Source organism: Rutidosis leptorrhynchoides, chromosome 11 (genome assembly GCF_046630445.1).
Source record: "Rutidosis leptorrhynchoides isolate AG116_Rl617_1_P2 chromosome 11, CSIRO_AGI_Rlap_v1, whole genome shotgun sequence".
NCBI classification, from domain to species: domain Eukaryota; kingdom Viridiplantae; phylum Streptophyta; class Magnoliopsida; order Asterales; family Asteraceae; genus Rutidosis; species Rutidosis leptorrhynchoides.
The window spans coordinates 64,093,297-64,165,385 of NC_092343.1; the positions used below are offsets into that span (position 1 = coordinate 64,093,297).

At 33.9% G+C, this 72,089-nt stretch overlaps 1 protein-coding gene across 1 annotated transcript; it reads left to right on the forward strand.

The window, feature by feature from the left end:
• The first annotated feature begins 17,924 nt into the window (after positions 1–17,924).
• Positions 17,925–18,700, forward strand: LOC139874642 (uncharacterized). The gene is made up of 2 exons (XM_071862043.1): positions 17,925–18,346; positions 18,433–18,700. Exons 1-2 carry the CDS (start codon positions 17,925–17,927, stop codon positions 18,698–18,700), a joined length of 690 nt encoding a protein of 229 aa, XP_071718144.1.
• The last annotated feature ends 53,389 nt before the right edge of the window (positions 18,701–72,089 follow it).

Genomic DNA, 72,089 nt, shown 5'->3' on the forward strand with positions numbered 1-72,089 from the left:
ATTGATGCTAAAAACATGTTCCCAGGCGTGGGCTACTACTCTACCGTAAGGAATGGCGAGTAAATTAGTAACATGTCGGCGCATGCCCGCCTCCTCCAATGGCCCCCAAATAAAATACCAAGTAGCATTAATGGGCCTGCGGTTTATTCTCTCAAAAGTTTCGGTGTAGTCTTCGTCATTCTGTACCTGTGTTAACCAAACCCGAGGATCATTTAGATCCTCCTCCTCTTCTTCTCCGGAAGAAGACGATGAATGATGTTGTTGTGGTGGTGGTGGTTGTCTTGGTGGAGCCAAACCTGATGGCCTTCCTCTTTTAGCCGGTCCTCCTCTGCTTGGTTGTCCCTGCAAAACATTATACACAAAACCAAAAGAACATAGAAACCGTTGTGTTAATGTTAGCTAAAACATAACCGAGTATCAGGAGAACTTAATCATTCAATTCCTAGTTCAAAAGTATTATGATTCATTTACACCAAAGTGCATGTTCACAAGTTTATACCAGAGTCAACCAAAGTCAACTTGAATTCATTAACACACTTTCAAAAAATGAAAATCATAACATCACAAAGTAGCACAAACTTAGGACTTAAAGGATTCAAGTATGTTGTGTCATAGGTCATAACATTTAACTTTGCATTCTAATCATATTCATCACAAATCATAATACAATTTTCACAACTTTTAGCTCAAATGACCTTATAACATCATACATTATGGCATTCCATTCCCTTATTTGATTCAACATGACCTAACAAATGAAAAACAAGCATACACATTTCATAAATTCATTACAATTCACAATATGCTTAGAAATTCACTAACTTTCAAAAACGACCCGGCCAAGTTGACATCAACATCACCAACACAATCAAATACTTCACAAGAATCATAAACATCAAACATAAACCCAACATCATAAATTAAGCACTCAAAATTCGGATTTACACTCTACAAACCCTAGCATCATGAACAAACCCTAAAGAACATGTAATCTTTGCAAAATAAACACATTAGGGCAATTTAAACATCTAAGGTATGTTAATCTTAACAATAATCATGCAAATCAAACACCCCACACTAATCTTTAACCAATTTATAGATATAGACATATAATTCAAGTAATTGATAAAGAAAAGTGAAGAAATGTAGAATCCATACCCAAAAGCTCATGATTGGAAGCTTGAATTTGAAGATTAAATTGCGAATTTGATGTAGAAATTTAGGGTTCTTGAGAGTGGTTCGGTTTTTGGGAGAGAAAATATAGATAGAATGTGTTTTGTGGATAGGAAATAAGTGGGTAAGGGTATAAAACGCGTTTAATTTTCTGAATCAGGGAGTCGGGACGTCGTCCCAAAATACAGGACGGCGTCTCGATATTCAGAGTGGGACGGCGTCTCGATATACAAAGTGGGACGGCGTCTAGCCAAACAAGACGGCGTCTAGGAGTTTAAATTGGGACGGCGTCTTCCCTTGTGGGACGGCGTCCCGTAACACTAAAACCCACTGACCTGTAATTGTGAGTCGTTTGCGTTTCGGGGTCATACGGTAATCATTTTGTACCAAACAAAAATTTATAGCACACACAATACAAACCTAATTACAAATGTGAACCATTTTTTACGAGTCGTTCACCAAACTCGTCCCCGTTTTGATTTAGGCGTTTTTCTTGAAGTTGAGGCTAACCTCATCCTCAATTTCCAGGGGACCATCAACGTAGTGTTTGACCCGGTGGCCATTCACTTTAAAAGTATCGCCTTTCCAGTTTACCATTTCAATTGTACCATAAGGGTACACCCTTCTAACCACAAATGGTCCCGTCCATCGGGACTTTAGCTTTCCTGGCGATAACTTGAAACGAGAGTTATAAACAAGGACACGATCTCCTTCCATGAATTCTTTTGGATGTTTCAATCTCTTGTCATGCCATTGTTTAGTTTTTTCCTTGTAAATTAGAGAGTTGTCATAGGCTTCAAGCCTCAACTCGTCTAATTCGTTTATTTGGGTCAAACGTAACCGACCCGCTTCTTGGTAATCCAAATTGCATGCCCTTAACGCCCAGTGTGCTTTATGTTCAATCTCCAACGGGAGATGGCATGCTTTTCCGTATACCATACGGAAAGGAGTAGTTCCTATTGGTGTTTTGTAGGCCGTGCGAAATGCCCACAATGCATCATATAACTTGTTTGACCACTCTTTTGGATTAGCACCAACGGTCTTTTCTAGTATGCGTTTTAATGACCGGTTGGTGTTTTCTACTTGCCCACTCGTCTGGGGATGATAGGATGTCGAAATTTTATGGATTACTCCATATCTTTTCAACACCTTTTCCATTTGCTTATTGCAAAAGTGGGTGCCCCGGTCACTTATAAGAGCTTTAGGCGTGCCAAATCTAGAGAAAAGCTCCATTAAAAAGTTTACCACTACTCGGCCATCATTTGTTGGTAGAGGCTTTGCCTCCGCCCATTTAGACACATAATCTATGGCGACAAGTATGTAGAGGTAAGAGTGAGATTTTGGAAAGGGGCCCATAAAGTCAATTCCCCAAACATCGAACACCTCGCATACTTGGATGCTTTGTTGAGGCATTTCATCTCGTTTAGTTATTTGACCGGCCCGTTGGCACGCGTCACAAGCCTTGCAAACAGCGTAGGCATCTTTGAATATTGTAGGCCAATAGAAACCGGCCTCGTAAACTTTCTTCCCCGTGATTTGGGGACCAAAGTGCCCACCTGTTGGACCACGGTGACAGTCAAGCAGAATTTCGGTGCATTCTTTCCCCGCAACACACCTGCGAATAATTCCATCCGCACATCGCCTGAATAAATAAGGGTCTTCCCAAAAATAGTACTTTAGGTCACTAAAGAATTTCTTTCTTTTCTGATGTGACCAACCAGTTTCTAGGTACCCTCCAACAATGTAATTGGCGAAGTCAACAAACCACGGATCCTCCACCTTCTCTACTCTCATTAGGAATTCTCCGGGAAAATCATCTTTAATACTCGATTCATGGAGTACTTCAAGATTGGGATTTTCGAGTCTAGAAAGATGGTCCGCTGCAAGATTTTCTGCACCTTTCTTGTCCTTAATCTCGATATCAAATTCTTGCAAAAGCAAGACCCACCTTAACAATCGAGGTTTTGCATCCGGCTTAGAGAAAAGATATTTTAATGCCGAATGATCAGTGAAGACAACAGTCTTTGATAGGACAAGATAAGATCGGAATTTGTCAAAGGAAAAGACGATCGCAAGGAGCTCTTTTTCTGTTGTTGTGTAATTTAATTGGGCTCCTTGTAAAGTCTTGCTCGCATAATAAATGGGTTGAAAATGTTTCTCAACCCATTGGCCCAAAACTGAACCAACCGCAAAATCCGATGCATCGCACATTAGCTCGAATGGTAATGACCAATTTGGAGCTATGATTATTGGTGCGTTGACAAGTTTTTCTTTTAAAATTTTGAATGCCTTAGTGCATTCGCTTGTGAAAACAAAGGGTGCATCTTTTTCAAGAAGTTTATTTAATGGCGTTGCAATTTTTGAAAAATCCTTAACAAATCGCCGGTAGAACCCGGCATGCCCAAGAAAACTTCTCACACCCTTTACGTTTGAAGGAGGTGGAAGGTTGGCAATGACGTCAACCTTTGCTGGATCCACCTGAATACCAACACTTGAGATTTTGTGCCCTAAGACGATGCCCTCTTTAACCATAAAGTGGCATTTCTCCCAATTCAGCACCAAGTTCGACTTCTCACACCTGATTAGCATTTTCTCCAAATTTAGAAGGCATGAATCAAAAGTGTCACCGAAGACTGAAAAGTCGTCCATGAACACTTCCATGCAATCCTCAATCATATCGTGGAAAATGGCCATCATACACCTTTGGAATGTCGCAGGAGCATTACATAGACCAAAGGGCATTCGGCGATATGAGAAGGTGCCATAGGGACACGTGAAGGTAGTCTTTTCTTGATCTTCGGGGGAGATGGGAATTTGAAAGTACCCCGAAAAACCATCTAGGAAACAATAAAAGCTATTTCCTGCAAGTCTCTCTAACATTTGATCAATAAATGGTAGAGGAAAATGGTCTTTTCTTGTGGCTTCGTTTAACTTTCGATAATCTATACAAACCCGCCACCCCGTAACAGTTCGTGTCGTGATAAGTTCGTCCTTATCATTTGTGGTAACAGTTATACCACCCTTTTTTGGAACACAATGAATCGGGCTTATCCACGGACTGTCTGAAATCGGGTAGATTAGACCTGCATCTAGCAATTTAATGATTTCCTTTTTGACAACGTCTTGCATATGAGGATTTAGTCTCCTTTGACGTTGCACCACTGGTTTGGAATTTTCTTCCATTAAGATCTTGTGCGTGCAATAAGAAGGACTAATTCCTTTTATATCATGGATTTTCCATGCAATGGCCGGTTTGTGGGCCTGTAACAAGGAAACAAGACGTTCTTTCTCATGCTCAGAGAGAAGTGAGGAAATAATTACCGGAAGCTTTGAATCTTCCTGAAGGAAAGCGTACTCAAGATGATCAGGGAGCGGTTTAAGCTCCAAAATGGGAGGTTCCTCAATTGAGGATCGACTCCGGTACTCGCTATCCTTGCTCAGTTTTTCTATTTCCTCTTCAGTAGGTTCACACTCATTTGTCATCAAAAATGTGGCCATCACATCCATTTCTTCTTCAGTGAATTCATCATCTCCATTTGCCAAATCGTATACACCTGTTTCATCCGATTCGGGAGATTCCTGCAAGAACTCGTAATGCGAATCTATGCTTTGCATGAAATAACAAGTATCATCCGAAGATTCGGGATATTTCAATGACTTGTCAATTGCAAAAGTCGCACTAGCTTCACCAATTCTAAGGGTCAACTGCTGGTCATAAACATCAATGACACATCGAGCAGTATTTAAAAATGGCCTACCCAGAATAATTGGTATTCTCTCATCAACTTCCATGTCTAAAACCACAAAGTCAGCCGGAAAGATCAGATTTCCGGTCTTAACTAACAAATTCTCTATTATTCCTCGAGGGAATTTTATAGAGCGATCAGCTAGTTGAATAGCCATTCGTGTGGTTTTGAGTTCCCCAGGGGCTAACTTAAGGTAAATTGAATAGGGCATTAAATTGATACTAGCCCCCAAATCGGCTAATGCCCTCATGCAATCAAGGTCACCCATTAGACATGGAATAGTAAAACTACCCGGATCTTGAAGCTTTTCAGGAAGTGTGTTAGACACCAGCGCGGAACATCTAGCATTTAAAGTTACCGATGAAACGCTTTCCATCTTCTTTCGGTTAGTAAGTAAGTCTTTTAAAAACTTAGCATACTTTGGCATTCCGGAGATAACATCAATAAAAGGCATGTTTATGTTTATCTGTTTAAACATATCTAGAAATTTTAGCCTTTCGGCTTCTAGCCTTTCTTGTTGTTGTTTTCTTGGGAATGGGAGCGGTGGTTGATATGGTTTCACTACGGGTTTTTCCCGTTCTTCCTTTTCAACCACTTTTTCCGGCTCCTTAACCGGTTCATCGTTTTGGTTCAATGGAACTCTGAAATCAGAATTTTCGGGCATTTGTGGAGCATCGTATGCTAAACCACTCCGTGTGGTAATAACATTTGCGTGCTCATTTCTGGGGTTCTTGTTGGTATCTCCCGGTAAACTACCGGGTTTTCTCTCACTCAGTAAATTGGCTAAACCACTCATTTGTTTTTCCAAATTTTGGATTGATGCTTGTTGGTTACGAAACTGATGTTCGTTTTTCTCGTTGGTTTGATTTATGTTTGTGACAAGCTGAGTTTGTGATGCTATTAACTTTTCCAACATACTTTCTAAATTTGACTTTTTCTCCTCCTGTTGGGGTTTTTGATAATAACCCGGAGTTTGTTGTTGGAACCCACTACTTGACCCTTGTTGAAAATTAGAATTTTGACCTTGAGGGTTGTAGGGGTTGTTAAAGTTACGGTTAAATTGGGCTCTACCCTGAAATTGGTTATTATTTCTTTGGCTTATAAAAGCCACTTCTTCTTTTTGAGCCATGGTTAACCCGGCATCACAATCTTTACCTAAGTGTAGACCACCACAGTATTCACAACCTACTTTCATACTATGGATTTCTTTTGTGATTTTGTCCATGTTTCGGACAACACCGTCTATTTTTACACCTAGGGAGCTGAAGTCATCATAAGCACCGGCGCTTTGGACTTGAGCATTTCGAGTAATTGGGCGTTCTTGATGCCACTCATGAGAATAATCGGCTAATTTCTCGATTATCTCATAAGCCTCTTGCTCGGTTTTGTCCATAATTGAACCTCCGGATGCTTGATCAATGGAAATTCGGGTTGCAACTTCGCAACCCTTATAGAAGATTTGAACCTGTTGAAAGGTATCCAAACCATGGTTTGGACAACCTCTAAGCATTTTGGAAAATCTATTCCATGCTTCGTACAAGGTTTCCATAGGCTTTTGACAGAACTGGGTAATCTCCTGTTGGAGTCTCGCTGACTTAGATGCTGGAAAATATTTCTTAAGAAATTTTTCCATCATACTATCCCATGTTCTTATCGTAGCCTCGGCTAATGAATCTAACCAACTTCTTGCTTCCCCGTGGAGTGTCCACGGGAAAAGTCTTAGAAATATAGCCTGGTCAGTTTCTGGTTTTAATTTGAAAAGAAGACATATCTCTTCAAAGAGACGAATATGTTCGTTTGCGTCTTCATTAGGACCGCCACTAAATTGACACCTATTATTAATCATTTGAAGAATAGGTCCTTTAATTTCAAAATTTACCTCACCCGTGAGCGGAGTAATAGCACTACCTTGTCCGGTTCGCGTCGCTTTCATCCTTTCTGCCATTGATTGTCTTGGTACCAACGGTCTTTCTCCTTCCATTTCAAAATTTGGTGGTTGAACTGGTTTACCAAAGTCTGAATATCTAGGCTTGGTGGTACTTGATTCTGAATCAAAAGTTTCCTGCTTTGATGAAGATTCAAAAATATCAAGCACTTCTTTTGGAATTCTACCAAGCTTTCTATCCGGTTCTGTCAATGGTGTAAATAATGGAGATTCTGAACTTCGGGTATGTGGCATATGCAACCTATAATCTGCCAATCACACAACTAACAAAAACTATCACACATACCGATTCTACAAAATTAAAAATCAAAGACTATTAATAATTTAAAATAATTAAGAAACTACTTAATCACAAATTAGTTAATAATCCTATTTTGACACAAAACTGTCCCCGGCAGCGGCGCCAAAAACTTGATGTGCGAAAAGTGTCGTATAAAATTGTCTTGTAAATAATATGGAAAAATACCGATTTAAGATTGCTACACACTAACGGGCAGTGTACCCGATCGTGTAGTAGTATAGAAACTGGTTTAGTTCCGTGTATCGTTCCAAGGACAGTTATATCAGTCAAACTAGAATTAGAAACTATATTATGATTAACTAAGTGAATTAAAGTAAAAGTACAAGTTTTATGTTTTGTGGCTGTTTTAACGATTTAGCCAAATCAAAGAAGGTTAAATGTAAAAACAATATTTTTAGTCTTTTGGTTTATAAGATGCAAATAAATACAAATAAAGCAAGTAAAATAGTTTTGAATTAAATCAAAGAGATGAAATGTTTATCTAGATATTTTACCCTCGGTATTGGATGTAAATTAGATATTAAGCCCTGATTGAATAATTATGTGTGTAGTTATCTAATAGGTTCACTAAGAGTTCTCTCGGATAAACACGCAAATACAATAACAAGATCAAGGGTTCCCTTTTCACTATGGTTCTTGTATTTGTAATCAAATAACTATAAGCATGCTAATCACCTAAACCGACTCGCCAAGAGTTCTCTTTAGCAAGTACTCAAACTAGAATTACTAAGCGAGGGTTCCCTATAACTTAGACCTTTTCGTTTGTGACTAGTTGATCAACAAGATCAAAGACTTGAATAACAATTGTCTTTGCGTTCGCTCTACAAAATTCATTCCTATTTTGTTTAACCGTTTTAATCTAGTTTACCCCCTTGGTCCGGTTTAGCATACAATCAATCTAAGACAAGTTGATTGTAAATCAATATGATACATCAACAAGAGTTCTCTTTATCAACAACATATCAATTAACTAGATACAAATGGTTTTAACAACAATAAGCATGGTTCTCAATTCAAGCTTCAATCTATCACGCATAATACATTCAATCAATAAGATTACATCCAATACCTTGGTTATTAATCTAGACAAACATTATAGAAACTAGCCAACAATCATGGTAACAGACAACAATACAATCAAATTATAAACTGAAATCATTTCTGAGAACAAATGAATAACCTACAAGAACAAGAGTTCTTGGATGAAGAAGATGTTGATGGATGATGCCTTGATGTTGAGCCTCTTCAAAGAGGTTGGAATTCTCCAATATGCTCCTGAAAATCGTCTCTAAAACTCTCTGGTTCGTAACTCTAATGAAACAGTCCCAAAAATGAGGTTTTAAGGTGGAGAAATTAGGTAAAAAGCAGAAAAGTCGGGTACACCTACTTTGGGACGTCGTCCTAAAAGGCAGGACGGCGTCCCACTTTACAGAGCAAGACGGCGTCCCAAATCTGCAAGACGGCGTCCCAGTTAAAAGGCCAGGACGGCGTCCTGGGTCCCTAGACGGCGTCCTGGTTGGATTTAAGGCACTGTTTCGTTTTCTTTTTAATATTAGCTCATTTGGACGAAGCCTAACATATCGGAAGCATTGTTATATCATTTTAGAGTGCTATCTTGACCCTAACTCGTATCGGGATCAACCAATGTCATAAATCATCGAAATTCTTTGCAAATCATTCTTCCGATACAAATTCGCGCATCTTGTCTTATTACTTGTAGATCACCTTCATTATCTTCGATTATAGAGCGTTTTAAGTGATATTGCTGAAGGTTTTTTCGTATGCCCGAGAGACATATTAAATTAATGTGGCTAATGTGTTATGATCCAAGTCGGGTCATACCCAATAACAAGCTTACCAACACCTTATATGTATTTATCTTAGCGAATGGATCGTTAAATAAATACGCGACACTTGAACTTTAGAAAATCGGTTTTCTGGAATGTTATTACTTGAAACAAATTATTTGGATAATTTGTATTTAATTATTTATAGGTTTAAATAATTATGTTGTGTTATATTTTATAAAATTGGTTTATAAAATAAGTGATTTAACAAATGCATACTTTATATAACAAGTTCTAAATTAATTCAAAGGTATTTTATATCAAGTTTTATAAAATATAAACCTTGTTATATATTTAATAGTGTGCAGATTTTGGGGTCTCCAAGAGAGCATCCCATGCTTTGTTTTATCACTTTTAAAAATAGCACAACTCCTTAGGAACATGCTTAAGTAGTCACCCAAGACCTTGACTCAAGTAAGACATGCAAAACACACCAAAAGATCAAAAAAAAACTGCACAATATTCAGCTCCTTGAGCTGCCTGCTGCCGTGACCTTTTTGGTGTCAAAGAGGGTTCAAAATTTGGATTTTGCAAGCTCTAATCAAGTGTTAATAAATCCTAACCAAAGTACAAAGGTTTGGTATTAAAAGCTTGGGGTATTACTTGCTTGAGGCTTCAAGTTAGAAGCTCTAAATTCATCATCTTTATCATCATTTTGTTACTTGGATTACAACCCTCAAACACATTTGAGGAGGTACATTTCTTACTTCCTCTTGTTATTTTATGTAAGCATTAATCCTAGACTTGATATTAATATGGAATTTGTTCAAAAGGTTTTACATATCAACATGAACTTATCTCATGCTTCCGCTTGCTTTAACATTACACAAATTGGTTTTGTAATCATGTTAACCATAAGTACATGTTTTATAAACTTGTCAAATTCTTTCAATGGTATCTAGAGCCGAGGTCTATGGATTATGCTTCGTATATTTTCTTTAAACCCACTATATTTGCATTCCAAGTACATGCATGAAAATGGAATACAAATATTTTCGGGTTTGGGAGGGTTGGTAATGTTGGCCGAAATTTTGGGGCTTCCAAATGGGTTTGGAGCTTCAAACTTGGTCATGTTTTGTTGTTTATTATAGTTCACAATCAAGCCTTGACCTTATGTTTGAATGGTTGCATGTTTGGTTGAATTAATTCATTCATTTGGTATGTAATATTAATTCATTCATTTGGTTTGTAATATTATTATTTTGGTTATGTAATTTATTTTATATTTGGTATGTAAAATAGATTAAGTTGTAATTTCATTTTCTAGACAAAATGTATTAGGATATATTTTGTAAAATGATGAAGATGATGAAGACTTGAAGAACACAAGAAGAAGCATTTGGATGCAAGATTAAGTGGGAGATTAAAATCTCCTACTTTATGTTATAACCCTTAACCGGTAGCATTTGTTTTCGGCTAAACAAATGTCTACCAAATTGGCTTGATTGTGAACATATTATTTTGCATGCATGGTTGTTTATTTGGTTGATTATGGTTTGTATGTTTGGTTGCTACAATTATATCACAAATTAACAACTTGTAAAATGGTAATTTAATTGGTTAAATTAGACATAAATAACAATATGCAATGAACAAACTACAATTTAATTGGTTAAATTAAAATGTTAAAAGGACATTAATAAATGGTTATTAACAACACCAAATGGATTTTAATAAATGGTTATTAAAACACATATAAAATGGTTTATATCAAGTAATTGGTTTAATTACAAAACATGAAAATGGATTTTCAAATAAACCATACACTAAATGCATGTTGGTGTATGGTGCAAAAGTTTTCTCAAACTAGAATTAATGAAAACTTAAAATCCCTTATTAACTAGGCAAACAAGTTAAACGCCATCCTATTGTGTGACACTTAAAAGTATTAGGGAACTCATGATGGGATAAAGGTCACCTAACCGTTATGAGCAAACTAATATGATTAAGGTAAATTTCGCATGCTTGTGGGATAAAGGTCACCTAACCGCTTGTATGTTAAATTTACAAGTCTATACAAGTAGGACGACTTGATTTGGGAATCATGAACTTAGGGTCACCGAAGCATGATGAACAAATAGGCGTTGATGGGATAAATATGCCATGCAAAAGGATTGCATGATCCCATAACTTAGAAGTTGCAAAAGGATTGCAATTGTCATAAAATGACTACCTAGCTAAATCAAATGACGGGATAAAGGTCACCTAACCGAAATTTGGTTTACCGTTGGATTCTAATATTTAATAAGTCAATTAAAATATAAAAGGGTATTGTTTATTAAATTTAAAATCGATACTTAAATGAACTTTGTTAAATTTTGTAGATGGCCGCCAATATCAACAACAACATTCCAAACGCACCACTTAACCTAAACCACCTATCATTAAGGTCTCTCTTAGAGAAAGACAAACTCAACCATACAAACTTTATGGATTGGTTCCGCAATCTTCGGATTGTCCTCAAACAAGAGGATAAAATGTATGTGCTTGAGGATCCCATTCCCGATCAACCGGATGAGAATGATGTGGAGGCAATGGCCTCTTACGATAAGTATTGCCACGACTCCCTTCAAGTCTCATGCTTAATGCTTGGGACTATGATACCCGAACTCCAAAAGGATTTCGAGCACCATAGTGCATACGACATGATAACGCAATTGAAGGAGATGTTCCTCCAACAAGCGCGTGTCGAGCGCTTCGAAACGGTTCGGGCGCTACATGCTTGTCGTATGGACGATACCCAATCGGTTTCATCTTATGTACTCAAGATGAAAAGCCTTATCGATCGTGCTAACCGACTTAACCTAAACATATCAAATGAGTTAGCCACCGATCTTATCCTTAACTCCCTATCAAAAAGGTTTGATCAATTTGTAATTAATTACAATATGAATGGGATGGATAAGAGCATAGGTGAGCTTCACGGTATGCTTAGAACGGCGGAAACTAGCATGGGTAAAAGGGCTTTACCCGTGTTAGCAATCGATCAAGGTGGATCCAAAGGTAACACCTCTAAGCCAAAGGTGGCTAAGAGGAAAGGACCCGCCCATCAAGGCAAAGGGAAGGGGAAGATGGTTACCCCAACCAAGAACAAGGCTAAGAAGCAAAAGGTAGCCGAGAAGGCAAACCCCAAAGAAGACCCGTGTTTCGGTTGCGGTGAAATGGGTCACTGGAAGCGAAATTGCCCGGTCTATCTTAAGGAATTGAAGGACAAGAGGGATGCAGGGCAAACCTCAGGTAATATATATATGGTATATATTGAGCTTAATATTACTTCTTCTAATACATGGGTATTAGACACTGGATGTGGAACTCACATTTGCAATTCATTGCAGGGGTTCAAAAGAAGTAGCAAGCAAACGGGAACATCAAGTCTCTACATGGGTAATGGAGCCAAAGTGCAAGTGAAGGCTCAAGGAGACTTTGTGTTAAAGCTTCCAAGTGGTTTGGAACTTATTTTGAAAGATGTTTTGTATGCACCCGATTTATGTCGAAACATTATTTCCATTTCCCGTTTGAAACAATGTGGTTTTTATCTTAATTTTGTTAATGATGATATCCATATTTATTTAGATAATGTATTCTATTTCAAGGCTTCACCTTCAAATGGAATTTATGAATTGGTTCATGATGACACATCATCTACTAGCTCAATGTACCATACAAGCACCAAGAAACTCAAAAGGGATTTGAGTGATTCCTACTTATGGCATTGTCGCCTTGGTCACATAAACAAGAACCGAATACATACACTTCAAAAGAATGGACTTTTGAAATCAAATGAAATGGATTCGTTTGAAGTATGTGAATCTTGTTTACAAGGCAAGATGACTAAAGCACCTTTCAAAGGGACCTATGAAAGGGCTAAAGATTTATTGGGATTAATACATTCGGATGTATGTGGACCCTTTAAACCCATGACTAGGAATGGTGAAAGATACTTTGTTACTTTCATTGATGACTTTAGTCGTTTCGGATATGTCTACTTATTAAGACATAAGGACGAAACGTTTGAAGCATTCAAAGAATATCAAAACGAAGTACAAAATCAACTCAATAGGACAATTAAGGTACTTCGTACCGATAGAGGAGGTGAATACCTAAGCGATGCCTTCCAAGATCATCTTAGGAGTTGTGGGATTATCTCACAACTTACTCCACCCGGAACACCCCAACTTAATGGAGTTTCCGAAAGGAGGAACCGAACCCTAATGGATATGGTTCGATCTATGATGGCAAGAAGCTCGTTGCCTCTATCATTTTGGGGTTATTGTCTAAGCTCCGCGGCTCGTATTTTAAATATGGCCCCAACCAAGAAAGTGGAACGAACTCCTCACGAGATGTGGTTTGGAAAACCTCCTTCTCTATCATACTTAAGAGTATGGGGATGTGAAGCTTATCCTAAGCGTTATGTAGCTAATAAGCTACATGCTCGATCCACAAAGTGTATCTTCATAGGATATCCCAAAAATGACATGGGATATTACTTCTATGATCCATCCGAGCAAACCGTATTTGTTGCTCGGAAAGCGGAATTCCTAGAAACCAAGTTCCTTATGGAAGGTGATGGTGAAAGGAAGATAGATCTTGTAGAGGTACAAGATCAAGCCGATGATACACAATTGGTTGGCACTAGTACTCAACATGAGGATGTTGAAAATGATCAAGTGGATGATCAGGGTACACAAGACGTTCGAAGATCTAGTAGGATTAGTAATCCTCCCGAGAGATATGGGTTTCTCGTGGATGGTTGCTATACGGTTGATTTGGATGAACCGACAAACTACGAAGATGCTTTATCAAGGGTTGATAAAGATAAATGGCAGGATGCCATGAACGCCGAGATGCAATCCATGTATGAAAACCAAGTGTGGGAACTTGTTGAGCAACCTCCTAGCTCTAAGCTAGTTGATTGCAAATGGCTTTTCAAGAAGAAAACCGACATACATGGAAACTTGGATACATATAAAGCTAGACTTGTAGCAAAAGGTTTCACTCAAACTCAAGGGGTTGATTATGATGAAACTTTCTCGCCAGTGGCAATGCTAAAGTCTATTAGGATATTATTTGCCATTGCTGCTCACTACGACTATGAAATATGGCAAATGGATGTCAAAACCGCTTTCCTAAATGGATATCTTATGGAAGATGTCTATATGGTCCAGCCTGAAGGTTTTGTTGATCCAAAATATCCTAAAAGGGTATGCAAGTTAAAGAAGTCAATCTACGGATTGAAACAAGCATCTAGAATGTGGAATCATCGTTTTAATGAGGAAGCCGAGAAATTTGGCTTCATTAAAAATGGTGATGAAGCTTGTGTATATAAGAAAGCTAGTGGGAGCACTATAATGTTCCTTGTACTATATGTGGATGATATATTATTATTTGGGAATGATATTACCACAATGCAAGGAGTCAAAACTTGGCTAAAGAGTTGCTTCTCCATTAAGGATCTTGGAGATGCACAATACATATTGGGGATAGGGATCTATAGGAATAGATCCAAGAGATTGATAGGGTTAAGTCAAAGTACATACATTGATAAAATCTTGAAAAGGTTCAAGATGGAAAACTCTAAGAGAGGTTTGGTACCTATTCAAAAGGGAACCGTTCTCAGTTCATCTCAGTGTCCTACCACGAAAGATGAACAAGAGAGAATGAAGAAAGTCCCATACGCATCTGCTATTGGGTCTATCATGTATGCAATGATATGTACTAGACCGGATGTGTCATGCGCTCTAAGCTTGACAAGTAGATACCAGAATAACCCAGGAAATAGTCATTGGATTGCTGTTAAAAGCATATTGAAATACCTTAGGAGGACTAAGGATATGTTTCTAATATATGGGTCTGGTGAGGAGGAACTCGCTGTAAAAGGTTACGTGGATGCGAGTTTCCAAACTGATCGAGATGACTCTCGATCACAATCCGGTTATGTCTTCATGTTAAATGGTGGTGCGGTCTCTTGGAAGAGTTCGAAACAGGAGGTTGTTGCGTTATCCACTACAGAGTCGGAGTACATTGCCGCCTCACTGGCAGCTCAGGAAGCTGCATGGATGAAGAAATTCATCGACGACTTAGGAGTGGTCCCTTCCATTCAGGACCCTCTTGAGATCTTTTGTGACAACGAGGGTGCGATTGCTCAAATCAAGGAACCCCGTGCTCACCAAAAGACCCGTCACATTGAGCGAAGATTCAACTACATAAGGGATGAAGTTGAAAAAGGAAAGATATGTATTCGCAAAGTTCACACAGATCTAAATATAGCGGACCCACTCACGAAGCTCTTAGATGGTGCAAAACATCAAGGGCATGTTAGTACATTAGGGCTTCGATATTCTAGTGATTGGTTATGATCTGTTTTATGTATTGTAACGGGACGAAATTTGTTCAAACTCATTAATATAATTATGGTATTAATTTATTAATTTTGAGTTATGTTCCTATTTTGCATATTTCATCCATGAATAAGCAATTATTCTAAATTTCCGTAGTCGATCACATTTGTGGGAACAAGTGTGAGGTTTAGACTATTATGAACTAGGATTGGTATACATTCATAGGTTGAATGTAGGGCAAGGTTGCAACCAAGGTTCATAGATATTTGTGGGAAACAAATATTGGAAGACCCGCTCTCAAGAATTACTGTATAGAGCCTATGTGGTTGATCACATGTAATCTTGAGTAAAGACGAATATCATTGTATCCTCTGACCTGAGATACATATTGGGTTCGGATATTCACCAAGTACTGTGCCTTGATTCTTTCCTTCGCTATTCTGAAACATGGTAGTACATAAGGAAGAACTCAGGTATATTACAAAGTGTATATCTAGGACGTATGTAGTCAAGATGGAATTTGTCCCTCTTATTCGTTGAGAGTCAGATGTCTAAGGCCTGATAAAGTTAAGTCTATAAGAGAGTGGTCACTCTATATCTCTTGGATTTGACATGACATCTAGGATGAAAGGAAATAATGAAAGATTCACCTACATATATCAGTTCGAGTAGGGAGCTCGAAAAGGATGATGTTATTGAATGGCACAAAGTCATAACATATTAGGGGTGATGGACGGTGTGTTAGGCTGTATCCATCACTTGCATTGATTTCTTATGTTTCTCGTGCAAGTGGGAGATTGAAGGTTTTTTCGTATGCCCGAGAGACATATTAAATTAATGTGGCTAATGTGTTATGATCCAAGTCGGGTCATACCCAATAACAAGCTTACCAACACCTTATATGTATTTATCTTAGCGAATGGATCGTTAAATAAATACGCGACACTTGAACTTTAGAAAATCGGTTTTCTGGAATGTTATTACTTGAAACAAATTATTTGGATAATTTGTATTTAATTATTTATAGGTTTAAATAATTATGTTGTGTTATATTTTATAAAATTGGTTTATAAAATAAGTGATTTAACAAATGCATACTTTATATAACAAGTTCTAAATTAATTCAAAGGTATTTTATATCAAGTTTTATAAAATATAAACCTTGTTATATATTTAATAGTGTGCAGATTTTGGGGTCTCCAAGAGAGCATCCCATGCTTTGTTTTATCACTTTTAAAAATAGCACAACTCCTTAGGAACATGCTTAAGTAGTCACCCAAGACCTTGACTCAAGTAAGACATGCAAAACACACCAAAAGATCAAAAAAAAACTGCACAATATTCAGCTCCTTGAGCTGCCTGCTGCCGTGACCTTTTTGGTGTCAAAGAGGGTTCAAAATTTGGATTTTGCAAGCTCTAATCAAGTGTTAATAAATCCTAACCAAAGTACAAAGGTTTGGTATTAAAAGCTTGGGGTATTACTTGCTTGAGGCTTCAAGTTAGAAGCTCTAAATTCATCATCTTTATCATCATTTTGTTACTTGGATTACAACCCTCAAACACATTTGAGGAGGTACATTTCTTACTTCCTCTTGTTATTTTATGTAAGCATTAATCCTAGACTTGATATTAATATGGAATTTGTTCAAAAGGTTTTACATATCAACATGAACTTATCTCATGCTTCCGCTTGCTTTAACATTACACAAATTGGTTTTGTAATCATGTTAACCATAAGTACATGTTTTATAAACTTGTCAAATTCTTTCAATTGCGATAGATATATATGATGTAATTGAGCAATATCAAGCGTACACGTTTGTTTGCGTGTATTATTAAGATGATTATACAAAGGGTATAAAATATATATACGTTAAGTTTAGTTACCAGGGTGCTCAATTTCGTAGAATATTTTGATAAACATTTCTGGATGAAACAACTGAAAACTTGTGATTCACCTTTATATACAGATTATGCGCAACATTAAAACTATGAACTCACCAACCTTTGTGTTGACACTTTTAAGCATGTTTATTCTCAGATTTCTAGAAGTCTTCCGTTGTTTGCTTATATGTGATACAAGCTATGTGCATGGAGTCATACATGCTTTATTCAAGAAAACTTTGCATTCACAAAATCATCACCGTGTATCTTATTTTGACTTCATTGTCAACGGATGTATTATGGTAAACTATTATTTATGGTGATTGTCTATATGTAGAAATCATCAAACGTTAAAAACCTTAGAAATTGATATTCATTTATTGTGTACCTTTTGAAAAGAATGCAATGTTTACAAAACGTATCATATAGAGGTCAAATACCTCGCAATGAAATCAATGAATGACGTGTTCGTCCATATGGATTTGGAGCGATCGTCACACACTTACACGTGGCAGTTTGTGGTTGGCTCGCTTATTTTTACCGTTGCTTATAAAAAAAAATTGTTTGATTTTTTTACTTTTCATTTTCTATATATATCTATATGAATTTGTCATTTTAACACACACTCTTCCATTTCCTTCTTATTTTCTTATCAAATTACATACAATCTACAATTTTAATTTGTTCCAAATGGATAAAACTTTCAAAATGTTAGAGTTTCTTGTGGATGATTCGGATGACGAAAAGATTGTTAGTTTTGTTAATAGTCTGACGCAAGAAGAAGTCGATGGAGAGGCAAGTAGTTCTCGAGTCCCTCGATCTCGGGTTTATATAGCTAGGGATCGAGAAGATGCGGCTATAAGGTTATACAATGATTATTTTGCGGAGTCACTGGTGTTTCCCGACAAATATTTTAAACCACGTTTTCGAATGAGTCGTGAGTTATTTCTTCGAATTGTTGAAGGTATATCTAATTTTAATAGTGCCGTTATTCCTGACTATTTTATTTATTTCCGAGAACGGCCCAATGCAACGGACCGTCAAAGTTTGACAATTCTCCAAAAGTGCACAGCGGCCATACGTCAAATGGCGTATGGAACAACTCCTGATTTGTTTGATGAATATATAAAAATTGGGGAGAAAACGGCTGTGTTGTGTCTTGAAAATTTTGTCAATGCGTATTTCATTTGTTTGCTAGACAGTATTTGCGAAAACCAACTGCCGAAGATATTGCTAAACTTTATAATTTTCATGCACAAAAACATGGTTTACCGGGTATGTTAGGTAGTATCGATTGTATGCATTGGGAGTGGAAGAATTGTCCTGTTGCTTGGCAAGGACAATACACAAGAGGTGATCAGAAAGGGCCTTCTGTTATGCTTGAGGCAGTCGCCTCACAAGATTTGTGGATATGGCATGCATTCTTTGGTATGGCAGGTTCGAACAATGACAACATACTTTCCTAAGCACGATAACTTAAATTCCTAACAACTATCTTCAACAAACATAATCATCAATCTTCGTAATCGCGGATATCGTATTGCTGCCGCGGCTGAGATTCAGGGACAGCTTCATCTTCACTTGCCTCAATTGCGTAGCTTTCATCAATCCATTCGGTGTAAAGCGTAATTGGTTGGTTATGTAACAAGGCTCGCCCAATCACACCAAACCAATCGTGATCTTCTTCTAGTAGCGAGGCAGGAGCGTTGGGTTTTTTGAAACACCATATTTGTTTTGTGGGATAGATTATGTCTCGCTGGAGCAACTCAAGCAACGACATATAATTTGGACACTTACGAACATCCATGTAATAATCTCGTGTTGCATACAGGTGAAAATTCATCAATTCTCGATCAAATTCACCTCCGTAATGAACTTTTTAACAACATTTAACGGACTCATTTCGAAGTGTGTGTTTTATGATTTGAGAGATTTAGAAGAGATGAAGTGTGTGTTATGATTTGAGAAGAGTGGTTGTATATATAGGGGTAAAAAGTAGCCCTTTTTTGAAAAAATAAATTAATAAATAAATAAAAATAAAACGGGTTAAGTAATATAGCCGTTATAATTTAAAAATATTTTTAAAATAAATAAATAAAACAGAAAAAGAAAAATAAAATGTCACATCAGCTTTCCACTCAAAGTGACACCAACAAAGAAACGCCACCACTACTCCACTCAAAAAAGAATCACGTCCTACTCATTCAAAAAGTGCAAAAAGGCAAATGGCAACACAAAAAACGTCTTCAACCAAGTGGTTTTAGACTTTAATAGAAACTATAGATATTGAAATTAAATTAGATAGCATCTATATCTATATTTAACCACTTAAAAAATAAAAAATAAAATATATTATATATTTGATGATGATTTGACCAATACCTAAATGGCTAAATGGCATTAACTCAATTTTAATTTCGAGTTTTGTTCCCAGCTCGTTTGAAATTCATGACGGTAGTTTTTATTGAACAAAAATAGTTAACGTTCGTCATAACTTTTAAACAAAAATTTAACGTTCGTCAGAACTTTTAAACAAAAATTCATTTGTTTTCTTTTAAATAAAATTCATGAATATTCTACAATATAATATGACAAAGTTCGTCATTTAAAAAATAGTTTTTTATTGAATTCATAGTATGCACTCACATAAGTACGATATGATACAAGTTTACCAATTAGTGACAAAATATAATTTCACAGTTTCACTATTACGTTTACATGGTTAAAACTAAAAAGGCATTCCTTTATCAGAAGGAATGATAAGAAACTGTCAATGTTCGTCAATGGAATCAAAAGTTACCAGCGGACGATACACAAACATTGAACCATCAAGTCAGTAGTATACATATTGTCCGAAGTATATTCATTTGAAGTATACACAGGTGTCTCGGGCACATGTGCGAAATGTGTGGCCGAACAAGTTTTACAGGGCCCAAAATTTTAAAAATCATATATAATAATACATTCATTTATAATTTTTCATAAATCGAATCATGAAAATCCATTTATTAGAAAATTCAATCACACTTTTAACTTCTTTTCTATTCTATTGACAAATCCATAGTACTACATATCTTTTTATAAATTGAACTTTGATAAGAGCTTATTTTTTATGTTTCGAACATGCCTCTAAAATAGTGAGACGACCATGGAAGTATCAACGATCATCATATTTTGAATAAGACTAGTCAAAGACCCGCGACTTCGCGGGTTCTTTTTAAGAAACTTTTAATAGATAAGAAATACAAATTGTTTTAAAGACACATAGTTCAGGAGCACGATATCATCGAGTTGATACATAGTTCAATTATCACAAAATCAGACTTTATGGGTGTGTCGATGCCATAATGACAATTTATAGGTGACACGACAAGGGCCTTTACATATAAGTAGTCATTAATCAACTTGCATCATAATATTAAAGCATCTATCTAAAAAGAATTATGTAGTTCAAAATTTCCCATATTATTGTACAAATTTTTTTTTTTGCGAAAAAACAGAAATTAAATGAAAGGATGGAACTCTTCACAAAGAGTGTTTCAACCTCATAAACAGCATACAACAAAGTGTATGGCCTTACAGTCACATTATGGCCTATACACAAAACAGCTGATATCTACTACTAAAGGAGCTAAGATCCATATACATAGTCTCCATTAAACGCATTAAGTCAACAACAACGGCAGGGTCAACCAAATGTAAAATCGATACCACTCGTATAACTTAGACACGGCCACCCTCACTTTGAAGTGGTCGTTTGCAACTCATATACATGGGATAATGGATTAATAATTAAGTAGTAAACATGAAGCGTCCCGTTCATATCGATTATAAATGTTACGTACTTATTGGTGTCATTGCGAGGTATTGACCTCTTTATGTGACATTTTTCAAAATCTGCATACGTTTTTATGATACAAACCATAACCTTTATTATAACCAAAGGCTTAAACAACATAATAATGATTATCGTTTAGCGATAATCTTAGTCTTACAAACTTTACATTTGATAATAACAATACGATTTCCAACATATTTCACATTACAAATCTTTCGGTATGCAGTTTTATTTTTGACACAAATATGCATTGTAACACCCCAGCTTAACATGACCACAATATTGTCCGCTTTGCCCGCAGGCGCACGGCTTTTTCTTGGCGACCACACACGAGGAACACTTTCCCAGGAGGTCACCCATCCTGGTAGTGCTCTCGCCCGAGCACGCTTAACTGCAGCGTACTCACACATCTGCTCTGCCCGTGGTCCCAAAACGCGTTGTGTCATTTAAGCGTGAGTATTACCTTATAATCTCATGATCACTCATGTCTGTGGGCGATGTGGGATTTGCCTAGGGTGTTACATTCACCCCCCCTCAGGGACTCATCGTCCTCGATGAGGTTTGCCCCATCACCCCCAACGGCACATGAGTGGCTCTGATACCATTCTGTAACACCCCAGCTTAACATGACTACAATATTGTCCGCTTTGCCCGCAGGCGCACGGCTTTTTCTTGGCGACCACACACGAGGAACACTTTCCCAGGAGGTCACCCATCCTGGTAGTGCTCTCGCCCGAGCACGCTTAACTGCAGCGTACTCACACATCTGCTCTGCCCGTGGTCCCAAAACGCGTTGTGTCATTTAAGCGTGAGTATTACCTTATAATCCCATGATCACTCATGTCTGTGGGCGATGTGGGATTTGCCTAGGGTGTTACATGCATACTTCAAATCTTGCTTAAATTCGGCATAATGCAGCGGAAGCTTTTAATTATCACCTGAGAATAAACATGCTTAAAACGTCAACATAAAGTTGGTAAGATATAGGTTTAATGCTAGCAGCGTTATAAATATAGACCACAAGATTTAATATACATAAACGTTTTAATAAAAATATTCTAAGTGGTTGAGTACTTGATAACCATACTTAACATTTAATCAACGTCGCATATTCCCTTTATTATGAAATCTCACTACACCGTACCAAGTGTAGTCACCGAAACGAAGTACTGTGCAACCGTTGAATACTGGTCGTCCAGTCCGGTTGGGGTTGTCAGGCCCGATAGATCTATCAACAGTATTCGCGTTTACAATACCTCATGTAAATAGTAGTTACCAAGTTACAGGGAAATATGCCAGTGGTACAACTCAACGTAGAATATATATATTTTTAATCACTTGTGTCCATAACGTAAATCATAAAATGCATGTATTCTCATCCCGAAATATTTAGAGTTTAAAAGTGGGACTATATACTCACTTTTGCCTTGAAGATATATAACACGACCTGGTTTCCGATAGATATCACGAACCTAACCATATATAATATATCAACATATTTTCTTTTCAAATAATCGTTACATGTATACTTATAATACTTTTAATATCTAATATTCCGTAGTTAGCAGTCCGATGTTAGTAGTCCACAATTAGTTGTTCAATAAAATAAATAAAGACCCCATCGTATTCGTATTGATCGAAATTAATCTCGACCCATGGTACCGTGTTGTCAAATGACGTGTTGCGTACATAAAGTACCGTGTTGTCAAATGACGTGTTGCGTACAATCATGAGGTCTTATAATTAATCCTCTCGTGTTGTTTACGGGTGGTCCTGAAATATATAAAATCAAATCATAAGTAAATATATATAAAATATCATATTAATTAGCAAAGATATGATTAGTTTAGTTTTACTCAAATTAATTTCGTAGCTAAACTAGCTTTGGATACCCAATTTTGTTTTAGCCGTAGTTTCTTCAATATAACTCCGTTTTTGATGGTTCAACTTGCCACTTCCTTGGATCGAGTCATTATTTATGAATATGAACTGTAAATACCTTAGTTTGCATTCGAAATCACAGGTTATAGGTCAAACTTTGGTGAATCTTATGAAAGTGATCATTTCCGTTGTAAAAACAACATCTAGATGATTATTTTTACAAAAATACTTACACTTTGAGTTACACCATTAGATTTTTATATATTAACATATTCATAAGAAATATCATTTTTCTAGAATATAAACTTCCAATTCAAAGTTTAAGATGGTTTTTAATTATCCAACCCAAAACAGCCCCCGGTTGCACTCCGACGACGTAAATTCAGTTTTAAGGTGTTCTTTGTAAAATCAAGTTGTATCTTGTTAAGTTAGCATATCATTATGATATATTACAGGTCTTGAAGTGTTTTAAAAGTCAAGTTAGAAGGATCTATTTAGTTTGTGAACAAGTTTGAAATCATTCAAACTATGTTCTTGTTGTTATAATTTGTAACTCAAAATAAAATAGCTATATGAATATGAATCGAATAAGATTATGAATAAGATTACTACCTCAAGTTACTTGGATAAAGCTACTGGAAAGGAAGTATAACTCTTGATCCTAAAGAATGGTGAAGTTGGATTGAAAGATTGGAAGTAATATTGCAACTTCTTGATTCTATGTTGTTTTTATGATGATTACAGCTTGTAATTGAAGCTAAATGATGGGGAAAATGCTTGGAGATGATCAAGTATGAAGTTAGGAGTGTTTTGAGAGAGAAATGGGAGTGTAAGTATGAGAAAATGGAATGAAGAAATGGTGTTCATGCATAAAAAAGTTTTTAGTTTATAAAGAAAGAAAAGATTCCTAATTTTATTTTCTTGCTAAACAATTCATGCTACTTGACAAATGGTTGGTTCCACATGTTCCTTAATCATTTAAGGCTGCTAAGGATAATAATTGATGTGTATATACCAATAGTATATACATCTAGAAGTTGCGTACAATATGGTTACATATACCCTAGGTATACGTGTAGAAATCTTGAGGAAACGGAACGAGAATTCAAATATAGCTATCTTTTGTAAATATACTTATATTGTTTTATGTATATAAGCCCTTTAAAAGTGATTAAATACATATTTATATGATAATTGTATAAGCATTATAAGTTATAGGTATATATGTCAAAGAACGTTACATATAGTTATCGTTTTGAAAACTTAAGTTAGTAGTCTCAAAGTATACTTATAACTCATTGTTATTAGTACACAATGATATATTAAACCATCCTTAGATCATGTTAAATATGTATAAATACGTATATGTACACAATCGTATAATTATCGTATGTTATATAGTTCGTGATATCATCGGTCAAATTGGACGGTCAAACGTTGTGTAAAACTCTTTTCAAAAACACAAGTCTTAACAATTTGGATTACTTATTATGTTGGAAAGGTTTAATTTATGTAAATATTAATCTTATATGTATGAAATGATCGGAAAAATCCGGGTCGTTACAGTACCTACCCGTTAAATAAATTTCGTCCCGAAATTTTAAAGTTGTACCTATTTTGCGTTCTCGGGAAACAAATGTGGGTACTTTTGTTTCATATGATCCTCTCGTTCCCAAGTAAACTCGGGACCCCTTCGAGAATTCCAACGAACCTTAACGATTGGTATGTTGCTCTGCTTGAGCTGTTTAACTTCACGGTCCATGATTTCGACTGGTTCTTCTATGAATTGTAGTTTCTCGTCGACTTGGATTTCTTCAAGAGGAATGGTGAGGTCTTCCTTTGCAAGACACTTCTTAAGGTTTGAGACGTGAAACGTATTATGTATTCCGGCGAGTTGTTGTGGTAACTCGAGTCGATAAGCTACCGGTCCAATGCGTTCGATGATCTTGAACGGGCCTACATACCTTGGGTTCAGTTTACCCCTTTTGCCGAAACATATTACACCTTTCCAAGGTGATACCTTTAGCATAACCATGTCACCGATCTGAAACTCAAATGGTTTCCTTCAGACATCGGCGTAGCTCTTTTGGCGACTACGGGCTGTTTTCAATCTCTTCTTGATTTGTACTATCTTCTCAGTAGTTTCGTGTATGATCTCGGGACCAGTTAAATGTCGATCTCCTACTTCATTCCAACAGATAGGGGATCTACACTTCCTTCCATACAGTGCTTCGAATGGTGCAGCTTTAATGCTCGCATGATAACTATTATTATACGAGAATTCTGCTAATGGTAGATATTTATCCCATCCGTTTCCAAAATCGATCACACATGCCTTGAGCATGTCTTCAAGAGTCTGAATTGTTCTTTCGCTCTGCCCGTCAGTTTGCGGATGATATGCGGTGCTCATATCCAAACGAGTTCCCAGGGCCTCCTGTAGTGATTGCCAGAACTTTGATGTAAATCTACTATCACGATCGGATATAATGGAAATAGGTATTCCATGCCTTGAAACAATTTCCTTTATGTATAATCGTAATAGTTTCTCCATTCTATCTGTTTCTTTTATAGGCAAGAAATGTGCAGATTTGGTGAGACGATCAACTATTACCCAAATGGTGTCATAACCCCATGCAGTCTTAGGTAACTTCGTGATAAAATCCATGGTAATACCGTCCCACTTCCATTCTGGGATTTCTGGTTGTTGAAGTAACCCTGACGGCTTCTGATGTTCTGCTTTGACTTTAGAACAAGTTAAACATTCCCCGAAATATGTTGCAACGTCTGTCTTTAAATTAGGCCACCAATAATGCGTCTTAAGATCTTGATACATCTTTCCAACTCCAGGAGGTATCGAGTATCTTGTCTTATGTACCTCATTCAATATCAACTTCCTTAATCCACCCAACTTTGGTACCCAAATATGTTTTGCAAAATATCGAATTTTATCTTCCCGTATAACGAGTTGCTTCTCATACTTCTTCATAATTTCATTTCCTATGTTTTCCTTAGTAAGAGCTTCTCGTTGAGCCTCTTTGATTTGTGAGTTGAGATTCATGCGAATTTTTATGTTCATCGCTCGTACTCGAATTGGCTCTCGTTCCTTTCTGCTTAGAGCGTCAGCCACTACATTCGCTTTCCCAGGATGATAGCGAATCTCACAATCGTAGTCGTTTATCAGCTCAACCTACCTACGTTGCCTCATGTTCAGCTGTTTTTGATCGAAAATATGTTGAAGGCTTTTATGATCGGTAAACACAGTGCATTTAACCCCATATAAGTAGTGTCTCCATATCTTCAATGCAAACACTACTGCTCCTAGTTCTAGATCATGCGTCGTATAATTTCGCTCGTGAATCTTCAATTGTCAGGATGCGTACGCAATAACTTTCATTCGTTGCATAAGGACGCAACCAAAACCTTGTCGTGAAGCGTCATTATATATCTCAAAATCATCGTTCCCTTCAGGTAACGATAAAATAGGCGATGTAGTCAATTTCTTCTTCAGTAATTGAAATGCGTTCTCCTGCTCCGAGGTCCATTCGTACTTCTTCCCTTTTTGCGTTAAAGCTATCAATGGCTTAGCTATTCGGGAAAAGTCTTGAAAAAATCTTCTATAATAACCAGCTAAACCCAAAAATTGGCGTATCTGCGTTGGTGTCTTAGGAGTCTCCCATTTTTCAATGGCCTCAATTTTTGCTGGATCAACCTGAATTCCTTTGCTACTAACCACGTGGCCAAGAAATTGCACTTCTTTCAACCAAAATGCACACTTAGAAAATTTGGCGTATAACTGTTCTTTTCTTAACAATTCTAATACCAACCTTAAATGCTGCTCATGCTCTTGCTCATTTTTGGAATAGATAAGAATATCGTCAATGAAAACGATAACAAACTTATCTAGATACAGACTACAAACTCGATTCATAAGGTCCATGAATACAGCTGGCGCATTCGTCAATCCAAACGGCATGACCAAAAATTCGTAATGACCGTAGCGTATCCGGAAAGCAGTTTTCGGAATATCTTCTTCTTTGACGCGTAGTTGATGATAGCCCGATCTTAGGTCGATTTTCGAATAAACACATGATCCTTGCAGTTGATCAAATAAGTCGTCAATTCTCGATAGTGGATACCGATTCTTGATAGTTAACTTATTTAATTCACGGTAATCTATACACATTCGGAAGGATCCATCTTTCTTCTTGACAAATAAAATCGGAGCTCCCCACGGTGAAGTGCTCGATCGAATGAAACCACGGTCCAGTAATTCTTGTAACTGGCTTTGTAACTCTTTCATCTCAGATGGTGCAAGTCTGTATGGAGCACGAGCCACTGGTGCAGCTCCTGGTACTAGATCTATTTGAAATTCTACAAATCTAAATGGAGGTAATCCCGGCAACTCTTCCGGAAAGACTTCAGGAAAATCTCTTGCCACAGGCACGTCGTTGATGCACTTTTCTTTTTCTTTCGTTTCGACTTTATTAACATGTACTAGGATAGCATAGCACCCTTTCTTCAAGCACTTTTGGGCTTTCAAACAGCTAATGAGTTTTAGCTTTGAGTTACCCTTCTCTCCATAAATCATTACTGGCATTTTATCCTTACGAGGAATGCGAATGGCCTTCTTGGCACACACAACTTCAGCTCCTATTTTGGACATCCAGTCCATGCCGACTATTACATCAAAACTTCCTAATTCTACGGGTATCAAATCAATTTTAAACGTTTCTCCGGCTAGATTTATTTTACAATCAAGGCAGATTTTATCGGCTTTAATTAGTTTACCATTAGCTAACTCAATCATGTACTTAGCATCTAGAGGTAATGATGAACAATTCAATTTAGCGTAAAAGTCTCTACACATATAACTTCTATCGGCACCAGTATCAAATATAATAGATGCTGATAAGTTATTAATGATAAACGTACCCGTAACAAGCTCCGGGTCTTCACACGTCTCTCTAGCATTAATAATAAATGCTCTTCCACGTGCAGATCCGTTATGCTTCTCTGGATTCGGGCACTGGCTCTTAAAATCACCCTGTTTCCCACACCCATAACAAGTAACAGTGGCCAAGGCAGTTCTATTTGCATTGGTGGCAGGAGTCTTGGTGTCATTTGTATTTGTAACGGGAACCCTACAATCTTCAGTAAGATGACCCCTTCGATTACAATTGTTGCATACCACATTACAATAACCAGAGTGATGTTTGTGGCATCTGTTACATAAAGGATTTCGTCCCTTGTAACCTGAGCTTGAACCACTACCCGCACCTTGCGTGGTTTCTTGTTTCTTGTTGGATTATTGATGATTACCTTCCCACTTTCTTTTGTTTTCCGATGTCTTGACATCGGTGTTCTTATCCAGAATAATCTGGTCCATCAACTCGTTTGCCATGGTGATGGCTTCGTGAATAGTCTTGGGTTTCGATGCTGTAACATTTGCCTTGACATTTTTAGGTAAACCATCTTTGTACAGTTCTATCTTCCGTTCTTCGGTTGGTACCAATTCGGGACATAGCAAAGCTAATTTCATGAATCGCTGATTGTAGTTGGTGAGTTCAGTACCAACAACTTTCAGGCTTCGTAATTCAGCTTCCAACTTTCTAACCTTGTTTCTTGGACAATACTCGATGATTAGCATTGTTTTGAATTCTTCCTATGGAGTATCATAAGCAACATCTCCTCCTACGGCCTTCACATATTTTTTCCACCACGTGAGTGCACTATCTTGTAGGGTGCACGATGCATACTTGGTCATGTCCTTCTCAATACAACTACTGATTTTAAACACAGACTCAATCTTTTCGATCCACCGGGTTACACCGACCGGTCCTTCTGTTCCACTGAATGATGAGGGCTTGCAACCTTGAAAAGTTTTGTAGGTACATCCCACACGAGGATTTGGGTTAACTGCAGCACCTCTTGCAGCCTCGGCCCATAACATTCTGTCGTTCACTCGCTGATTGATGAGTTCCTCGATTTCTTGTTCCGTCATTCGGTTCAATCGCGCCATAATCTTCAATAAGAATGAAAAAATAATTATTCACATGGAATATTATAGATGTAGTGTGTATTTACAGTACATCGTAGCTTATTAATAATATGAACCAGTTAATATTATAAAAGCCTTTTCTTCTTATTAGCGTTTTATAATTATATCTAGGGTAGTACCTACCCGTTAAAGTTCATACTTAATAGCTTAGTACGAAAATCAATTACTACCACCCAAATAATACTCAACCATGGAAAATTATTGCATTTCACACTTCACTATTTTACATATGCTTATCTTACATCAAACATTAAGCAAACCACACTAGTAATATTATACAAAGCGTTATATGATCCCATGGTTTAAAACAACAGCGCATCATTTAACCCAAAACGTTTGTGTTCAAAGAAATCGCTTAAAGCTTATCCTGGCTGTCTCCCTGCGTTTTGGCTGAGGGGCCGAAGAACTGGATGTCGGGATAGAACTAATAGGAATAGCGGGAATAGGGGTGGAAGTGTCTGGTGGAGTTGGTGCCACAACATCCTCACTAAACTCGGGATTTGGATTTTCCAATTCAGTATCCTTTCGTTTCTTTCCTCGTTCGAACTTGTCTTTCGTAATTTTCTGTATTTCTTCCTCCTCAGGATCACTTTCCAGTTCCTCTTCAATTGATTCATCCGAAAATTGTGAGTCCTCCCCAAAGGTGTCGTTTTCATCATCAGATAGATTAATGACTAGGACACTATCTGAAGATTCTGGTTCGTAGTCGCTGAATGTGATAATAAGTTCTAAGCCAGACATCTATCACACAACAACTAGCACGTTAGTACCACATAATATTTACATATTAATTTTTAACCAACAAGGATAAGCAATAGTTTTCGAATTCAAACACGGTCAAAGTCCAGACTCACTAATGCATCCTAACAAACTCGATAAGACACACTGATGCAAATTTTCTGGTTCTCTAAGACCAACGCTCTGATACCACCTAAAGCGTCCCGTTCATATCGATTATAAACGTTACGTACTTATTGGTGTCATTGCGAGGTATTGACCTCTATATGTGACATTTTTCAAAATTTGCATACGTTTTTATGATACAAACCATAATCTTTATTATAACCAAAGGCTTAAACAATATAATAATGATTATCGTTTAGCGATAATCTTAGTCTTACAAACTTTACATTTGATAATAACAATACGATTTCCAACATATTTCACATTACAAATCTTTCGGTATGCAGTTTTATTTTTGACACAAATATGCATACTCCAAATCTTGCTTAAATTCGGCATAATGCAGCGGAAGCTTTTAATTATCACCTGAGAATAAACATGCTTAAAACGTCAACATAAAGTTGGTGAGATATAGGTTTAATGCTAGCAGCGTAATAAATATAGACCACAAGATTTAATATACATAAACGTTTTAATAAAAATATTCTAAGTGGTTGAGCACTTGATAACCATACTTAACATTTAATCAACGTCGCATATTCCCTTTATTATGAAATCTCACTACACCGTACCAAGTGTAGTCACCGAAACGAAGTACTGTGCAACCGTTGAATACTGGTCGTCCAGTCCGATTGGGGTTGTCAGGCCCGATAGATCTATCAACAGGATTCGCGTTTACAATACCTCATGTAAATAGTAGTTACCAAGTTACAGGGAAATATGCCAGTGGTACAACTCAACGTAGAATATATATTTTTAATCACTTGTGTCCATAACGTAAATCATAAAATGCATGTATTCTCATCCCGAAATATTTAGAGTTTAAAAGTGGGACTATATACTCACTTTTGTCTTGAAGATATATAACACGACCTGGTCTCCGATACATATCACGAACCTAACTATATATAATATATCAACATATTTTCTTTTCAAATAATCGTTACATGTATACTTATAATACTTTTAATATCTAATAGTCCGTAGTTAGCAGTCCGATGTTAGTAGTCAACAATTAGTTGTTCAATAAAATAAATAAAGACCCCATCGTATTCGTATTGATCGGAATTAATCTCGACCCATGGTACCGTGTTGTCAAATGATGTGTTGCGTACATAAAGTACCATGTTGTCAAATGACGTGTTGCGTACAATCATGATGTATTATAATTAATCCTCTCGTGTTGTTTACGGGTGGTCCTGAAATATATAAAATTAAATCATAAGTAAATATATATAAAATATCATATTAATTAGCAAAGATATGATTAGTTTAGTTTTACTCCAATTAATTTCGTAGCTAAACTAGCTTTGGATACCCAATTTTGTTTTAGCCGTAGTTTCTTCAATATAACTCCGTTTTTGTTGGTTTAACTTGCCACTTCCTTGTATCGAGTCATTATTTATGAATATGAACTGTAAATACCTTAGTTTTCATTTGAAATCACAGGTTATAGGTCAAACTTTGGTGAATCTTATGAAAGTGATCATTTTCGTTGTAAAAACAACATCTAGATGATCATTTTTACAAAAATACTTACACTTTGAGTTACACCATGAGATTTTTATATATTAACATATTCATAAGAAATATCATTTTTCTAGAATATAAACTTCCAATTCAAAGTTTAAGATGGTTTTTAATTATCCAACCCAAAACAACCCCCGGTTGCACTCCGACGACGTAAATTCAGTTTTAAGGTGTTCTTTGTAAAATCAAGTTGTATCTTGTTAAGTTAGCATATCATTATAATATATTATAGGTCTTGAAGTGTTTTAAAAGTCAAGTTAGAAGGATCTATTTAGTTTGCGAACAAGTTTGAAATCATTCAAACTATGTTCTTGTTGTTATAATTTGTAACTCAAAATAAGATAGCTATATGAATATGAATTGAATAAGATTATGAATATGGTTACTACCTCCAGTTACTTGGATAAAGCTACTGGAAAGGAAGTATAACTCTTGATCCTAAAGAGTGGTGAAGTTGGATTGAAAGATTGGAAGTAATATTGCAACTTCTTGATTCTATGTTGTTTTTATGATGATTAAAGCTTGTAATTGAAGCTAAATGATGGGGAAAATGCTTGGAGATGATCAAGTATGAAGTTAAGAGTGTTTTGAGAGAGAAATGGGAGTGTAAGTATGAGAAAATGGAATGAAGAAATGGTGTTCATGCATAAAAACGTTTTTAGTTTATAAAGAAAGAAAAGATTCTTAATTTTATTTTTTTGCTAAATAATTCATGCTACTTGACAAATGGTTGGTTCCACATATTCCTTAATCATTTAAGGCTGCTAAGGATGATAATTGATGTGTATATACCAATAGTATATACATCTAGAAGTTGCGTACAATACGGTTAAATATACCCTAGGTATACGTGTAGAAATCTTGAGGAAACGGAACGAGAATTCAAATATAGCTATCTTTTGTAAATATACTTATATTGTTTTATGTATATAAGCCCTTTAAAAGTGATTAAATACATATTTATACGATACTTGTATAAGCATTATAAGTTATAGGTATATATGTCAAAGAACGTTACATATAGTTATCGTTTTGAAAACTTAAGTTAGTAGTCTCAAAATATACTTATAACTCATTGTTATTAGTACACAATGATATGTTAAACCATCCTTAGATCATGTTAAATATGTATAAATATGTATATGTACACAATCATATAATTATCGTATGTTATATAGTTCGTGATATCATCGGTCAAATTGGACGGTCAAACGTTGTGTAAAACTCTTTTCAAAAACACAAGTCTCAGCAATTTGGATTACTTATAGTGTTAGTAAGGTTTAATTTATGTAAATATCAATCTTATATGTATGAAACGATCGGAAAAATCCGGGTCGTTACAAAACAACACAATGGCAATAAACTTTCAATTTGCAGTGGCATATCCATCCTGAATGTCCAACTGGTTGTGGCATCTATGATGATCTGCAAGTTCATTAACATTAAGTATCAATCAAAAATTAAATCATAAAAATAACCCAATTAATTAGTTTATTAGTCAACTAATTAACGTACTTCGTATATGATAAATAATAGGAGTAATACATAATCAACTAAAACAATGAAGAAAATTTACAAAAGGGTACAACTAATACCAAAGTCGACTAGTCGCGGAGTGAAACACATTGATATTTACACTCAATAGTTGTTGATTTTGTGGATTTAAGAGGATTTTTATCATTTTACATATGAGATAAAGTTGAAACTATCAGAATTCTAATACTCAGCACTACCTTATGAGTAATCAACAAACAATTTTAATTTATAAATTGAAACTCGGTTTTGTTAAACTAAAAAAAAATTAAATAAATAATATTCCAGAATAAATTACACCTTCTTTGGTCTGTAGAACTGAAGAATTATTGATTGATAATTATGCGAATACGTAACTTAGAAAGGTGAAGAACAACTGAAATCAATGTGATTACAAAAAGCAAAAGATAGAACATGTAGTATACCCGAAACGATTATTGAGGCACATATCAGAAAACACAGAAAACCCCTAATTAAACTTACCATAATCATCAAAGAAATCAGAAAAGGTGATAATTTTGGTGTAGAATTGATGAAGATAATACTCCGTATTGATGATGATTCCGGGATTCTGGTGTAGAATTGATGCTTCCGAAATTCTGGTGTAGAATTGATCAAAGATAATTTTTGGTGTAGAATTGATGAAGAAAATACTGAGTATAGAAATCAGAAGCGATAATGAATAATTGTGGTTGTAAAATTGAGTAAGATAATACTCCATATTATTAATGTAGAATTGGGTACATATTATTGATTTAAAAGGAATCGTGATTGTGATTTGAATCGAAGAAGGATTTAAATTTTAAATTAGAATTTGGTTAATTGAATTTGATACAGAATAGGTTTTACATAGAGAACAGATTTTGGAATTAGGGTTTGGGTCCGTAAATTTTGAAATGTCCCGTTCATATCGATTATAAACGTTTCATATTAATTGATTTCGTTGCGAGGTTTTGACTTCTATATGAGACGTTTTTCAAAGACTGCATTCGATTTTTAAAACAAACCATAACCTTTATTTTATCGATAAAGGTAAAAAAAAAATATTACGACGATTATCAAATAATGATAATCTAAAATATAGCGTTTTCACACGACCATTACATAATGGCTTACAATAATATTACACATCAACTTAAGTCTTCGAATGCAGTTTTTAAACAATATAATACAAGCATGGACTCCAAATCTTATCCTTAATTTAGTATGCAACAGCGGAAGCTCTTAACAATCACTTGAGAATAAACATGCTTAAAACGTCAACAAAAAATGTTGGTGAGTTATAGGTTTAACATATATATTTATCAAATCGTAATAATAGACCACAAGATTTCATATTTCCAATTTTCATAAATATACATCCCATACATAGAGATAAAAATCATTCATATGGTGAACACCTGGTAACCGACATTAACAAGATGCATATAGAATATCCCCATCATTCCGGGACTCCCTTCGGACATGATAAACTCGAAGTACTAAAGCAGTTCAAATTCTATGACTGGGGCTTGGTAGTGCCCATAGATCTATCTTTAGGATTCGCGTCAATTAGGGGCCAGTTCCCTAATTCTTAGGCTACCAAGCTAAAAGGGGCATATTCGAATTCGATAATTCAACCATAGAATGTAGTTTCACGTACTTGTGTCTATTTTGTAAAACATTTATAAAACTGCATGTATTCTCATTCCAAAAATAATAGATTTCAAAAGTGGGACTATAACTCACTTTCACAGATTATCACTTAGTCGAAAAATAATACTTGGCCACAGGTCGATTCACGAACCTATAACAAATATATACATATATATCAAAGTACGATCGGAAAATATTCATACCATATTTTATTACGTTTTAACGTTTTAAGTTTGTTAAGTTGACAGTCCAACGTTAGTAGTCCACAATTAATTGTCCACAGTTAGTAGTACAGAATTAAATTAATATATATTATCTCGAATCAATCCACGATCCAGTGTATATAAGTCTTAGACTCGATCACAACTCAAAGTATATATATTATTTTGGAATCAACCTCAACCCTGTATAGCTAACTCGATCATTACCGCATATAGAGTGTCTATGGTTGTTCCATAATATATATATATATATATATATATATATATATATATATATATATATATATATATATATATATATATATATATATATATATATATATATATATATATATGACGTCGATATGATATGTCAAAACATTGTATACGTGTCTATGGTCTATCAAGGTTACATAATATATGTTAGACTACATGTATAATACAATATAAGTTAGTTAAGTTATGGTTAGTATAGATTTTTGTAAATTCATCCCGTAGTCAAATTAACCATTTTTAACCAATTTTGTTATACCCACCATTTCTTCGTTTTAAATCCATTTTGAGTGAATCAAATTGTTATGGTTTCATATTGAACTGAAATTTATGAAACTAAATATAAAAAAGTATAAGTTTATAGTCAGAAATATAATTTACAAGTCATTTTTGTAAGAGCTAGTCATTTCAGTCGAAAAAACGACGTCTTGATGACCATTTTGAAAAACATACTTTCACTTTGAGTTTAACCATGATTTTTGGATATAGTTTCATGTTCATAAGAAAAATCATTTTCCCAGAAGAACAACTTTTAAATCAAAGTTTATCATAGTTTTTAATTATCTAACCCAAAACAGCCCCCGGTTTTACTACGACGGCGTATGTCCGGTTTTACGGTGTTCTTCGTGTTTTCAGGTTTTAAACAATTAAGTTAGAATATCATATAGATATAGAACATGTGTTTAGTTGATTTTAAAATTTAAGTTAGAAGGATTAACTTTGTTTGTGAACAAGTTTAGAATTAACTAAACTATGTTCTAGTGATTACATGTTATAATCTTCGAATAAGATAGTTTTATATATATATGAATCGAATGATGTTATGAACATCATTACAACCTCAAGTATAGTAGGTAAACCTACTGAAAATAACAAGAAATGATCTAGAGCTTCAAAGGATCTTGGATGACTTGGAAGTTCTTGAAGTAGAATCATGACACAAAAATAAGTTCAAGTAAGATTTTCTACTCGAATTAAGATAGTTATAGTTATAGAAATTGAATCAAAGTTTGAATATGAGTATTACCTTGAATTAGAATGATAACCTACTTTAAGTAACAAAGGTTTCTTGATCTTAGATGATTACTTAGAATGGATTAGAAAGCTTGGAAGTATACTCGCAAACTTGAAAGTATTCTTGATTTTATGAAACTAGAACTTATAGAATTTATGAAGAACACTTAGAACTTGAAGATAGAACTTGAGAGAGTTCAATTAGATGAAGAAAATTGAAGAATGAAGGTGTTTGTATATATTTTAGGTCGTGATATATGGATTAGATATAAAGGATATGTAAGTTTGTTTTCTTGTAAATAAGTCATGAATGATTAATAATATTTTTGTAATCTTGCTAAATAATTCATACTAGATTACAAAGAATGGTTCCCACATGTTTGATGAATCATTAAAGGCTGCTAAGAGCTGATCATTGAAGTGTATATACCAATAGTATGTACATCTAGGAGCTGTGTATTGTACGAGTACGAATACGGGTGCATACGATTAGAATTATTGATGAAAACGAATGAGAATGTAATTGTAAGCATTTTTGTTAACTAAGAGTACTTTGATATGTGTCATAAAGACTTTCAAAAGTGTACTAATACATCTTAATACACTATATGTATATGCATTTTAACTGAGCCGTTAAGTCATCGTTAGTTGTTACATGTAAGTGTTGTTTCGAAACCTTTAAGTTAACGATTTCGTTAAATGTAATTAATCCCATTGTTATTATATTTAATGAGATGTTAAATTATTACATTATCATGATAACATGATGTACTAATATATCTTAATATGATATATATAAATATTAAGACGTTATTACAACGATAATCGTTACGTATAGATATCGTTTTGAATTTCTTAAGTTAGTAGTCTTGTTTTATGTATAAGGTTCATTGTTAATATACATAATGAGATAATTTAATTATCATTTCATCATGTTAAACATATATATGTTTATATATATAATATCATGTCATATACAAGTTATAACGTTCGTGAATCATAGGACAAACTGGGTGATCAAACGTTAACACAAAAACCGTTTCAATTAATCAAGTCTTAAAAAGTTTGATTGCTTAACATGTTGGAAACATTTAATCATGCAAATATAGTTTTTATTTAGTATATAATCATGGAAAATTTCGGGTCACTACAGTACCTACCCGTTAAATAAATTTCGTCCCGAAATTTTAAGCGGTTGAAGGTGTTGACGCATCTTCGGGAACTAAATGCAGGTATTTCAGCTTCATCTGATCTTCACGTTCCCAGGTGAACTCGGGTCCTCTCCGAGCATTCCATCGAACCTTAACTATTGGTATTTTATTTTGCTTAAGTCTTTTAACCTCACGATCCATTATTTCGACGGGTTCTTCAATGAATTGTAGTTTTTCATTAATTGTAATCTCGTCTAATGGAATGGTGAGATCTTCTTTAGCAAAACATTTCTTTAAATTTGAGATGTGGAAGGTGTTATGTACTCTCGCGAGTTGTTGAGGTAACTCCAGTAAGTAAGCTACTGGTCCGACACGGTCAATAATCTTGAATGGTCCAATGTACCTTGGATTTAGTTTTTCCCGTTTACCAAATCGAACAACTCCTTTCCAAGGTGAAACCTTAAGCATGACCATCTCTCCAACTTCGAATTCTATATCTTTTCTTTTAATGTCCGCGTAGCTCTTTTGTCGACTTTGGGCGGTTTTCAACCGTTGTTGAATTTGGATGATCTTCTCGGTAGTTTCTTGAATTATCTCCGGACCAGTAATTTGTCTATCCCCAACTTCACTCCAATAAATCGGAGACCTGCACTTTCTACCATAAAGTGCCTCAAACGGTGCCATTTCAATACTCGAGTGATAATTATTGTTGTAGGAAAATTCTGCTAATGGTAGATGTCGATCCCAACTGTTTCCAAAATCAATAACACATGCTCGTAGCATGTCTTCAAAAGTCTGTATCGTTCTTTCACTCTGCCCATCGGTTTGAGGATAATAGACATTACTCATGTCTAGATGAGTTCCCAATGGTTGTTGTAATGTCTGCCAGAATCTTGAAATAAATCTCCCATCCCTATCAGAGATAAAAGAGACTGGTATTCCATATCTGGAGACGACTTCTTTCAAGTATAGTCGTGCTAACTTCTCCATTTTATCATCTTCTCTCATTGGCAGAAAGTGTGCTGACTTGGTAAGACGATCGACTATTATATAATGACTCGTCCTAATCCATCTGGACGAATACATTACATTTGGTTACATCGCGAGGCACATGACCTCTATATGATACATTTTACAAACATTGCATTCGATTTTAAAAGACAATCTTTCTTTACAACGAAAGTTGACAGCATGCATACCATTTCATAATATATCCAACTATAAATGACTTAATAATAAACTTGATGAACTCAACGACTATAATACAACGTCTTTTGAAATATGCCATGAATGACTTCAAGTAATATCTCTAAAATGAGCAAATGCACAGCGGAAGATGTCTTTCATACCTAAGAATAAACATGCTTTAAAGTGTCAACCAAAAGGTTGGTGAGTTCATTAGTTTATTATAAACAATCATTTTTAATAATATAATAGACCACAAGATACTCATATTTCGAAAACAATCTGTGCAGGTCTGCTCACTGCTGTAAAATCATTCATACGATATATAAACACCTGGTAATCGACCTTAACAAGATGCATATAGAATATCCTCCGCATACCTGCATTCCGCACGGTCATGCAAAAGCATACAAATATGCCACTCTTTTAAATATGATGGTTGTGTACACCTCACAAACAGATCATATCTTTTAAAGCTGGCAGTTGTATACCAATTTCGAAGTACTAAAGCAGTTCAAATTCTCTGACTGGGGCTTGTGAGTACCCATAGATCTATCTTTAGGATTCGCGTCAATTAGGGGCTCGGTTCCCTAATTCTTAGATTACCAGACTATAAAGGAGTGATATCTGGTGTACTCATAACTCAATCGTAGAATGTTTTTAAGTACTTGTGTCTATTTCGTCAAACATTTATAAAAATAGCGCATGTATTCTCAGTCCCAAAAATATATATTGCAAAAGTAATTAAAAATGGAGCAAATGAAACTCACGCATATAAATATTGTAAAATAGTTAATAAAGCATTTGCATGTATTCTCAGCTCAAAAATGTAAAGAGTAAAAGGGAGCAAATGAAACTCACTCTACAATATTTTGTAGTAAAAATATTCATACGACGATACAGAACAATGCAGGGTTGGCCTCGGATTCACGAACCTATATCATTGGTATATATATTAAAATAAATAATCGTAATTAAATGTATACATATTATTTTATGTATTAAGATTAATATTCTTATATATATGATTTTATTAATACTTATATTACATTATGATACTTATTTGATTTTTAATTAATGTTATTAGTTAAAAAACGAAATTTTAAGTAGTATTAGTATACTTTATACATAATAAATATATTTATACTTATATATATCTTTTGTTTTGTAAAATTATTACTTGTAATAATGCTAGTTTAAAGATAATAATAATACTGATAATAGTAATTTTAATAAAAATGATAATTTAACTAATAATGATAAATTAAAAATAATACTTTTAGCAAAATTAATTGTAATGGTAAGTTTAATAATAATTATCATTTTAATAGAAAATTTTAATGATCATATGATTAATAATACTAAAATTAATGTTAAATGGTACTTATAATACTAATATTAATAATAATGATACTTAATGATAGTAATGACAATAATAACTATACATGTGATAATAACGCTAATATTAATGATAATAATAACAATAATACTAATACTGATAACAATAATAACTTTAACAATTTTACTGCTAATGATAATAATGATAATGATAATACTAATACTAATAATAATACTGTTAAGAATGATATTCATGTTAATAATATTAATAATACTAATAATGATAATGATAATAATATTAGTGATAATATCAATTATATTACTAGTCTTAGTATATATAATAATTACTAATAATAACAATAACAATAGCAACAATAATAATAATGATGATTATAACAATAATAATTATAATCATAATAATAAAATTAATCATAATGATAACAATAATAATAATAATAATAATAATAATAATAATAATAATAATAATAATAATAATAATAATAATAATAATAATAATAATAATAATAATAATAATAATAATAATAATAATAATAATAATAATAATGGAGAAAAGAAAAAAAAATGTATACCCTTTTTAAAAAGCCTCTCCAAAAAGATTTGCCCGAGACGGGAATCGAACCCGAGACCTCTCGTTCACACGTTAACACTCTTAACCATTACTCCGTATCCATTTTTTTTTATTAAGCTCACCAAAAAAAATATATAACCCGTTTGTTTATTTCTCCCCTCTTCTTCTTTACACACACTGGATCGACCAAGTACCCAATGACTCATCACAACTAATTTCCTAATTTGATTTACGACTTGAATTAAAAAAGAAAGAATTACTTGCTGCTGAATTGATTAAACAGAAAAAAAAATAATACAGTAGCAGATAGGAGAACACTTGAACCCGTTTTGAAACTAAAAATCAATTTGATCTGAAACCTTTCTAGCCTTATATCAATTATTTATTTTATAATCTGTACTAGTAACATGAACGACTCATAAGAATGTTTGAATTTAATTAGAACATAATTAAAAAAAAAACTGTACAGCTCGTTTTAAAACCCACATGAACTCAAAATTGAATCTGGAAATAGAGATCGTTTTAGCTTGCAATTTCTACATGAAAAAGGTTGTAAATCGTTTATGTAAACTATATGATTCATTAATTGATCCTGTAACACAAAAACGAACTCGAATTTAATGATGAACACATGATTGACTTTTTGAAATTATAAATTTGACCTCAAAATTCGTTCATAATATGAAAAATTAGCGTTTGAAACTTTACAGGAAGTTTAAGTGAAAGGTTTCAAACGTATTTGCATTTATAGATTTTAAATTAAAATAAAAATTCGAAGTTTTTGGAAAATGATACAAGAACAGGGCAGTGTGCCCGTTCTTTGTTCTTTTCTGCTTCAATTCGTTTGTTTAAAGGCTGATAAGGTTAGTTGTATTTGATATTAGATAAAATAAAGTCGACTGGATTACCTATCACTGAATGTGATCGAGTTTTACAGCATTTTAAAGGTCGACAAGATTTGATTCGTTCAGGTACAGAAATAATATAGAAAAATAAAAGAGGAAGTAGATGGATAACTGAATTTGGATGTATTTGGTGATTCCAGTACGATTGTAATCAATTTGGAGATAGGATTATCAATTTAAAATAGTTTGATAGTGATGAAAAAACAGAATACGTATTATTTGTATTTAAAATTATATAAATCAGTATTTATATATCTATATTCTTGTACAAGTATTTATATATATACATATAACTGAAGTTTGTATATATATATATATATATATATATATATATATATATATATATATATATATATATATATATATATATATATATATATATATGTATTTATATAAATCTGAATTTATATATATATCTGTTTAAGAGTATAAAATTTGTAAATCATGATAATTGCAAGTATAGATATATTAATACTAGTAATAATACAATAATATTACTAATAATAATAATATTATTGACAAATAGGCTAGTAATAGTAAATGATAAATAATGATAATATTAATACTAATCAAAAATGCTAATTTTAATAAATTTAATTAATAATAATGATATTAATAATAATAACAATAATATTAGTAATAATAACATTATAACAAAACTCATTGTATCAATTTCATATCTATATATTATATATAATATTATTATTATTACTGATTTTAATATTAATATTTATTTCAATAAAAGTAATAATAATATTAATAATCATAATTTAACTTGTAAGTAAGTTTAATATGTTAATATTACATATTATTAAGTATTTAATATTTAATAACATTATATATATATATATATAACACATATTGTTTATTTAATATTTATATATTTTATATATAATGCAACATACATATAATAGTAATTAGGTTTAGAAACTATATATATATATATATATATATATATATATATATATATATATATATATATATATATATATATATATATATATATATATATATATATATATATTTTAATGGCAACTTAATTATTTTATATGTTATTTTACATTTTTAATTCTAATTGATTAAAGTATATTTTATTAAATCAATTTATTATATATATACCTTTATTTATATATATATATATATATATATATATATATATATATATATATATATATATAAATACATACACTTATATATATTCACATTTATTTACACACACTCGTTCGTGAATCGCCGGAATTAGTCAAAGGTCAAATGAGTTCAAGTAAATAGTTCAAAAATTTTGAGACTCAACATTGTAGACTTTGCTTATCGTATCGAAATTATATAAAGATTAAGTTTAAATTTGGTCGGAAATTCCCGGGTCGTCACAGTACCTACCCGTTAAAGAAATTTCGTCCCGAAATTTGATCGAGGTCGTCATGGCTAACAATAAAAATGTTTTTGATGACGAATATGAGTTGATAAATAGAGTTTTATCATCGTTGAGTAATATGAATAATCGATTCGATTATTCGAAGAGTACGAGTGAAGCTATCACAAAAGAGTGAGATGAATAAATGCAGGTTTGTCTTAACCAGTGATGTAGTCACGGTTGATTTTCGGAAATCAAGGAATTTAGAGGAAATTTTCGTAATAAGATTTGATCCTTCTGTAATTAAGGAAATTAGGATCCTCTTTGGTTAAATGCGATAATCTTTCTCGATTGCTCTGTCAGATATTTCCCTATAAATCCACCACCTTCATTTCCTTATTTCCGCAACTCATACCTTTTATTCTTTCTTTCTTAGTTCATACTTTTGTTTTCTCTTCCCGACTTTAAGTCAAAAGAATAATGGTCTAGTTTTATAGGTTTGAGGTTTCGAATAAACATGACTAACGTTCTAAGAGGGAAATTGTAATAGAACGATCTTGATTGGTTAAATTACCAGAATTCAAGAGAAAAGATAGGACTATCAAAAAAATATGTTCTTGATATGTTTATAGATTAGATAGAATGTAAGAGTCGTGTAACATAGTACATGATGACGTTATGATCTGTGAACCATCACGTCCCATTAGAAACTCAGCATGACTTACTGTAATATAATCACGTTGATCAAGTGTCATTATATTATACTAACTCATACTTCAGCTCCCAACACTACTTCAATAACATTCATATTTTAAGTTCGAATTTTTCAGAATTTAGAAACTAAAACAGTTTCCTTTCTGATGTAACACTGATATCGCGAAGAGATAAATGATTTCAGATAAGAATAGTTATGAAAATATCTTCAAAAATATCGAGAATATTTATAATGATAGATAAGATGATATCTTAGAATTTCTGACATCAATGGATGTTAAAGAAGATTTGTCCGTAAAAGTGTAGAGTCATGAGCAAGATATTCGTTAATGACTTCAGCAGATACTGAATCATTTGGATTCTTTAAAGGCAGATTTAGTCTTTGTGATTTGTCCACAGTCTCCTTCATGGTTTGCTCATTCTATTTTCCAGTTTCCAACTTTCCTGAGCTTTACCAACATACTGTTCTTTATCATTAAACTTTTTATGATTGTCTGCAGTTTCTTCTGCTTCATTCAGCTTTCTCAAAATTCAAAGAACTGATTCGTAGACTAGAGTGCTGTTCAGAGTTTCAGAATGAGAGATCATAATTTTAAGAGATAAATGTTATGTATATATAACTTTTGATGTAAAAACGCTGTGAGGTTCAAAATACTGATTGCTGATTTTCCGATACTTGGTATGGCAATTCTCGTTACAAGATGCCGATGAGTTCTTGATAAGACTTCAATATATAAATATAGTGATTTATCAAAGAGATTTAAGCCCAGGAGCAACGAGGTTGCTGGTACAACTGCTGGTAATATGGTGGATATAAGAGGTTCTCCGATACGATGATGAAGGGGAAAAAGTATATATCAAAGTTATAATGAGACTTATTCGGATGAAAAGTCAAAATTGATTTGCTGAAGTTGTGACAAAATTGGCTACTTTGGAAAGGAATTGCAAAGTTATTTTCGGTAATAACAACGCCAAAGGAGCTAGCACAGATACGTGTTAAACGTTTACTCAGGTTCCGAGTATTTTCAGGTGCATAACTATATGCATCAATATTTTCTTCCATAGATGAAGTACGGTTGGTTCATCCTCTCGATTGAAGTGTTTTCAAGAATCATGAAAGGTTTGAACACAGATTGTAATCGTTAAGATACAATTGAGGTTTAAGATGAAATCAAGTGGCAAACTTGAAGAAATGTTTAGTTTCATATGTTATAATCAATATTTTAATTCATTTTAATTATCCAATGTTATTAGTCCACAGTTAGCAGTCCACAATTATTAGTTCAACAATTCATATATAGTTTAATATATAATATGCGAATTAATTAATACGTGTCATGACCCGTTATATACATGTCTCAGACTCAATCACAACTCAAGGTATATATATATATTATTTAAGAATCAACCTCAACCCTGTATAGAGAACTCGATCATTACTGCATATAGAGTGTCTATGGTTATTCCAAATAATATATATAGATGACGTCGATATGATATGTCCTAAACATTGTATACGTGTCCCGATATTTAAAGTGCGTAAAATAAATAACAGAAATTAAATGACGATAAATAAATTGCGAGAATTAAAATTGTGATAAATAAATTGCGATAAATGAATTGTGATAAATAAAATGTAATCAGTTAGCTAGGAATAGTTAGCTAGGATTTTGTTAGTGTGGATTCTTAACAAAATTTCTCATAGTTAAATTTGTTTGTTTCTAACAAATTTTATTCTGTCAAATGTTTTCTTCACTATGTCACTTGTTGAATTCTGATAGGTCAAAATCCAAATATGAAATTGAATGAAAATGGTTATTCTGCGGTGAACGGATACATATATCGGTGGTTGTAAGTAGAATAGTAAATGACTGTTGAATCAGATTCGAAGAATGTACAGTGTAACTTATTAATGTGAAATTTAAATATTCCTCGGGTATTACCTACCCGTTAAAATATTTTCACCATTAACAATTTGTACAAAAGAATTTTTAATTACCTTCTTTATGAATATATACTTACATATATATTTTCTTCAGATGTAACAATGGATTTAATGAGTTAATATGATATTAAACTCATATGATTTACCGTTAAAAAAAATATTTAATATCTAAAACATTAGAGATTACATATTCGCCATGTCGAACGAAGATAAATGATGTAGAACATCATGTAGAACGAAGATAATTGATGCAGGACATCATGTAATATGATGATAATGCTGGAGGTACAGACTGTGAGTTTGAGGCGTGTAGTGTTGAGGCTTGTGCTGCGGATGTTGTTGTTGGTGGTACTGGTGTTGCCGGTGCTGTTGCTAAAGCTGGTAGGTTTTGCACCACGTTTTCCAAATTGATTACTCGAGCGCGAAGCTCGTTGACTTCTTTCATTACTCTAGGATGATTGTCGGTCGGAACGAGCGGATGAATAAGGTTTAGAATTGTGGATAGAATATAATCGTGACGAGTTACCCTAGAAATGAGGCTGAAAATGGTGTTTTGGATAGGTTCGCTGATAAGTGCTTTAGGTTCATTGTCAAGAGGTGAATTCGGTTGACAGAAAGGATCACCTTCTTCTTGTCTTCAATGATTAAGTAGACTACGAACCCATCAGATGAATTGGGGATGGCTGATTGGCTGATTGGCTGATTTATTCTGGTGACGCTACTTCCGGAGTTTAGGTGAACATCCATGTCGGAATAGTTGTCGGGTTCCGAAGAACTTGAACTAGTGACGAGTTCCATTTCGTACGATTGAGTAAAGGATTTTTCGATATGAAATGATTTTCCGGCTATCGGATGGTATTCTAATTTACATAGAATATCTATATATATATATATATAGAACAAAATTTTTTGTAGATTATGGAGGGATTTACGGAATATGTCAGGCAAAGTTTACAGTGACAGATACGCTAAGATATGAATTAGCAGATACGGTAAGATATGAATTTTGTCTATACACTAATCATGCAATCAATGCAATAAGATGTGTCTAGACTAAGGATGATAAGCAAGTGATTCCCTAAGAATGATAAGAAGGTAATTTTAGACATGAAATGATAAGCAAAACTTTTGACATGCAGGCACAGTCGAAGTCCAGACTCACTAATGCATCTAAACAATCTATCAGTTAGACACACTAATGCAAGACCTGGTTCGCTAAGACCACTGCTATGATACCACCTATAACGACCCGTCCTAATCCATCTAGACGAATACATTACATTTGGTTACATCGCGAGGTACACGACCTCTATATGATACATTTTACAAACATTGCATTCGATTTTAAAAGACAATCTTTCTTTACAACGAAAGTAGACGGCATGCATATCATTTCATAATATATCCAACTATAAATGACTTAATAATAATCTTGATGAACTCAACGACTCGAATGCAACTTCTTTTTAAATATGCCATGAATGAATCCAAGTAATATCTCTAAAATGAGCAAATGCACAGCGGAAGATTTCTTTCATACCTGAGAATAAACATGCTTTAAAGTGTCAACCAAAAGGTTGGTGAGTTCATTAATTTATCATAAACAATCATTTTTAATAATATAATAGACCACAAGATACTCATATTTCAAAAACAATATGTGCAGGTCTGCTCACTGCTGTAAAATCATTCATACGATATATAAACACCTGGTAATCGACCTTAACAAGATGCATATAGAATATCCTCCGCATACCTGCATTCCGCACGGTCATGCAAAAGCATACAAATATGCCACTCTTTTAAATATGATGGTTGTGTACACCTCACAAACAGATCATATCTTTTAAAGTTAGCGGTTGTATACCTATTTCGAAGTACTAAAGCAGTTCAAATTCTCTGACTGGGGCTTGTGAGTACCCATAGATCTATCTTTAGGATTCGTATTAATTAGGGGCTCGGTTCCCTAATTCTTAGATTACCAGACTATAAAGGGGTGATATCCGGTGTACTCGTAACTCAATCGTAGAATGTTTTTAAGTACTTGTGTCTATTTCGTCAAACATTTATAAAAATAGCGCATGTATTCTCAGTCCCAAAAATATATATTGTAAAAGTAATTAAAAAGGGAGCAAATGAAACTCACGCATATAAATATTGTAAAACAGTTAATAAAGTATTTGAATGTATTCTCAGCTCAAAATGTAAAGAGTAAAAGGGAGAGCAAATGAAACTCACTCTACAATATTTTGTAGTAAAAATATTCATACGACGATACGAAACAATGCAGGGTTGGCCTCGGATTCACGAACCTATATCATTGGTATACATATTAAAATAAATAATCGTAATTAAACAAATGTATACATATTATTTTATGTATTAAGATTAATATTCTTATATTTATGATTTTATTAATACTTATATTACATTATGATACTTATTTGATTTTTAATTAATATTATTAGTTAAAAAAATGAAATTTTAAGTAGTATTAGTATACTTTATATATAATAAATATATTTATACTTATATATATCTTTTTTTTGTAAAATTATTACTTGTAATAATGCTAGTTTAAAGATAATAATAATAATAATACTGATAATAGTAATTTTAATAAAAATGGTAATTTAACTAATAATGATAAAGTAAAAATAATACTTTTAGCAAAATTAATTGTAATGGTAAGTTTAATAATAATTATCGTTTTAATAGAAAATTTTAATGATCATATGATTAATAATGCTAAAATTAATGTTAAATGGTACTTATAATACTAATATTAATGATAATGATACTTAATGATAGTAATGACAATAATAATTATACATGTGATAATAACGCTAATATTAATGATAATAATAGCAATAATACTAATACTGATAACAATAATAACTTTAATAATTTTACTGCTAATGATAATAATGATAATGATAATACTAATACTAATAATAATATTGTTAAGAATGATATTCATGTTAATAATATTAATAATACTAATAATGATAATAATATTAGTGATAATATCAATTATATTACTAGTCTTAGTATATATAATAATAATTACTAATAATAACAATAACAATAGCAACAATAATAATAATGATGATTATAACAATAATAATTATAATCATAATAATAACATTAATCATAATGATAACAATAATAATCATAATAATTAATAATAATAATAATAGTAGTAATAATAATAATAATAATAATAATAATAATAATAATAATAATAAGAATAATAATAATAGAGAAAACAAAATGTATACCCTTTTTAAAAAGCCTCTCCAAAAAGAATTGCCCGAGACGAGAATCGAACCAGAGACATCTCGTTCACACGTTAACACTCTTAACCGTTACTCCGTATCCATTTTTCTGATTAAGCTCACAAAAAAAAACATATAACCCATTTGTTTATTTCTCCCCTCTTCTTCTTTACACCACACTGGATCGACCAAGTACCCAACGACTAATCACAGCTAATTTCCTAATTTGATTTACGACTTGAATTAAAAAAGAAAGAATTACTTGCTGCTTAATTGATTAAACAGAAAAAAAAGAAAATACAGTAGCAGATAGGAGAACACTTGAACCCGTTTTGAAACTAAAAATCAATTTAATCTGAAACCTTTATAGCCTTATATCAATTATTTATTTTATAATCTATACTTGTAACATGAACGACTCATAAGAATGTTTGAATTTATTTAGAACATAATTAAAAAAAAATAAACTGTACAGCTTGTTTTAAAACCCACATGAACTCAAAATTGATTCTGGAAATAGAGATCATTTTAGCTTGCAATTTCTACATGAAAAAGGTTGTAAATCGTTTATGTAAACTATATGATTCATCAATAGATCCTGTAACACAAAAACGAACTCGAATTTAATGATGAACACATGGTTGACTTTTTGAAATTATAACTTTGACCTCAAAATTCGTTCATAATATGAAAAATTAGCGTTTGAAACTTTACAGGAAGTTCAAGTGAAAGGTTTCAAACATCTTTGCATTTATAGATTTTAAATTAAAATAAAAATTCGAAGTTTTTGGAAAATGATACAAGAACAGGGCAGTGTGCCCGTTCTTCGTTCTTTTCTGCTTCAATTCATTTGTTTAAAGGCTGATAAGGTTAGTTGTATTTGATATTAGATAAAATAAAGTCGACTGGATTACCTATCACTGAATGTGATCGAGTTTTACAGCATTTTAAAGGTCGACAAGATTTGATTCGTTCAGGTGCAGAAATAATATAGAAAAATAAAAGAGGAAGTCGATGGATAACTGAATTTGGATGTATTTGGTGATTCCAGTACGATTGTAATCAATTTGGAGACAGGATTATCAATTTAAAATAGTTTGATAGTGATGAAAAAAACAGAATACGTATTATTTGTATTTAAAATTATATAAATCAGTATTTATATATCTATATTCTTGTACAAGTATTTATATATATACATATAACTGAAGTGTGTGTGTATATATATATATATATATATATATATATATATATATATATATATATATATATATGTATTTATATAAATCTGAATTTATATATATCTGTTTAAGAGTATAAAATTCATAAATAATGATAATTGCAAGTATAGATACATTAATACTTGTAATAATACAATAATATTACTAATAATAATAATATTATTGACAAATAGGCTAGTAATAATAAATGATAAATAATGATAATATTAATACTAATCAAAAATGCTAATTTTAATAAATTTAATTAATAATAATAATGATATTAATAATAATAACAATAATATTAGTAATAATAACATTATAACAAAACTCATTGTATCAATTTCATGTCTATATATTATATATAATAATATTATTATTACTGATTTTAATATTAATATTTATTTCAATAAAAGTAATAATAATATTAATAATCATAATTTAACTTGTAAGTAAGTTTAATATGTTAAAAATTACATATTATTAAGTATGTAATATTTAGTAACATTATATATATATATATATATATATATATATATATATATATATATATATATATATATATAATAACACATATTGTTTATTTAATATTTATATATTTTATATATAATGCAACATACATATAATAGTAATTAGATTTAGAAACTATATATATATATATATATATATATATATATATATATATATATATATATATATATATATATATATATATATATATATATATATATTCACATATATATATTTATTTATTTATTTTAATGGCAACTTAATTATTTTATATGTTATTTTACATTTTTAATTCTAATTGATTAAAGTATATTTTATTAAATCAATTTATTATATATATACCTTTGTTTATATATATATATATATATATATACATGTATATATATATATATACATGTATTTATATATATTCACATTTATTTACACACACTCGTTCGTAAATCGTCGGAATTAGTCAAAGGTCAAATGAGTTCAAGTAAATAGTTCAAAAATTTTGAGACTCAACATTGTAGACTTTGCTTATCGTATCGAAATTATATAAAGATTAAGTTTAAATTTGGTCGGAAATTCCTGGGTCGTCGCATATTACCCATATAGTATCATAACCACTTGCAGTCCTTGACAATTTAGTAATGAAATTCATGGTAATGTTTTCCCATTTCCATTCTGGGATTTCAGGTTGTTGAAGTAGACCCGTTGGTTTCTGATGTTCAGCTTTTACCTTAGAACACGTCAAACATTCTCCTACGTATTTAGCGATATCGACTTTCATACCCGGCCACCAAAAGTGTTCCTTGAGATCTTTGTACATCTTTCCCGCTCCGGGATGTATTGAGTATCTGGTTTTATGTGCTTCCTTAAGTACCATTTCTCTCACATCTCCAAACTTTGGTACCAAAATTTTTTCAGCCCTATACCGGGTTCCGTCTTCCTTAATATTAAGATGTTTCTCCAAACCTTTGGGTATTTCATTCTTCAAATTTCCCTCTTTTAAAACTCCTTGTTGTGTCTCCTTTATTTGAGTAGTAAGGTTAGTACGAATAATTATATTCATAGCTTTTACCCGCATAAGTTCTCTATCCTTTCTACTCAAAGCATCGGCTACCACATTCGCCTTCCCCGGGTGGTAATGAATCTCAAAATCGTAATCATTCAACAATTCAATCCACCTACGTTGCCTCATGTTCAGTTGTTTCTGATCAAATATATGTTGGAGACTTTTGTGGTCGGTATATATGATACTTTTGACCCCGTATAAGTAGTGCCTCCAAGTTTTTAATGCAAAAACAACAGCGCCCAATTCCAAATCGTGAGTCGTATAATTTTACTCGTGAATATTCAATTGTCTGGACGCATAGGCAATTACCTTCATTAATTGCATTAATACACAATCGAGGCCTTGCTTTGAGGCGTCACAATATATCACAAAATCATCATTCCCTTCAGACAATGACAATATAGGTGCCGTAGTTAACTTTTTCTTCAACAATTGAAACGCTTTCTCCTGATCATCCTTCCATTCGAATTTCTTCCCTTTATGCGTTAATGCAGTCAAGGGTTTTGCTATTTTGGAAAAATCTTGGATGAATATTCTGTAGTAACCAGCCAATCCTAAACATTGGCGTATCTGCGTTGGAGTTTTCGGTGTTTCCCACTTCTCAACGGTTTCAATCTTTGCCGGATCAACTTGAATACCTTCTTTGCTCACTATATGACCGAGGAATTGAACTTCTTTCAACCAAAATGCACACTTTGAAAATTTAGCGTACAATTTTTCCTTCCTCAACAATTCTAGCACTTTTCTCAAATGTTCTCCGTGCTCTTATTCATTCTTTGAGTAAATAATTATGTCATCGATGAAAACAATAACAAACTTATCAAGATATGGCCCACACACTCGGTTCATGAGGTCCATGAACACAGCTGGTGCGTTAGTTAATCCAAATGGCATAACCATAAACTCATAATGACCGTAACACGTCCTAAAAGCAGTCTTCGAAATATCATCCTCCTTCACCCGCATTTGATGATACCCGGAACGTAAATCGATCCTCGAATAAACCGACGAGCCTTGTAGTTGATCAAATAAGTTGTCGATTCTCGGTAGTGGGTAACGGTTCTTGATGGTAAGTTTGTTCAACTGTCGGTAGTCGATACACAACCTGAATGTACCATCTTTCTTTTTGACAAACAAAACAGGAGCTCCCCATGGTGATGTACTTGGTCATATGAAACCACGCTCTAAAAGTTCTTGTAATTGACTTTGGAGTTCCTTCATTTCGCTGGGTGCGAGTCTGTATGGAGCACGAACTATTGGTGCAGATCCTGGTACGAGATCTATTTGAAATTCAACAGATCGGTGTGGAGGTAGTCCCGGTAATTCTTTCAAAAATACATTGCGACGGGAACATCATTGATGTTCTTTTCTTCGGGTTTGACTTCTTCGATGTGTGCTAGAATGGCATAGTAACCTTTTCTTATTAGCTTTTGTGCTTTTAGGTTACTAATAAGATTTAACTTCGCGTTGCTCTTTTCTCCATACACCATTAAGGGTTTTCTCTTTTCACGCATAATGCGAATCGCATTTTTGTAACAAACGATCTCTGCTTTCACCTCTTTCAGCCAGTCCATGTCAATTATCACATCAAAACTCCCTAACTCTACTGGTATCAAATCAATCTTAAACGTTTCACTAACGAGTTTAATTTCTCGATTTCGACATATATTATCTGCTGAAATTAATTTACCGTTTGCTAATTCGAGTAAAAATTTATTATCCAAAGGCATCAATGGACAACTTAATTTAGCACAAAAATTTCTACTCATATAGCTTCTATCCGCACCCGAATCAAATAAAACATAAGCAGATTTATTTTCAATAAGAAACGTATCCGTAACAAGCTCCGAGTCTTCTTGCGCTTCTGCCGCATTAATATTGAAAACTCTTCCGCGGCCTTGCCCATTAGTATTCCCCTGATTCAGGCAATTTCTAATAATGTGTCCCGGTTTTCCACATTTATAACAAACTACGGTGGCATTATTTGTTCCGACATTATTTGTTCCTTTAATTCTATTATTCATCGGTCCGTAGGCCTCACACTTTGTCGCACTATGACCACTTCTATTACACTTGGTGCAAAATGTCGTGCAGAAAACATTCGGATGGTACTCTTCACACCTTTGACATGGATGTTTATGCTTCTTGTTGTTATAGGAATTATTGTTGTTGTGGTTGTTATTGTTGTTGTGACGATTGTTGTAGTTGTTGTTAGGACGTTTGTTGTAGTTGTTATGGTGGTTATTGAAGTTGTTGTTGCGATTGTTGTTGTTGCGATTGATGTTGTGGTTGTTGGGATAGTTGTTGCGATTGTGATTGTGATTGTTGTTGTTGTTGTATTGGTGACCCTTGTCGCTGGTTTCTTCCCACTTTCTCTTGACTTGTTTCATATTGGCCTCTTCGGCCGCCTGCTCTTTAATTCTTTCCTCAATCTGGTTTATGAGTTTGTGAGCCATTCAACTTGCCTTTTGTATGGAGGCGGGCTCATGTGAACTCACATCTTCTTGAATCCTTTCTGGTAACCCCTTTACAAATGCGTCGATCTTCTCTTCTTCATCTTTGAACGCTCTTGGACACAATAGGCACAACTCTGTGAATCGTCGTTCGTAGGTGGTAATGTCAAATCCTTGTGTTCGTAATCCTTTAAGCTCTACTTTGAGCTTATTGACCTCGTTTCTGGGACGGTACTACTCAGTCATCAGGTGCTTGAATGCTGGCCACGGTAGTGCGTAAGTAGCATCTTATCCTACCTACTCGAGATAGGTGTTCCACCATGTTAATGCAGCACATGTGAAGGTATGCGTAGCGTATTTTACTTTGTCTTCTTCAGTGCACTTACTTATGGCAAATACCAATTCAACCTTCTCGGTCCACCGTTTTAATCTGATTGGACCCTCGGTTCCATCGAATTCCATAGGTTTACAAGCAGTGAATTCTTTGTAGGAGCATCCCACACGATTTCTTGTGGAATTTGTTCCACTGCTAGATCCAGAGTTATTGTTGTTATTTTGCATTGCGGCCTGCACTGCGGCTATGTTTGCTGCAAGGAAAACACGGAAGTCTTCCTCGCTCATGTTCAAGTTCTGACGAGCTGTCGGTGCTATTTCCTTAAAAAAATAGCCAAAATAACTAAGTTATTCATATAGAATATTAAGAGTATTCAATAGTATTTCGTAGCATAATATGAACTCATTTATAAAAGCTTTTTCTTCATATTTGCATTTTATAAGTTTTAATTCGGGTAATACCTACCCGTTAAGTTCATACTTAGTAGCTAATATACAATTCAACTACTACAATTCTATATGAAAAACTGATTACAATAATATTTCGCGTTTCAAACTTTTATGTAAAATTTTACAAACTTACAGTAGCGCTATTTTATATATAGCATGAAATATAGCACACAATAACTTTTGATACAAGGCAGTTGCGAAGACAATTCTAGTTAATACGCAAGTCGTTCAGCAAAGGCAATAAAGACACGTAATTAATAAGTCCAGAAAAAAGTCATGCATTCGGGTTTTACTAGTATTATTTCCCATCCTTGGTCTTGTGGAAAATAACCTTTGTGACCGTTAGCAAGATAGCATGTTGTAACATCTTCAAAAGGATGGGGGTTACGTAATGCCCAACAGCCCCGTAACAATCTAAAAACCTTGTTTCTCACCCCAACTACTGAATCCGTCACTTGTGGGAATGTTTTATTTAACAGTTGTAATCCGATGTTCTTTTTCTCACTTTGGTGAGAAGCGAACATCACTAACCCGTAAACATAACATGCTTCCTTAAGTTGCATGTTAGAAGCCCTTTCTAAAGAACGAAGTCCTATGTTGGGATATGTGGAGTCAAAATAGGTTCTAAACCCGTAGCGTAAAATTGCATTTGGGTTCCCCGCACTAAATGCCTTAAAGAAAACATGGCGTAACTTAAGGTCTCCCCAATGTGATATACCCCATCTTTCAAAGGAAAGCCTTTTATAAACTAAGGCATGCCTGAAACGTCTTTCAAATGTTCGACAAACTAATTAAGCCATAAATAATTGTGCCGATGAATTCTGACAGACTCTAGACAAGATTTCATCAATCATATCCCCTGGTAGGTCTTCTAAAATATTTGGTCGTTTATCCTTAACATCCATTTTGTGTTTTTATACTGTAAAATAGACGAAGATTAGATTCGTAAGAGATAATTAACAAGCATTAGAAGCAATTTTTACATATAACAAAAAGTACAAGCACACAATAATACATATATTATACAACATGATTACAACTCTTTATTTCGAATCACTTGTTTCTTCCTCCTCGGACTTGGTTCGTTTCGCTAATTTCCTAGGGATATATGGTGTTCCTCTAATACGAGCCGTCGTTTTCACAAATGGTTTAGAAAAACCTGGTGGCTTAGATGTCCCCGGGTTATAGTTAAAACTTAAGAAATAACGGTGTTGACGGTATTTCCCATCGGGATATTTCATGTTAACATAAAGTTCATCGGGGTTGGAATTAGGTTTCTCTATTTTGATGCCTTTTCCATTATTGTTTTCTTTTGCTTTTTCAAATTGGGTAGGGGTAATTTCTATAACGTCATCGGAATCCTCATCGGGATCCGATTCATCAGAAAATTGGTAATTTTCCCAATATTTTACTTCCTCGGCGGAAACACCATTGACCATTTTTAACTTTGGTCCATTGATTGAGAATTTTCTTTTATTTATCTGTTTTTCCGTGGTTCCTAATATTTCCTCCTCCGGAACCTCTTCTTCTTCCGGTTCCTCTTCTTCCGGTTCCTCTTCTTCCGGTTCCTCTTCAGGAATTTGTGAATCTTCCCAATATAAATTCGATTCTTTATTATTATTATTATTATTAGGTGAGTCGATTGGATTTGTACTAGAGGTAGACATCTATCACACAATATCAAACACGTTAAGAGATTAATATATCACATAATATTTACATGTTAACAATTTGTAGTTTCCAACAAAAAGTGTTAAGCAATCGTTTTTAAAGAAAACACGGTCGAAGTCCAGACTCACTAATGCATCCTAACAAACTCGATAAGACACACTAATGCAATTTCTGGTTCTCTAAGACCAACGCTCGAATACCAACTGAAATGTCCCGTTCATATCGATTATAAACGTTTCATATTAATTGATTTCCTTGCGAGGTTTTGTCCTCTATATGAGACGTTTTTCAAAGACTGCATTGGATTTTTAAAACAAACCATAACCTTTATTTTATCGATAGAGGATTAAAAAATATTACGACGATTATCAAATAATGATAATCTAAAATATAGCATTTTCACACGACCATTACATAATGGCTTACAATAATATTACACATCAACTTAAGTCTTCGAATGCAGTTTTTAAACAAAATAATACAAGCATGGACTCCAAATCTTGTCCTTAATTTAGTATGCAACAGCGGAAGCTCTTAACAATCACCTGAGAATAAACATGCTTAAAACGTCAACAAAAAATGTTGGTGAGTTATAGGTTTAACCTATATATTTATCAAATCGTAATAATAGACCACAAGATTTCATATTTCCAATTTTCATAAATATACATCGCATACATAGAGATAAAAATCATTCATATGGTGAACACCTGGTAACCGACATTAACAAGATGCATATAGAATATCCCCATCATTCCGGGACTCCCTTCGGACATGATAAACTCGAAGTACTAAAGCAGTTCAAATTCTCTGACTGGGGCTTGTTAGTGCCCATAGATCTATCTTTAGGATTCGCGTCAATTAGGAGCCAGTTCCCTAATTCTTAGGCTACCAAGCTAAAAGGGGCATATTTGAATTCGATAATTCAACCATAGAATGTAGTTTCACGTACTTGTGTCTATTTTGTAAAAAATTTATAAAAGTGCATGTATTCTCATCCCAAAAATAATAGATTTCAAAAGTGGGACTATAACTCACTTTCACAGATTATCACTTTGTCGGAAAATAATACTTGGCCACTGGTCGATTCACGAACCTATAACAAATATATACATATATATTAAAGTACGATCGGAAAATATTCATACCATATTTTATTATGTTTTAACGATTTAAGTTTGTTAAGTTGACAATCCAACGTTAATAGTCCACAATTAATTGTTCACAGTTAGTAGTACAGAATTAAATTAATATATATTATCTCGAATCAATCCACGACCAAGTGTATACAAGTCTCAGACTCGATCACAACTCAAAGTATATATATTATTTTGGAATTAACCTCAACCCTGTATAGCTAACTCGATCATTACCACATATAGAGTGTCTATGGTTGTTCTAAATAATATATATATAGTTTTTAATTATCTAACCTAAAACAGCCCCCGATTTTACTACGACGGCGTATGTCCGGTTTTACGGTGTTCTTCGTGTTTCCAGATTTTAAATCATTAAGTTAGCATATCATATAGATATAGAACATGTGTTTAGTTGATTTTAAAAAGTTAAGTTAGAAGGATTAACTTTGTTTGCGAACAAGTTTAGAATTAACTAAACTATGTTCTAGTGATTACATGTTATAATCTTCGAATAAGATATAGATATATATATATATATATATGAATCGAATGATGTTATGAACATCATTACGACCTCAAGTATAGTAGGTAAACCTACTTGAAATAACAAGAAATAATCTAGAGCTTCAAAGGATCTTGGATGGATTGGAAGTTCTTGAAGTAGAATCATGACACAAAAACAAGTTCAAGTAAGATTTTCTACTCGAATTAAGATAGTTATAGTTATAGAAATTGAATCAAAGTTTGAATATGAGTATTACGTTAAATTATAATGATAACCTACTATAAGTAACAAAGGTTTCTTGATCTTAGATGATTACTTGGAATGGATTAGAAAGCTTGGAAGTATACTTGCAAACTTGAAAGTATTCTTGATTTTATGAAACTAGAACTTATAGAATTTATGAAGAACACTTAGAAATTGAAGATAGAACTTGAGAGAGTTCAATTAGATGAAGAAAATTGAAGAATGAAGGTGTTTGTATGTATTTTAGGTCGTGATATATGGATTAGATATAAAGGATATGTAAGTTTGTTTTCTTGTAAATAAGTCATGAATGATTAATAATATTTTTGTAATCTTGCTAAATAATTCATACTAGATTACAAAGAATGGTTCCCACATGTTTGATGACTCATTAAAGGCTGCTAAGAGCTGATCATTGAAGTGTATATACCAATAGTATTTACATCTAGGAGCTGTGTATTGTACGAGTACGAATACGGGTGCATACGAGTAGAATTGTTGATGAAAATGAATGAGAATGTAATTGTAAGCATTTTTGTTAACTAAGAGTACTTTGATATGTGTCATGAAGTCTTTCAAAAGTGTACTAATACATCTTAATACACTATATGTATATGCATTTTAACTGAGCCGTTAAGTCATCGTTAGTTGTTACATGTAAGTGTTGTTTCGAAACCTTTAAGTTAACAATTTCGTTAAATGTAATTAATCCCATTGTTATTATATTTAATGAGATGTTAAATTATTACATTATCATGATAACATGATGTACTAATATATCTTAATATGATATATAAATATTAAGACGTTATTACAACGATAATCGTTAACACAAAAACTGGGTGATCAAACGTTAACACAAAAACTGTTTCAATTAATCAAGTCTTAACAAGTTTGATTGCTTAACATATTGAAAACATTTAATCATGAAAATATAGTTTTCATTTAATATATAATCATGGAAAAGTTCGGGTCACTACAAATTTGAATTCAAATTGGTTAAACCTCATGTTTTCCAAAATTAGCTTTGTTAGTTGAGCATTCAAATTAAATTGTTAATTAAGGTTATTAGTGGAAAACATTTAATTAGACGATATTAATGAAATTAGTTTCAATTAAGGGAAAAATAGTAATGTGGTTGAAAAACAAAAAAAAGCTTAAGTAATAATCATTTGATGTCAAGATCTAAGGGTTGTAATTAATTCAAAATTTGAATGGATGATCAAGTTTAGCTCTTTTGAATTAATTATTACTTATTTAAGCTTTTCTTTTAATAAGGAGAGGGATTATTGACGATGCATCATGTACAAGACGTCAATTGTCTGAGATCGGGTAGGTGAATTTCCACTCGATCTATCAACAAACAATAAATATGGAAAATTCAAATTAAAGTATATTAGACGCAAATATGTAAATGATTAGTAGATTAGATAGATATATTATCTCCTAAAATATAAATATAAACACGTATATATACCTATAAATTTAATTTATTTGTAAATGTACAAATTTATTAGTGTGAATTGTTCTTATATGTTAAAAGGGTATACATTTATTTTTGACAAAATTGTTAAAATCGTCCCTGTGTTTATGTACTTTTGCCCAAATCATCCCTGTGTTCATAAAACTGCATAACACATCTTTAAATGCCAAAATAACTCCCAAATCAGTCCCTGCCTTAGGAGTTTTTGACTAGATACATGTGTTTATAAAATATATTTACTAAACTAATGCATCTTAAAAAATATATCCATAACTCAAGTACATCCTCTTATTTATATCTCTAACTTATTAAATACAAAAAAAAAAAAAAAAAAGGAAACCAACTTGGCATAAAGATGTCATAACTGTTATCTGAGCTGATGAAGCTCATCATCGTGATGTCAATCACTTTGCTTCTTCAAGTATAGGATGATGGTTTCCAGTGGTTTCCAGCCATCATCTAGATGGCTCTGTTCCAGCCGTCATCAAGATGTTCAAAGTTGCCGACGTTGACAACGCGTATGGAAGTGGCAAACTTGAACACGATGACGGCTGCCAACTTCCGCCAACCTTCCTCGTTCACACCATTCACCGCCATAGAATTTTTGCTATAAATAGAGATGCAAACTTTCATTGTAAATCATCCCAAAAATCACTCAGAGAAGTGTAATCACAACCTAGATAGTGTGTGTGAGTTTGAGAGTTTTTTTTGTAAGAGTTTTGTGATACTCTGTAAATATATTCTTGTAAGTAACAGAGTTATTTTCTCTCAAATTTATATCTTCCAACGTCCAGGCGATCCTCTCTTCTCAACAAGTGGTATCAAGAGCTAGGTTAGGGACGTTGGTCGAGTTTTTAGGTCTTCTGAAGTTTTCTCAAAATCCAATTTTGAGTGTACCGTTGGATTCGTATCGTCGAACCGAGTCCAACGCAAAAAACGGTGACTTAAACAGAGTTATAACGAGCCCAGAAAATCGGTCAAGGTTTGGTCAACTCGCCGGAATCTCGCCGGAGAAGACGACCGGTGCCGGAATTTTCGCCGGAGAAGAAAGTCATGTAGCAATTTACTGTAGCAGCTGGCGGTACTGTAACAAGTTCCTGTAACAGTACTGTAGCAAGTTCCTGTAGCAGTACTGTAGCAATTCGGAAATTTTACAATTTGGTCCCTGAAATTTTCAGAATTTCATTTTTTGGTCCTTGAAGTTTATAAAAATTATAATTTTGCCCCGTAAGTGGAATTTAAGCCGCGAAGTGTCTATTCCACCATTTTCAACCGTTCCGGACGTAACGGTGATATAAGTTTTCTAAAATTCAACTCCATTTGTGTTGAAAAATCATTTATAAGGTGATAATGTCCACAGAAGAGTCAACATCATCTTCTGGAGCTATGATTATGCTCACAGCCACAAACTACACGATGTGGAAACCTCAGATGGAAGATCTCCTCAGCTGTAAGGATTTGTTCGATCCTATTGAATTGAAGGGTATAAACCCTGATTCTGCCAAAGAGAAAGAGTGGAAGAAATCAAACCGAAAAACTATTGGTCAGATCCATCAATGGATTGATCATAGTATCTTCTACCATGTTGCACAAGAGACAGACGCATATGTCCTCTGGAAAAGTTGGAGGACATGTACCAGGCCAAGACTGCTCGGAATAAAGCCATGTTGATGAGGCGTTTAGTCAACATGAAGCTCAAAAGTGGAACTTCAGTTGCCGAGCATACCAGTGAGTTTCAGAGCTTGGTCAACCAGTTATCGTCTGTAGAGATGCCTCTTGGCGATGAAGTTCAGGCGCTATTGCTGCTTAGTTCTCTTCCCGATAGCTGGAAAACGCTGGTCGTAACACTCAGCAACTCAGCTCTGAATGGTAAACTTACCATGTCAATGGTCAACGATGCCCTATTCAGTGAAGAGGCAAGGAGAAAGGACATGGGCACATATCAAACCCATGCCTTTGTCACAGCGAATCGGGGGAAACAGCGAATGAGTAGCAAAAATAAATGTAGAGGCAGAAGCAAGAGCAGGGGCATGTCAGCTGATGGCAGAAAACCAACATATAAATGCCATCATTGTGGATTAGAGGGATATATGAAGAAGAACTGCTATAGATTGAAAGAGGAACAAGGTCAAAGCAGTTCACAGCCGAAGAATAAGGGTGGAGAAACATTAGTGACTATCTCTGGTGATGTCGCTTATTGTTCAACCCATGATGAGACATGCCTTCACGTCTCATGAGAAGATACGGAATGAGTGGTAGATACTGCAGCTTCCTACCACGTGACTCCATACAAGGAATACTTCACAACATACAAAGCTGGTGACTTTGGAGCTGTGAAGATGGGAAATTCTAGTTTCGCTAAGATGGTCGGAATTGGTGATGTCAAGATAAAGACAAGTTCTGGGAGCACAATCACTTTGAAGGATGTCCGCCATGTGCCAGATCTTTGGCTGAATTTACTTTCCGGAGTAGCTCTCGACAAACAGGGCTATGATAGTCATTTCAGTAAAGGCACATGGAAATTGTCAAGAGGCGCTATAATAGTCGCTCGGGGACACATTTGTGGCACACTATACAAAAATCATGTGAAGATCTACACATACAGCCTTAATGTTGCAGAAAAGGAGGCTTCACAAAATTTATGGCACCAGAGACTCGGTCACATGAGTGAGAAAGGGTTGTCTACCCTAATAAAGAAGAAGCTTATCAATGTAGACAAGGACGCTGCACTAGATCCTTGCAATCATTGTCTGTTTGGTAAGCAGCATAGAGTCTCGTTTAATTCCCCTTCAACGAGTAAATCAGAGTTACTTAGTCTGGTACACTCTGATGTTTGCGGTCCTTTAGAGATTGAATCAATTGGCGGCAACTGATACTTTCTAACGTTTATCGATGATGCTTCTCGAAAGGTGTGGGTATATTTCTTGCGGACGAAGGACCAGGTGTTCGATTACTTCAAACAGTTCTATGTCATGGTAGAACGTGAGACAGGAAAGAAGTTAAAGTGTCTTCGATTTGACAACGGTGGTGAATACTCTTCCAGGAAGTTCGATGCCTATTGCAGATCATATGGCATCTGACATGAGAAGACAGTTCCACGTACCCCTCAACACAATGGTATAGCAGAAAGAATGAACCGAACAATCATGGAACGTGTTCGGAGCATGCTCAGTATGGCTATGCTGCCAAAGCCATTCTGGGGAGAAGCAGTCAGAGCCGCATGTTACTTGATCAACCGATCTCCATCAGTACCACTGAATTTTGAAGTTCCGGAGAAACTTTGGTCTGGAAAGGATCCATCATACTCTCACTTAAGAGTATTTGGATGTTTGGCATACACACATGTATCCAAGGAGCTCAGGCAGAAGCTGGATGAAAGGACCACTCCATGCATATTCATAGGCTATGGAGATGAAGAATTTGGATACAGATTATGGGATCCAAAGGAGAAGAAGGTGATCAGAAGTAGGGAGTGGTGTTCCATGAAATCCAGACAATAGAAGATATTGAAAAGCCCATAATATCTCAGAAGACAAATGTTGCTGCTCAGGTGCCAGAGGCAACAACGGAATCATTCATGAGAAATGAATTTTCAGTGCAAGAAGAAATGCCAGAAGTAGAAGATAATGAGGAAAATGACAGTGCTGAGCAGGGGGAGCCACAACCCCATCTTCCAGACGTTCCAGGACCATCACAAGGCCAAGATGATGGTGGATCTCCTCAGTATATTCCAGAAGTTCGAAGATCTGAACGAGGTCGGATTCCATCGAGTAGATATCCGGAATCCGAGTACCTTCTACTTACGGAAGATGGAGAACCAGAGAGTTTTCATGAAGCAGTATCTCATAAGGACAAAGAAAAATGGTTGCTCGCAATGCAGGATGAGATGGATTCTCTTCAGAAAAATCAGACTTATGAGATCGTAGAACTTCCACAAGGGAAGAAGGCACTGAAAAAATGGGTGTTTAAGCTGAAAAAGGATGGCAGCGAAAAAGTGGTGAAATACAAAGCACGGCTTGTAGTCAAAGGATTCCAACAGAAGAAAGGGATTGATTTTGACGAGATATTTTCACCAGTAGTCAAGATGACTTCAATTAGAGTCATACTTGGATTGGTTGCAAGGATGAACTTGGAGCTTGAACAGATGGACGTAAAGACAGCTTTTCTTCATGGAGATTTACATGAATAAATTTACATGGAGCAGCCAGAAGGTTTTGAGGTTTCCGGAGATAACCTCGTATGCAAGTTGAAAAAAAGTTTGTACGGTTTGAAGCAGGCACCTAGGTAGTGGTACAAGAAGTTTGACTCGTGCATGGTGAGTCAAGGGTATAAGAAAACTGCAGCAGATGAGTGTTTCTACATTCAGAAGTTTTCTGAAGGAAATTTCGTTGCTCTTCTACTATATGTAGATGATATTTTGATCATAAGGAAAGACGCAACGAAGATCAACCAGCTGAAGAAGGAACTCTCGAAGTCTTTTGACATAAAAGACTTAGAACAGGCTCAACAGATTTTGGGAATGCAACTAACCCGAGACAGGAAGAATAAAAGGTTATGGCTATCTCAGGAGAAGTATATTGAACGAGTGCTTTCACATTTCGATATGAACAATGCCAAACATGTTAGCATTCCATCAGCCAACCATTTCAAGTGAAGCAAGAGTTCTTGTCCCTCATCCAAGGAAGAGATCGGGGAGATGTCTTCAGTACCATATTCTTCAGCAGTTGGAAGTTTGATGTATGCGATGGTGTTTACAAGGCTCGATATTGCTCATGTAGTGGGAACGGTGAGTCATTTTCTCTCCAACCCCGGGAAAGAGCATTGGAATGCAGTAAAATAGATTCTCATATATCTTAAAGGTACAAAGAATCTATGTCTTTGTTACGGGGGAGCTGATCCAATCTTGGAAGGCTATACAGATGCGGATATGGCCGGAAATCCTGATAGTAGAAAATCTACTTCAGGATTCATTTACACTTTTGCAGGGGGAGCTGTTTCATGGCAGTCAAGACTACAGAAGTGTGTTGCATTATCCACAACTGAAGCAGAGTATATTGCTGCCGCAGAAGCTGAAAAAGAAATGTTGTGGTTAAAGCGTTATCTCCAAGAATTTGGAATCAAGCAAAAGGAGTAAAAGGTATATTGTGACAGTCAGAGTGCTCTAGATTTGAGCAAGAACTCCATGTACCATTCCCGTACAAAACATATTGATATTCGCTATCATTGGATACGCGAGGTAATTGATCGACAACTGTTGAGACTAGTGAAGATCCATACAAAGGAGAATCCTGCGGATATGTTAACAAAGGTGGTGACTCGAGAGAAGTTGGAGTTATGCAGAGACATAACTGGAATGTTCGTTGATTCGGCTGGAGGGGGAGAATTGATGGTTTCCAGTGGTTTTCAGCCGTCATCTAGATGGCTCTGTTCCAGCCGTCATCTAGATGTTCAAAACTGCCGACGTTGACAACGCGTATGGAAGTGGCAAACTTGAACACGATGATGGCCGCCAACTTCCGCCAACCTTCCAAGTTCACACCATTCACCGCCATAGAATTTTTTTTTTATAAATAGAGATGCAAACTTTCATTGTAAATCATCCCAAAAATCACTCAGAGAAGTGTAATCACAACCTAGATAGTGTGTGTGAGTTTGAGAGTTTTTTTGTAAGAGTTTTGTTGTGAAGATTCTTCCAAATCCCTTTGGACGAATACATCATTCATTGATTTCATAGTGAGGTTTTGACCTCTATATGATATGTTTTGTAAACATTGCATTCTTTTGAAAAGGCACACCATAAATGAATATATAAATCTAAGGTTTTCGACATCTGATGATTTCTACGTATAGACAATCACCGTATATAATAGTTTACAATACTACATCCGTTGACAATGCAGTCAAAATAAGATACATGGTGATGATTTTGTGAATGCAAAGTTGACTTGAATAAAGCATGTATGACTCCATACACATAGCTTGTATCACATATAAGCAAACAGCGGAAGACTTCTAGGAACCTGAGAATAAACATGCTTAAAAATATCAACACAAAGGTTGGTGAGTTCATAGTTTTAATGTTGCGCATAATCTGTATATAAAGATGGATCACAAAATTTCAGTTGTTTCATCCAGAAACGTTTATCAAAAGATTCTACGTAACAGAGCACCCTGGTAACTGAACTTTAACGTCTATATAATAAGTACCCTTTGTATAATAATCTTAATAATACACGCAAACCAGCGTATACGCTTCTCAAATAGCATACGTCCGTTAAAATGCTAGTGCTCTAGCTCGGACGGGGATGTCAAGCCCTATGGATCCATATACCACTATTCGCGCCCACCAGTTCTTATAACCGGCAGTTACTAGTTACCAAAGCTAAGGGATTTTCGGTTCAAACTCAGTGTAGAATTAAGTATGTACTTGTATCCATTGCATTTAAAGTAAAGTGCATGTATTCTCAACCCAAAAATATAGATTGCAAAAGCAATTAAAAAGGGAGTAAATGAAACTCACCTTAGCAGCACATAAGGTCATTCACCAAAAAGTAACCGAAACTCGAAATTCAAAATTAACCGTAGATCTCAACCTATAGAACATATGTTGGTCAATACATGTCTAATAAGCTAGGTTGGGTCATAGTGTATCACAATCCTAATGCTCGAGATTGACATACAAAAGTTATCAAAAGTCATTTCAAAAAGTCAACCTGACCCAATATGATCTTTTAAAATCTATACTATAGTTTGAATGATCATGGTAATCAAAAATAGTTTAACATTTCACATGGTTTCCCAATACTTGAATAATTAGACTATAGTTTTATAAAGCTTTAAAATATGATAAAACAGTCAATTTTGACAATTGTTCAACAAATCGAGACGTACCTTATATAGAAATTCATTTACTCGATTAGTAATATTTGAAAATCCAAATTATCAATCTTATAAACAAGTTGTTTAAATATCAATTGCAGATTCAAAAGCAATTTCAATTAATGTTAATCATAATTCAGTTGTCCATATCTTTTAATTCGTTCATCGAAATTACGCGATCTCTAAATGAAAAGTTATTGATTTTTCGCCAGCTTTCCAAAAACATGCTAATCATATACCTTATATCAGTAATATATGTATTAAATTCGTGATCTATCATAAACTATTTAACGACAAAATTAATCGTACTAGCATGCATAATCCTATATACTTGAGCACTAGTCAGGGATACACAATTAATATATAATAGATAAGATACAAATGCTTACGTATCAATATTGTGATTCAATATTGTAGGAAAGTACGTAGACACAACGGAGATGATAAATACTAGTTTGACTCACGAGTAAAACCCTTGAACAATACCCAAAACCTCCTTAGTAATAACCCATAGTTTCCTTAGTTCTATCCTGCTTGAAAACCCATTTTGAAAGTGACACGCTCATGACCTCGTCGTAATATTTTATGTATAATACTAATAATAATACAAATACTACTAATAATATTAAGATTAATAATAATATTAATCTTAATAATAATAATAATAATAATAATAATAATAATAATAATAATAATAATAATAATAATAATAATAAATAATAATAATAATAATAATAATAATAATAATAATAATAATAATAATAATAATAATAATAATAATAATAATAATAATATTACAGAGGGAGTAGTATATGTGTAAAAAAAACTCGAGCAGAAACTGGCCTTTTATAGGCAACTTTTTGGAATCTGATGCCCATGCGATCGCATGGATTTTTAGTGTATTTGCCATACGATCGCATGGCCGCCTGATCAAGCTCAAAATATTTTTGTTTGCTAGTTCGTCGACATATTTAAATATAATATATATAATTTAAATAATTAATTATTTATTATATTAAATTCATGTGCATAGTTAACTTGTAATTTTCGTTCCAATGACTCGTACGATGTCACTCGACTTATGTCCCGGTTCCGGTTTCTCGAATGCATTTTCATACGCTTACAAAACTTGCAATTTACGTTTTGTGACTCGTACCTTTGTCAAAATATAATCTTAAATTATCAATAAACTATATCATTCAAAGTGTATCTTAAACTTTCGAGTGTTTTGCTGCAATTATTGTCATCCCCAGTTAATGCTTTCTTTTATTTGCTGCAACTTATACCCCAATTTCTATTTTGGAGTTTTGTCCCTTCGTTTCTTCTTCTTGTGACTAAGCATTGCTTGTAATGGTCCAGAATTCGCAGATATAAATTTCGGAATGAACATTGTTAATGTTCTAAGAAGAAAATGGTAATGGCACGATCTTGATTTGTTAAATTACCAGAATACCCTGGAAAAGACAGAATCATCAAGAAATATTTTCTTGATATTTTAGAGATTAACTAGAATACAAGAGTCGTATGACATAGCACATGATGACGTTATGATCTGTGAATCATCACGTTCCATTTTGAAACTCAGCATGACTTACTTTAATATAATCACGTTGATCAAGTGTCATTATATTATACTAACTCATGCTTCAGCTCCCAACACCACTTCAAAAATATTCATATTTTAAACTCGAAGGTTTCAGAATTTAGAAACTAAAATAGTTTCTTTTATGATGTAACACAGATATCATAAGAATAAAATTGATTTCCGATAAGAATGATTATGGAATTATCTCCAGAAATATGGAGGATATTTATAATGAAAGATACGATGATATCTTAGAATTTCTAATATCAGAGGATGATGAAGAATATTGTCCGTAAGGGTTTAGATTCGGAAGCAAGGTATTCGTTAATGGCTTCAGCAAATACTGAATCATTTGGATTCTTGGAAGGCAGGTTCCGTCCTTGTGATTTATCCACAGCCTCCTTCATACTTTGCTCAATCCGTTTTCCAGTTCCAAACCTTTTTTTTTCTAAGCTTTGCCAACACACTATTCTTTATCATCAAACTTTTTACTGTTAAGGTCGTTTACAGTTTTGCTGCTTCATCAGTACTTTTCAAAATTTCAAAAACTAGTTCGCGGTTTAAGGTATTTTTCAGAAACTTCACATTCAAAGTCTGTAAGTCTTAGAGGTAGACGTTATATGTATATATATAACTGTTGGCATAAAATTGCTACGAGATTCAAAATACTGATTGCTAATTCCCGATGAGTCGTATGGCAATTCTCGTTACAAGATGCGGATGAGTAAATGATAGGGTTCTGATAAATATAACAATTTTTCAGAAAATCCTGGATCATTATAGTTGCTGATAAGTTTACTGCTAATGTGGTGGAATATGAAAGGTTCTCCAGTAACAATGGTGAATGGGTAATCGTTATAATAAGGCTTATTCGAATGAACAATTGAAGTTAGTTTGTTGGAGCTGTGACAAAGCTGTCTATTTTTAGAAGGAATTGAAAAGTTATTTTAGCTAATAAATGCCAAAGGGTCTGACATGGATACGTGTTAAACTATGACTTTGGTTTCGAGGGTTTTTCAGGTACAAGACTGTGGTTAACATGTGGTTGGATCATCATCTCGATGATTCATTATTTGAAGTGTCTTCAGGAATTTCGAAGGGTTTGAACATAGATTGTAATCGTTAATATTCATATGATGTTCTAGGATTTTGAATGATGCAAATACTTTTCTGGGTTCTATGAATAGAAATGATGTTCTAGCATAGTTTTGAAGTCATAGTATAGCTTCGAAAGATTTAGGAAACTAAAAATGATGTCTTTTGTTAAATCTTGACTTGGATTTTGATTTGTCAAAATCAAAATATGTAATCAAATTTGGATGAGGATGGTTGTTTTGATTTTTATAAAAGAATATATTTTGTTGTGAAAGTAGTGTGTATAGTTGATGGTTTGTTGAATCAGAATCGAAGAATGTAACATATTAATTGTGAATTTATATATCTATCGGGTATTACCTACCCGTTAAAATATTCTCACCATTAACAGTTTGTACAAAAGAATTTTCTTAATTACAATCTTTATGAAAAATATACCTACATAGATATTTTCTTTAGATGTAATCATGGATTTAATGAGTTAACATAATATTAATCTCATCTGGGTTTCGACTAGGACTAGAATATATAATCTCTAAAACTTTTAGAAACTACATATTCTCTGCAGAATATTTCTTCGATGAAGTTATGAATCAATACTTCATCGTTTGTTGTTGTTGGTATTCCTTGGTATCTATGGTGCGTATGACGTTGATTTTCGAGGTACAGATTGTGATGTTGAGGTGTGGAATGCGGATGTTGTTGTTGGTGGTGGTAATGATACTGTTTGCGTTGATGGTGGTGATACTGTTGATGCTGCTGGTGCTTGTAACCTTTGTACCATATTCTCTAAAGTCACCACTCTAGCACGAAGCTCGTTGACTTCTTCTACTACACCGGGATGATTGTCGGTTCGGACGAGTGGACGAATAAGATTTAGAATGTGAGATAGTATATAATCATGACTAGATACTCTGGAAATGAGAGAGAAAATGGTATTACGAACAGGTTCGCCAGTAAGTGCTTCAGGTTCTTCGCCAAGAGGGCAATGTGGTGGATGGAAGGGATCGCCTTCTTCTTGTCTCCAATGACTAAGCAAGCTACGAACCCATCCCCAATTCATCCAGAATAGATGATGGCTAATTGTTTGATCCATTCCGGTTACACTGTCTTCGGAGTTCAGGTGAATATCCATATCGGAATAGCTGTCGGAATTTAAGGAATTTGAACTAGATACGTGATCCATCTTGTATAATCAGGGAATTGATTTTTGATATAAGATAGATTATAGAATTTAGATTAGTACTCTTCAATACATAATTTACATATGTATATATAATACCAAAATCCCGTAAATTACGGAGAAATTTTCGAAAGATGTCAGGAAAAGTTTACAGTAACAGATATGCTATGATATGAATTTTGTCGGTAGACTATCTATACAGTAAATGAAGTAAGACGTGTCTAGACTTAGGAATGATAAGCAAGTAATTTCCGACGATAAATGGTAAGCAAAACTCGGTAAAAACAGATACGGTCATAGTCCAGACTCACTAATGCATCCTACCTATTACCAGTTAAACACACTAATGCAAATTCTGATTCCCTATGACCTCAAGCTCTGATACCAACTGTGACGATTCTTCCAAATCCCTTTGGACGAATACATCATTCATTGATTTCATAGTGAGGTTTTGAACTCTATATGATACGTTTTGTAAACATTGCATTCTTTTGAAAAGGCACACCATAAATGAATATATAAATCCAAGGTTTTCGACGTCTGATGATTTCTACGTATAGACAATCACCGTATATAATAGTTTACAATACTACATCCATTGACAATGCAGTCAAAATAAGATACATGGTGACGATTTTGTGAATGCAAAGTTGTCTTGAATAAAGCATGTATGACTCCATGCACATAGCTTGTATCACATATAAGCAAACAGCGGAAGACTTCTAGGAACCTGAGAATAAACATGCTTAAAAGTGTCAACACAAAGGTTGGTGAGTTCATAGTTTTAATGTTGCGCATAATCTGTATATACAGATGGATCACAAGATTTCAGTTGTTTCATCCCGAAACGTTTATCAAAAGATTCTACGTAACAGAGCACCTGGTAACTGAACTTTAACGTCTATATAATAAGTACCCTTTGTATAATAATCTTAATAATACACGCAAACCAAAGTATACGCTTCTCAAATAGCATACGTCCGTTAAAAGGCTAGTGCTCTAGCTCGGATGGGGATGTCAAGCCCTATGGATCCATATACCACTATTCGCGCCCACCAGTTCTTATAAACGGCAGTTACTAGTTACCAAAGCTAAGGGATTTTCGGTTCAAACTCAGTGTAGAATTAAGTATGTACTTGTATCCATTGCGTTTAAAGTAAAGTGCATGTATTCTCCACCCAAAAATATAGATTGCAAAAGCAATTAAAAAGGGAGCAAATGAAACTCACCTTAGCAGCACATAAGGTCATTCACCAAAAAGTGACCGAAACTTGAAATGCAAAATTAACCGTAGATCTCAACCTATAGAACATATGTTGGTCAATACATGTCTAATAAGCTAGATTGGGTCATAGTGTATCACAATCCTAATGCTCGAGATTGACATACAAAAGTTATCAAAAGTCATTTCAAAAAGTCAACCTGACCCAATATGATCTTTTAAAATCTATACTATAGTTTGAATGATCATGGTAATCAAAAATAGTTTAACATTTCACATGGTTTCTCAATACTTGAATAATTAGACTATAGTTTTATAAAGCTTTAAAATATGATAAAACAGTCAATTTTGACAATTGTTCAACAAATCGAGACGTACCTTATATAGAAATTCATTTACTCGATTAGTAATATTTGAAAATCCAAATTATCAATCTTATAAACAAGTTGTTTAAATATCAATTGCAGATTCAAAAGCAATTTCAATTAATGTTAATCATAATT

Bases quoted from the DNA above. Each gene is read 5' to 3' on its own strand.
- LOC139874642 (XM_071862043.1), top strand. From the start codon at position 17,925: ATGGATAAAACTTTCAAAATGTTAGAGTTTCTTGTGGATGATTCGGAT. The intron at 18,347-18,432 runs GTTTGATGAATA...TTTGTTTGCTAG, and splicing joins TATGGAACAACTCCTGATTT to ACAGTATTTGCGAAAACCAA.